Source organism: Archocentrus centrarchus, chromosome 14 (assembly GCF_007364275.1).
Source record: "Archocentrus centrarchus isolate MPI-CPG fArcCen1 chromosome 14, fArcCen1, whole genome shotgun sequence".
In the NCBI taxonomy this organism is placed as follows: domain Eukaryota; kingdom Metazoa; phylum Chordata; class Actinopteri; order Cichliformes; family Cichlidae; genus Archocentrus; species Archocentrus centrarchus.
The window spans coordinates 27,816,243-27,870,149 of NC_044359.1; the positions used below are offsets into that span (position 1 = coordinate 27,816,243).

The 53,907-nt window shown below is 38.5% G+C and overlaps 1 protein-coding gene across 1 annotated transcript; it reads right to left on the reverse strand.

Moving 5' to 3' along the window:
• Positions 1-1,769: 1,769 nt before the first annotated feature.
• Positions 1,770-33,913, reverse strand: ar (androgen receptor). The gene is made up of 8 exons (XM_030745828.1): positions 32,618-33,913; positions 21,851-22,002; positions 21,552-21,668; positions 12,574-12,852; positions 9,047-9,191; positions 6,704-6,834; positions 6,412-6,563; positions 1,770-5,929 (listed from the first exon to the last, which is right to left on the reverse strand). Exons 1-8 carry the CDS (start codon positions 33,745-33,747, stop codon positions 5,771-5,773), a joined length of 2,265 nt encoding a protein of 754 aa, XP_030601688.1. The 5' UTR covers positions 33,748-33,913; the 3' UTR covers positions 1,770-5,770.
• Between the last annotated feature and the right edge of the window lie 19,994 nt (positions 33,914-53,907).

Genomic DNA, 53,907 nt, shown 5'->3' on the forward strand with positions numbered 1-53,907 from the left:
AGGTTGATTTCAGGTTTTGAAACAGAAAAAATCAACAATAAACCAGACTCATGAGCACCACCTGTCTGTGTATCATTCATTACTGAATAGTGTTTTTATTATTTTGCATCATATGACCTCTTTAAAGAAACTTCAAGGGCTGTAATATAACTAGGTTCACATCTGTGTTGTCAGTATGTAATCAAAATCAACACAATGATACTTGTGAAACTTTTTTTCTTTCTTGTTGTTTAGGAAGAAAGTTTGAAATAATCCTTGTTTATCTTATACTGGTGTTTGGTGCAGAGCTGCACTCACTATTGTAACAGTATATACAAAATCATAAGGAAAGCATAAAAGGTTCACATTCACTTTAGAGACTTAATAAAGACAAATAATAGTTTGTGTAGAATAAAATGTTCAAATTTCAGTCTTTACACTAATAATAACATTCATAGCAAATCACTGATGGGAAGCATAATTAAACATGAATAGGATAAATATCAGCTACTTATTCAAACTTCAGACGTGTGTGTGTGCGTGTGTGTGTGTGCGTGTGTGTGTGAAATAAGAAACTAAAGGAAGACTCCACAAAAAAGCAAAACATTTTTTTTAAGGAGTGAATAGTTGAATCCCCAACACATCTATTGCGTTTATTTTTAAATGTGCAATTAAAAATATCTGAATAATGGCAACAAAGTAGGGCCCAATACTGAGGCCAAATAAAATGTGGATGAAGTATCTCCCCTTGTGGCACTGAATTCCTAAAGAGACCACACAGCACTATCTGACTGCTACCATTATGTTTTTTGTAAACCCTCAACTATCCTTTGAAGAGCAAATTGGTCATGTGGCTCTTGTCTTCCTGTGGAACTAACACATTCTAGGAAAAAAAATAGGAGTGCAGTGGGTCCTAGCATTATGTGCTCTGTGGCTATCTGTCAAAGGCACTTGTGCATTGAATTTATGTTGCTGCCCACTCCACTGTATACTGCCAGCCATCTCTCCTCACCTCATACCTTGATTCCTCAGCTCTGGATCGGATGGTTGGCCTGCGTTAAGCATCAAGGGAAATTCCCATTCTGATTTCATGCCAATTTATTTTGCCTTGAGCTTCAGTTAATTGCAGCCAAGCGCATGACTCTCAAATGGAGGAGTGCACACACACACGAACAAAAGAATGTGTGTTTTGACTCAAAAAATCAGTGCTAACATTTTCCAGTCTTGCATTTGGAGTTAGTTTTTTCTTGATTCTGTCAGATTCTGATAAGAAGGGATGTCTTTAATGTCAGCTTAAGGTGACTTAGGCTTGTTTCAGAGAGAGGATGAATCAAACAATGGCACCAAGTCCCAGTAAATGATAAATAATCTTCTTGATATATTTTGAACTTTGATGCATGCAAAGCTGTAAAGCTGTAAACTGCCATAATGTGACATAGGTGTGGGAAATGGTGTTCGTGTTGTGACGGTGCTCCGGTTTAAATTAAATAAACGGTTAAGTGAAAGGCTCAGGAAGCAGAGTTGGACTTTGAAAAAGCCTTAAAGTTTATCCAATTGCCCTTTTCAAGTTTAATTTGCCCCCATTCTCTTATTTAATGTAGGTTTTTAAGTTTGAATTTAAAAAAAAGTGAAGTAAAAGTTTAGTCTCTCTGGGCCCGAAAACTATCACAAGCAATCTTTTATTAATTTTAGTTAAAGAAGAATCTGTATTTGCATTGCAAGAGGCAAACTTTCTGCTACAGTACAAAGACCGTTGAGTCCTTTTAAATTCCAAGCAAACTTGTCCCACCTTCAGAGTCAGAAATATTTTAATTGGCTTTAAAAGATGACACCTTTGAAAAACACGCATATTGAAAAACAGATCACAAAAGTTATAAATCATACAATAGCTGACTTGGAAAGTCAAAAGTGTTTGGACACAAAAAACAGACATCAAATTGATCAATATATACAGTTACTGTAGCATGTACAAAGAACCCTGTTAATATGCAGTACACTGGGCACATGTGAGCTATTTCAGCAAAATACAAACACCGTAGCCTTCTTTGAGTAAATCAGTATCAAAATTTTAAAGAAGCATCCATGTGTCTCATTGATGCACTGGTGGGTAATAAAGCTAAACCAGCATATCAAACAACAATATTCAGAACCAGAATTGCTCTAATAAAATCCTGACTGCTGCAGCGGTCTTACATATGTAATCAGACAATGTGCTATGTGAAAAATGCCTTATCTGTGTCGCTCTTTAATTTGGTTTCTGTGTAATTTCCAAACTTTATTTACCTGCTGGTGTAAAATCATTTTGTTTTGGTGGGGGAAAGGACCAAATCACCTGCAATATACACCTGCACTCATTCGCTGTATTCTCTTTCCTCCCCCAGTGCTTTCACATAGCAAACATTGCATAAGAAGACAAGCTGAAAGCATGAACACATTCATTTGTGCAGATGAAGTAAGATGCGCTATATGGTTCACTAAAGTTCAGGAACAAATGGGTTATAAAAGAACTATGAAACTAACTGTGATCATTGTACAACAAAATGTTCTCATGCCTTCTGATAAATGTCCTGTGTATTGAACAACAATTACACCACCAGCCAGAATACAATAAACAGGTAATCATACAACAAAAAGTTATCCATACAACTACACAAACACATAATGCATGCATCTACAATCTTGTAAAAGAATGGGGAATTGTTAAGTGCTGAATTTACAGTTATGAAACATCAAATGAATGAATTGTCAAAAGATGCAGAAGAAACCACAGAAATTAATTTTGCTGTAAGCACGGAGCAGCTTGATTGCGAGAAGGCAGGATGTGCTACAGTTGAGTCTCGACTACATCAGTTGCATCACACAGAGCGTGATGCAGGCACAGAATGCCTCATGTTTGAACACTTGTTTGTTTTTTTTGTTTTTTTACGAAATGTAAAAAGGTATCATTTCTCTAAATGAATGCTTTTCAGCTGCTAAGTGACTGTGAACAGTTATCTTCAAGGCATTCCACAGATTTTTTTTACTTTCTTTTAATCTCTGAGGTTTGGCAGTGCCTGTCAAGGATTCTTACATTCCACATTCGAGGGCCTTCCAGTTTTGACTTGGCTTTCATTTTAAACTTGTTGCTCTGTAGAACATTACTGCCACAATCTAAGATCTCTGGCACTCGAAATCTCATTCAGCATTTGCCTGTATTTGGTGCCATCCTTTCTTACTTGTGTCCCTAGAAGTCTTTCGGTCCTTGCTGTTGAAAGTCACAGCCACAGCATAATGCAGCCAGCGCAGCATTACTGTGCAGACAAAGGAAGAGCTGTGCATTCTGCACACAGTGCTGTCTTTTGCAGCTGATGGCGTTATGTTAATTTTCCTCAATGAATCATTTGCTTGAGGCTTCTAATCGATCATATCATTGTTTTATGGTTGAAAATAACAGTTGTTTGTTTCCCCACATTCAGAAATCTGTACTTTTTAAAGGCACTATATTTACACAGTTTGCCATGCATAAAAGGAAACAATATATTTGTTGTAATATTAGTTGCATAATGAATTAAGGTTTTCATGAGACGTTCACTGATAACCAGTCAAATTGTTGCATTTGATTGAAAATTCAATAAAGAAAATAGATTTATTTTAAGCTGAGCAGTGGGTGACCTCGTCTTTTACCTTAAAAAAACATAAAGATATGCAGCCTATATATTTGCTGTTGTGAAGGGGCAGCGGGTTCTGTGTGGCGGTCTGCAAGTCAAACAAGTTCAATGTGCCGCTTAAGATGTGCAAATATCAAAGAACTCCAAAGTGAGCAGATAATTCATTAAAAAACAACCTTTTTTTAATAACTCACAGCTGAAATTTCACACTGTTCTATGCTTCACAACAGCTGCAGCACTGATCTTGTTCAACTGTCGGGCAATAAATTTCACCGAAGATCTGAACTGGAACGTGAATCTTTCACCATGTCATTGATTCTCGTCTACTGCTGAAAACATACATCACGTGTCAGAAACACTTTAATAATGGATTAAATGAGCAGTATATACAGCTACGAGGAATTGTATTGTAGTGTCAGAGACTCAAAATAAATCAGTACTCTGCTGGATGTGTAATTTCAGTAATTTGTTTTTTATTCTTATTGAGGCATCAGTAGTGATTTGAATAGTGACACTAGATGCAGAATTGTTATACTAATCAATACAGGAAAAGTTTGTCACTGGTTGCAGAGGTTTAGGCCTATGACTGCTCGCTGGACTGGAATTTGTGCACCAAAGAAAGCTTCGATGAATTGATGGCAAGTGATGTGGCATTTGAATTTCTGGCAGGTTTGCAAGTTCACTGCTCAGCCATTTGGCCCAGGAAAGACTTCACGTGTTTTAGATTTCCTGAGCCATTAATGATGATTCAGAAAATCTACAGCTTACAAACTTCTCACTGTATGGCACTTAAATACTTTATGCTACAGTCACACTAGGGAAAACCGTGACCTGTCCAAAATTGCCTTTGCCTTTGGCGCATCAGGCTGTTACCAGTTTGTGACTGAATGGAGGCAAGTTGGCATTCACATGCATTCTGTTTGTGAGAATATGGCTATTAACTGTGATACGTCACAAATCTGTTGTCACCTGTTGCAAATCTGTTGCCATCTACATACAGAGAAATTCACATTAAACAGAAATTCACATTAATGTTGTACATTCAAAATTCTGCCAAAAACTCAGAAATTCCACAGATGGCGACATAATTGCTGCAGGACAGCAAACTGCAGAATGACACAGGCACAACCTTGATTTTTATACTGAAATATAGCCTGAATATAACTAGGTGGCAACCAGCTAAGTCGAGTCTCTTGCAAAGAAACACACCACAGGCAAGTTGTGTTCATGGGTAAAGACTCAGACTGATTGCAACATGCTGACAGTCTCTCTGCACTTATAAATTACACATCAGTTTACTGTAAACCTTTACCAATGTCTGAGAGTGACTGCAGTCAGTTCCAATCAGACTGCAACTGTTTGGAGACAGGTTGCCTCCCACTGGGTGACCTGTACAATTGTTTTGAGATTGAAAGTGGTCGCCCAGAGGTTCAGCACGCAACACCCTTAACTTCCAGGTGACTGGTTTGTTGCCACAACTACTTGCAATCAAGTGCTGATAGTGAAAAAATTCCATGCAATCACTCGGCAACCGCCAATTTTTCCTAGCTGCAAAGAGATCGCTGTCCTATTTTTACTCTAGTGTGACTGAGCCACGAAGGCATCTCACTCAACTGCAAGGCAGCAGTTACAAAATAACACTGATGGGAAACAAATACCTTTTCTTTTTAATCCAATTATCTTTTCTTTGAACTGTCCCCTCTTTTTTTAAGATTAATAATGTCTTTGTTAAGTATGTATAATGAAGGCGACAGGAATGATGTAGTGTTTTTAGCCCCCGTTACTTTTAAGGTGATCATGATTTGCAGACTTACTGCAAATGTAAAGCAAAGTCTCTCCCCCATCTGAAAACACCAACAATCCTCTCATCAACTCCGGAGTTTTCATTGGGAGATGTCTGACAGCTCTTCAGGTAAAAGCTTTAACTGTTTTGAATCAACAGTCACAATTATGGCTAAAAGGCGAAAAAAAAAAAACCCAAACAAAAAACTAACCCCTCGTGCAATAAAATAGTGATTACAAGGCAGGGATAAAAGCAATCAGACTGAAGACGTGGGGAAACAGTTTAAAGCCTTTGTTAACGTTTATGGAGGCTGCAAAAATGAGTCACTTTTTGATTTAAAAAACAAAACAAAAACATCCTTCTACTTATGAAACAAAATTGGTTTAGCCAAACCTGCCAGGATCTTTGGTACATGTACTGAGATTATTTCTCCAATCATCTCTGGAAAGCTGACCTTGGTGTGCAGCGACTGAGCCTGGATGAAAAGGTCGAAGGTAAACTGATGGAGCTTCTTGACTGTCTGAAAGAGAGGAGGAGAAAAAATGACGTAATTTGGATGAAATGTGCTACAAACAGTGTTTTGACAACAACTCCTGGGCACATGACTCATGTATACACACAGCTAATGCGCTGCCATAAAATTCTGAGGACATGAATCATTTTCCTGCGCTGTAGACCACTTTTGAGATTTTTTTTGTTGTTGGAGGTATCACATTCTGCTAGTACTAACATAAAGAATGTGTGTTTTTATGAGCTATTAAAAATACTGCATCCCCTGTGATTTCACTGGATGTTTTGCCAAGAAATGTTTTAGTGTAATATAATTACAGCTCCTGCTTTACACTGTTTTTCCACTTTTTTTTTTCCCCTAATTTGTAAAAATGCTTCCACGAGTTTAGACAAGTGAGGCTTTTAGAAACTTTTACAAATGTCCATTTTTTTTCTTTCTGTTGGAAGAAGGATTATGAAGAATTAGTTTGAAGAAGTATCTCACCAACTCACCATTTGGAGAGAGTCCATAAGTCGTGTGAGGTGGTAGAACCTCTGAGAATTATTTGTCATCGTTTGAAGGTTAATGAGGCGGTCGAGTTCGTTGATGTAGGTGAGACGCAGTTCATCGAAGTACTTCTGACTCTTCAAACCCTCAACGGGTACTTATGAAAAGAAAACATAAAAAAAAAAGATTAAAAACCAACTTTGCCTACATGCCCAGCAGATACATTTCCGACTGCACTCTCTCTGCTGCATGTCCACTTCTTGATTCTTAATTTTCAAAACACAGGCCAGTACTTACTAATACTAAAGAGGAGCAAGGCCTTCATGCAGAGAAACTCTTCCTGGGTGATCTGCAGCATCTCAAACTCCTGAGAGAGATGTCTCATCCGTATGCAGTGCTCATACATGGTGGAAACGTGCATCCTGTCTCTGCAAATGTAAAAAAGGTAAGGATGAGGGATGTGACCTAATGGGAATGTTCAAATCACAAGAGATGAAGGAGAAATTGCTTTACACCCTGGACATTTATTCTGTAATAGATGACTACTGAAGAGGAAAGAATGTCAGAGGTTAAATCCATTTCCATCAGTGCTGTAACAGGGACACTGTCTTTGAATTATATTATAACGATACAGGTTTCTGCTGTGTCATCTTTGGCATCAGAGCTGAGGATGTTAAAAACACACAACTCTTTTACACTAAAATCCCCTCATCCATCCTAAGCTTAATGCTCACGATGAGTGCTGATTGTTTTTAATATTCGTGCCTTGGTGAATGGGTGAATGAGAGATTTGTTATCAAAGTTTGCCATCTCTTCTATTATGAATCTGGGAAAAGATAGTTTGGAACATATTCAGATTTTTATTCTGAGAAAATTAAGGGGGAATGAAGCCAGTTTCGGAATTAGAATACAGAAAAAAGCTGAAATTGAAAAAAAAAAAAGATATGAAATAGAGAAATGAAATGAGGCTGAATTTTCACCTCCTCACAGGAAATGAATGCAGAGTTTCAGATATGTGTCTGTATATGTGAATGATAGATCCGATATAACATAATTATATATATTATATCTGGAAAAGCTAACGATGAGTTATGAGGTGAGGTAAAAAGAAATTGTGGGCTAGAGTCAGGGAAGCTTTTTTCCCTGATCGGTGGTGATATTTTAGATACTGAAGAGGAAACTGACTGCTGTTTAATTCTGCTGTGGTAGCATCACAGCTGATAATGATTGGTAATGTTCTTTTTTTATAACCACGAAATTAACCCTGATAAATGTATATCTGACATGACTGTGGCGGGAACGGTGAAGTGTACTGACGCTCTTTGTGAAAAATCTCTCAGTCAATCCTTAATTCTCCAGTTATGTTGACTGTAATGGGGTTTTTAACCCCTCTTAAAGGACAGACTACACTCGCAGGATGTGGTGAGCGGCTAATTTAAAAGATGACAAGGAGAACTTCAGTCCATTAATACTGCTGCTCGCATGTCTTTCACTTAGTTTAAATTATTCACATTTCTGATTTTTATGGTCTCCACCAGCCCTTAATCTGTCCTCAAAAGCTGAGCTCCTGGTTTGCCACAGCCTGGAAAACAACTGAACACAGCTGTCCCGATCAAAATAACACGAGTTAGCAGCATTTGGATTTTGGCTGTACTTTTTGAAAAAGAGAGTTTGAAGTCACATGCTGAGTGTAGATTAGATTTATATTACTCCCTCCCTCTTTGTAGAAAAGTGCTACAATTATTTGAGTTAATTGAAAGTGAAGCTAAAACGAATAAAGAGAGCGAGTCGGGATCTCTTTTCAACTTAATACGTTTTATTAAAAACCTACAAGGTGAAATCCCTCAGACCAAAAACCACACCATATTCCCTGTTGTGATGCTCGAACTGTGGCAGGCTGTCTTCTCTACGTCTAAATGTGTAAATGTATTGAGTTGCTGCAGTCACGTGTATGAAGTGGCCAGTGTATGCGTATTGCTTTTATGAGGCTGCGAAAAATGGCTGCACTGTTACTCCACACAGGCAGTTCTATAAGATGTAAGTTCTGACTTATTTAAATATATTGTGCAAATGAATACTTTATCATGTAGATCACTTGCCTACACTAAACACTTTCAATATATAACAATGGATTTTTATTGTGCATTGTATTGTGTTATCTGTCTCCAGTAGACTGTGTCAGTCAGCATTTAATGGAACTAAATAAAGATTTCTTTGGTGTAAACATCAGTATTCCCCACTAACTCTCACGCAGACATCACCATTGTTGTTGATGCTCAGATCAGATTCATCTGCACTCTGCAGGGCTACGAGAGTCTGAATGCTGAAAACTGCATCCTCACTTTAATTTTACAGCAACAAAAGAACACTTAAGGAGAAAGTGGATGAGCATGGTCTTTAAAAAGCCTGAAACTATTTCTGCTTTACATTTTTAACTCTGGAAATGTTTTTCTGTTAGTCCGCCAGTCGGAGAGAAAACGAGAGAAAGAAGGAAAGATGAAGTGATGAAGGCAAATGAGAGCAGCTGCTTGCTCGCTGGCGGCGATCTCTAAATATAATGACGAGCACAGCATGTCAGTGACCCACTAATCGAATCCTTTTAGAGGATTATTGAATTCAGAAATTCAGAGCTGGACATACTCATTGAACACAAGGTCCGGGGCAAAGTAAAGCATCCTGCCATTTGCATTCTTATAGGACCTCCATCCCAAGGCAAACACCATCACCCCCATCCAGGATTGCTGAATGACGGTCATCTGGTCATCCACGTGGAGATTTCTGAAACCTGGGGACAAAGATTTGTGATTAGAAAATAAATGCACACACACACACACACACACACACACACACACACACACACACACACACACACACACACACACACACACACACACACACACACACACACACACACACACACAATCAATAGTGGACTCATTTGAAATCTATCAGAACACACATTGTTTGGCTATGTGAGTCTGCACACGGTAGTTTCATCAGGGTTTGGCAATTTTTATACAGCAAATTTTTTAAAAATTACTTTTTAGGGCGTTTTTCAGATTTTAGGGTAGTAGAGAGCAGACAGGAAAGCCAAAGGAATGACACGCGGGAAACGGTCCAAGGCAGTCTTTCGCTTGCTTGACCAACTAAGCTATAGCAGCGTGAAAGGCACAGCTTTATGTGACTTGTAATGCCCACCTCAGGTTGAAAAATAAAGCCAAGCCTCACACGGACACTTAAACCTGGCGATAAAATGATAAAATGCCCTCCTTTAGCAATGAAACAAACAAAAGAAATGATCGTGATTACTAAGTTCCTCTCATATAACACTTGTACATGTGTGTTTGTTTGTTAACAACACACCCGTTTGGATGTTGTTAGAGTGTAAAGTTAGGTTAGTAGGCGATTTGATTAACAGCTATCCCAGCAGAGACAGCTGTAGCCCACAGCTGTCTGATAATTTACACTAGTGCTAAATGGAATCACCGAACTGGACCTCCTGAGCAAGTTTCTGTTGTTGTTTTGGCTTGCGTGAGCCGGACAGTAAAAATCCCACTCTCTGGTCCAAATAAGTTCACTTAGACCTCCAACAAAACAATATGACCATGGCCAAAATGCTCAGATTGAGCCTTCAAAATGAGGCGTTCAGAAATCAGTGGGTGATGTCATGGTTTCTGCATCTATCTTATCCTAAGTCTGTGATAATAACACAGGACCTGCTGATGCTCCATTAATCCCAGATACATTTATCTGCATGTTGCAGCAATTTTAACGGTTACTTCAGCTGAAATCGTGCGAAGGATCACTTTTGCTAGTCTATTGCGCAGGACAAATTCAGACATTTTGGGCTTAAAACAGTAATAGAAAAGGGGAGAAATGGGAGAAAAAGAGAAAAGAAATGAGTGAAAACCCTCCAACTTGTCTCTCTAGTTGCTCAGGATGGAATGCATCCAGCCTCCTCCAAGAAAGCAAAATGGGAAACAAAAAAGAAAAGAAAAGAATGAATGACTGAGTGAGTGAAAGAATGAAGAGGCTGTAGCCAGGGACTTCCCCAGACACCACTGTTAAATTTTCTAAGAATGACCCCAAGCACCAAACAAGAAACCTTTGTGCCATCTTTGATTCATAATGAAGTATCACCAAATCTATTTTTAATCCTGTGAAAAACACTTAAAGTGTGGCTGTCGCGCTTTCTGAGCCGTACAACAAGACCAGTTAATAAAATGTTGTCCAACCCAGACATCTGTTTGAAAACGCTCACACGCGAGCGCTGACAACCAGAATGTGAGGAACACACTGTTTGTTTTCAACTCATATGATTTGTCTGCTCCGCCAAATGTGCCTGTATAGATTGTGAAATGCTATTGCTTGTTTTTAAAGTCACCAGACCATTTGTGTGACAGAACTGCCTCCTGGGACATCTGGAACAAGTCTTAATTTTCCAAAAAGCAGATCAAAAACTTTTGGGGAGGCAGCTTTTACACATTATGCTTCAAGCTAGCGGAACAGCCTTCCCAAAGCTCCGAAAGCCGATCAAATGTAAATTCATGGTCTATGTTTTCATTTCAGTCAATCTGGCTTTTAATCAGAATGTTTTAGGATCATTATCTTTATAATTCTTTTAAAATATTTTTTTATGTACTGGTTTTGAGATCTGGTTGTTACAGCACTTTGAACGGGACTGCTAACTGTATGAATGGCGCAGTACAGTCATGGGGTATCTACTGCTGCAGAATGGTGTGCACACAAATGAGGACCTACTGTCTCTAACAGCCCCCAGACAAAACTGCTGCTGCTCAGTCTTTACAGCCACCTTTTGAGTCACTGCAAAATCCCAGTCATTAAAATGATGTCCGCTAGACATATTTAATTTCCTCATTGTTGTCTCTTATTATGGGGGTGTGTTATGAAATTATTAAAACAACTTTTTTTTTCCATTGTTTAATTGTGAGTAGGAGGAGAGGGGTGATTTTCTGTGACTGGAGAATAATTGAAATTTTCTTTTCCATTTAGGTTTTTTGGGGGAATCATCAGGCTCTACTGCCACAGTCCCTCTGGGTTTTGTGTCCAGGAGTATGAGCACAGTGACACCTCTTTTCTCATGTTACATTTTTCCTATCAGAAGGAAGAAAAGGCCATGGGTTGCAGCTCAAAAATCTATCAAGACAGCTGCTTCGCTTCGTTGTTTTACAGGTTGGAGAGCTCATAAGAGACTGAATCACAGACATGGTTTAAAAAAACAAAAATTTTAATATTTTTTTTTTTTTTTTTTTATCTTTAACAACTGATCAAATAAATATCTGTATGTGGTGAGAGGCTTGTAGTTACAAAGCCACAGCAATCTTCACCTTACTCTTCAGTTCCCCTGAGCTCTTTGGAGCATTTTGGCATTCTTTCGCTCATTGTATTGGTTTCATTCACTCCCTTTGCTCTCATCAGCAGGCAGCTGTTTTTCAGCGAAAAAGCTCTCATAGACCCACAGAACCCCACCTCTCCAGCAACAGATACCATCCAGACAGCGACAAGACGGTTTCATGCTAGTTAATGATAGTGAAACAAAATCAACAGCCAATTATGCAAAGGTGCAAAGTCCAGGTTTTGTGTTTATGCAATAAGTTTTTGGTTAGTTACATTTGCATCAACACAAATGTTTGGTTTATATTATGTTGCTGTTACTCACATTTCTGTGAGATGTAGTTGGACGAGAACAGTGAAGCGGAACAGCCAGACATTTCTGTTAGGAGTTTGTAGAGGCCAAAAACAGAGCTGAGAGCAGTTATTAAAATTTACATTTCTTAAGCACGCTTCCTAATGCTGCTCCCTGTCTGCTGATTGCTTAAATGAGCAGTTGTTTTCCATATTCATTTAAAGGCAATAACATGCAAAAGATCCCCCTGTTTGAGACTGGTAGAAGACAAACAACCCCAGGAGGGTTGCGTCAGGAGGGGTATAAAAATCTCTGCCAGATCAACATGTGGATCCATCTGCTATGTCGACTCCTTGTGTATGAGGGAGCAGCCCAAAGAAGAAATATAAAGTGTAGGTGTGTTCCTGTTGCCCCCAGATAGCCATGAACTTCTGACTGCAGCACTGAGAAAATCCTTCATAACTAGCTTTCAAATGCAACAAAAATCAGTTTATCAGCACTGTTCCAACCAGTGTCCTACCTGGCAATCCTTTTGCCCATTTGACCACTTTGACCAGCTGTCTCTCCCCCAGCTCGTTGAGGCTGGTGAGCAAGGTGGCAGCGGAGTCTGGCTGGCCACAGTCGTGGCCTGCATTCACGACCTCAGGCTCAATGGCCTCCAGGATGTTGAGGAAGACCAGCTGGGAGTTGAGATGCACACCAGATTTAGGAGAGATGTGTGGGATAACCTCCACTGGATCCTGAGCAACATGATCTTCTTCTGGGCTTTTCTGTTGTCCAATCTTCTTTAGCTTACGTGCTACAAACAGCAAGAAATTTGAAATGAGTTCATGTCTGTGAAGGTAACAGTTCTCAGTTCAGGTTTCACACATTTTTTTAGGACATGAATCGGGATCTGCATCTGGAGTAAAACAAGGCAATGGTTTCTTCTCGTCCTGCAGCACCCGCTCTGGCTAAATGGTATATGCAGAATAAAAAGATGGCGTTAGTAGCAGTAGCTAACTGACGAAATTAAAAATCACAAATTACATCCTCCCACATCAGGCCATACCAAGACATTTGGAACATATATGCCTATTTTTCCTTAAAAAAGCATTAGCAGAGCCTACAAGTACTATGCTGAAATAATGCATTCCTACTTTCCAAATCATACGTCAGAAATGTCTCGTACTGCAACTGTGGATTTTAAGTAACCATTTTAAAGGAAATATTCAATTTGTCTCAACAATACTCAATACTGTGCTACTAATAGGCTAGAATATTGAATCATATTCCATTTGAAAGAAGACTCACTGAACAGATGAGCCTCATCTAATGGAAAGTCTTTCATCATCATGTGCAAGCCCTTACTGGTAACGTGGACATAAAAAATTATTTATTTTTTTGACCTTTGCAGAATCCTAAAATATTTTCATTAACTATACAGTTCAGTGAATCTCTTATTGTGTTTCTTTGTGGGATATATGTATCGTTAAAGACAACAAAAACCAACAACACAAAATAGTGTATGTTAAAAAGTAAACAAATTGGTTTCCCATCTTGAGATTAAGAAAGCTGTAATTTCTTCCTCCACAAATGCTGAAAATCCCGTAGCAGCTGCTCTGTATGGCAACCTGCACTTACAAACCAAATGAGAGCAGGAGAAGCTGCCAAATACATTCAGTTCTCTAACAGTCAGATTTAAGATCACCTATAATTCACTAAACTCAGTCCCTGACTGTTTTTTTTTTCCACAAACGGTTTTAGGAACAGTTAAGCTTCAGCTCAGCCTCCTATTTGGGAATGTCGGCTCGCTGAAAGAGTGAGCGACAGGAAAATACAAATAGCGACGATCTGACGAGTGTACCAGAGAACAAGTGCTTATGTGCTGTGGCAATTTTTGAAGTGCAACAAGATTTTTCGTACAGGCATCATTTTACAATCTAATTTTCTGACAATTAATCTGTTGTCGTGTTGGGGGGAAACAAAAGAAGAGATGGGGAATCAAACTATGAGGAACTTATTAAATTTTAAATCTGTTTCATCAGCGTTGAGTGACAGTAAAAAAGTAACTATTAATTGTCATGCAATTGCCTCTTGCAGCTTCTGTGCAGAGAATGTCTAATTAAAACTGCAGCCTGGCTCTTCAGTTTGATAAATATTGAACTGCCAGTTATAGACACGACTTAAGTCGCTCTCAGGAGTGGCAGGGCTGAAAGAAAATTGCAGATTATATAAGACGGATAATTTGCAAGTCTCACATTTCCATCCCTGATCCAATAACAAACATTTTGAGTAAAAATGGTTTATTAAAATTTTTTCCTTGGGATTCTCAACTGTGACACAGGCAGGCATCTGATCTTTGCAGAGCACAATGTAAATGGTTGGGTTGAGCTAACCTGACGCCCTCCATACTTGAGCTTAAACTAATGTAAAGAGACAGAGACGCCCAAAGGTAGGAGTTTTTGTTACACTCGAAGATCCAGGAACAATAAACATTTCAAATTGGTGACAAACACTCGCATTAACTGAAATACTTTGGCATCTGTGTCATTGTGGGAGTAAAAAAAGTGATTTTTCCAGTATTAGCTCATCTTCTCTCAAATCACATCACACAGGTGAACTTTATCACACCTTTTCCGCCCAGTGGGTTCATCGTTTTTGATCATATCTGCATTACAATCACCATCTTTACAATCACTGTCTTTCAAGGCCCCTGGACTGAATAAAAAAACAAAATTCAGTTGAGCGTCTCCTCTCATACTTTTGTATAATGGGTGACGTTCTAATTTTTTTACACTTCAGAATTTCCATTAAACGTTGTTTCTGAAATTATGAGAGATACAAAAGCACACGAGGGCGGTAAAACTGAAGATTACATCAAGTCGAGTGTGCCAGAGAAATGTTCACATTTTTATATAAACAGAATAACTTTAAATAAACATATTTTATTTGTAATCAATACCATACAAGTGCTTTACATAGTATAACATTATATAGTAATGAAATAACCAAGACGTCAATATAATAATCCATCCATCCATCCATCCATCCATCTTTTCAATTATATATATGATTGTCATATATGTAACAATTTCTGTGAAAATGTCCGAGTTTGAAGACTGGATCAAACCTTTACTTGTTCTTCCAAATTTATGGCTGCCTTACTTTGAATACCAGTGAACCGTACATACAAAACAATGACTCACGACTGGGAAAAACCAAAACCTTCTGCTCAGTGATCACTTTGGACTGAACGTCACAGGCCAGTGTTTACTTGGAGACACAGATTTAGTGTCCCTACCAAAATGTCAAGTAAGGGCTTGAAATGTAAATCCTTCTGTTGGATAATTCCACAGAAGTGCTCATTATCGCCTCTTAATTACTACTGTTCTGTTTTTTGTACAGTACTGTATGCACTTGTTTCTACTTCATGTGCTTTTCTGTAAGAAATTATGTCATTTGAAGTTTAGCAGTATTGCTTTAAAACATGAATGTGAACTTTATTTTCTGGTAATCTAAATATGATCATAATATTACCTGATAACTGCCAGAACATAGTGTTTTTATTACTCCACTACTGCCTTGTTTTACCCCTGTTATTAGATAAATCTGAAACTAAGTCTAAAATATGTAACTAAATATACTGCTAGTATTTTGTAATAGCTTTAGTAATTGGTACTCCTTGTTTGTCACTATAGTAGCACACCCAAAGACCACCCAATCAAAATTAAATAAGTAGTAGAGAAAAAAAAAAAAACCCCACAACAACACAGAAAACATGAATCCAGATCCTACGCTACTATTGGGCAGGCAGCCTACAGACCACCTGCCAAGTCTTCCATTCCAAACCCTCTTGACGTGATCAGAGGTACAAGCACACAGAGGTCAGAAAAAACAGATCATAATGTCTCTTGGCACATGCACAGCTGTTCAACTGTGACCTCAGTGCAAGGCAATAAATAAAACACACATATACACATTCTCACTGCTTGCAAAACATAAAAAAAAATCAAACATACAACATATACGTGAGGGATTTTATTGTTCTCTGAGAGAATAAATGACTTTATTTTTCCAGCATACCTGTTGTAGAAGCTTTTGACCTTGTAAGACATGTTCTGATGCCTTATCTTGTATAATATTTACTGCTCTGTCATTTCTGGGGAATCAGTTTGAGATTTTCCTTCATTCGCATCTTTTCTGCCCGGCTGCAGAGCACCAAGAGAGAACGTGTGACTGCGTATGTGCATTATGGTTTTCCTTAGCTCCATATCTAATGAGCACTTTGATTTTTTTCTTTGAAGAGATCAATAGACATGTGGACTAGAGTGTGAGCTATTATGTAGAATTTCAAAGTAAATTCAATCAAATTAAATAAATAAATAAACTTTGCTTACTAATTGATTGTTTTCATCTTGCTAATCCTGCTAATATAACAGCATTAGTTAAAGCATCTCATCAGACACAGAAAAGCTGTTCTGAGGTTTTTGAGGGAATAAAGGACTGCTGTTCTTTGGCTATCAAACAATCATACAGTAGCAATATGGATTGGAAAGAATTAGTATTTTTAATATTAGTTAAGTCAAGATGTTTGTTATTTATTATACAACCAAAAAATATGGTTTATATGGCTGCTGTCTTGGCCAGGTCTCTCTTGTAAAAGAGACTGTGATCTCAATGGGACTTCCTATTAAAATAATAATAATAATAATAATAATAATAATAATAATAATAATAATAATAATAATAATAATAATAATAATAATAATAATAATAATAATAATAATAATAAATGTAAATAAAAACAGAATGGAATAATTTGTAAATCTCATAAAACCAAATTCAAATACAACATGGAAAACGTATCAAATGTTTAAACTGAGAAAATTTTAAGAAAAAAATAGTCATGTGAATTTGATGGCAGGTTGTTTACCACTGTGTAGCATCTTTTCTTCTTTCAACAACCGTCTGTAAATGTCTGGGAAGTGAGGAAAGCAGCTGCTGGACTTTTGGGAGAGGAATGCTTTCCCATTCTTGTCTGATTGCACTCAGCACTCAGCAGTCCTGGGTCTTCCTTGTGTACTTTTTGTTTAATGATCTGCCAAATGTTTTCAGTTGCTGAAAGGTCTGGACTGCAGGGAGGCCAGTTCAGCAACTCGACTCTTCTATTATGAAGCCATGCTGCTGTAATAAATGCAGTAACGATTTAGAATCATCTTGCTGAAATATGCAAAGCCTTCCCTGAAAAAGAAATTGTCTGGATGGGAGCATATTTTGTGCTAAAACCTGTACTTTTCAGCACTGATGATGCCTTTCTAGATGTGCAAGCTGCCAATTCCATAGACATCAGAAATGCAGATTTTTTTTAAGTGAGTGCTGATGAAAAGCTGGATAGTTCCAATTCTCTTTAGCACAAAAGGTCATGGCATCCATGGTTTCTGAAAGGAATTTCAGATTTTGATTTTCATCAGTCCATTTTAAATGAGCTTTGGCCCAGAGAAGGTGTTTCTGGATCATGTTCACATATGACTCCTTTGAATAATAGAGCTTTAACCTGCATTTGTGGATGGAGCAGTGAACTTGTGTACACAGACTGTGATTTCTGGAAGTGTTTCTGAGCCCATGCTGTGATTTCCATGACAGAATCATACCTGTTTCTCATGCAGTGCTGCCTGAGAGACAAAGATCACAGGCATCCAATATTGACTTTGGGCCTTTTCCCTTTCTCCAGATTCTCAGAATATTTTAATGATCTAGATGATGAGATGTACTTCAATTTTACACTGATGATCATTATTCTGAAACTGTTCCACAAATTGTAGATTTGAAGAGTTTTTTGCAGATTGGTGAACCTGTGTCATCCATCCATCCATCCATCCATCCAGCCAGCCAACCAGCCAGCCAGCCAACCAGCCAACCAGCTAACCAGCCAGCCTTTGCTTTTGAGAAAGATTTTTAAGGAAAAAATAGTCATTTGAATTTGATGGCAGGGTGTTTACCACTGTGTAGCATCTTTTCTTTTCAGTCCTGTTACTGACCTATTGCCATTTAACCCAATTGCTACAAAATATTCCTCCAGCTGTTTATTTGTAGTACTACTTACTTTTCCAGCTTTTTGTTGCCCCTTTTTTGTTGAGACGTGTTGCTGCCGTCAAATTCAAAACAAGATAAGATTTTTTTTAATGAAATATTAAAATATCTCAGTTTTATCACTGTATCCTGTTTTTATTTACATTCTGCATAGCGTCCCAACTTTTTTGGAATTGGGGATATATATGCCAGCATGCAAACAGGGACTCAAACCAGCAACCCACAATTTAGTAGTCGGCTGTCCTAAGCTCAAGTCTTTGTCTAATATAAGGGAGCAGATAAATGTATCCTTGGATTCAATCATCTTGGATGACAGTTCTTAAGGGATCAGAGTCTCTACCTGGCTTGGGAAGACTTTGGAATCTGACAGGAGGAATTAGGGTAAATTGCTGGGGAAAAGGTAGTTTTACCTCAAGGCAGATGAATAGATGTGAAATACTAATGTTATAGTTTGAACTCTGGGATGTGCAGTGCTAGAATTAAAATAACTAGAACTGCTTGCTTTTTGACAAGGCCTCCCCATTCCAAGTGTTCAAAACCAAAGGAAACCTACCCACTGGATCGTATAGCTGCAAAGCAAAACTTTGACTAAAGTAATAACATTAAATCTGTCAGTGAAGCTATGGAAGGACGCTCTTATTTCAGGAAGTCTCTTTTAATTTTAAATAAACGCTGGAGAGAAAAAAAAAGGGTGGTTTGTGTACACCGTTAAATAAAGCTGGCTGATGGCTGTGTCCCACCATTGTTGGGACACCTTCATTGGACCAAATGACCAAATGCTTTATTACTCAAACTCTGTACTTCAGTAAATGATGTTCACTCGTTTCTGTCATTATTAACTCTTGTTTGCTGACAGTGAAACACTAGCCAGCCTGGATTTTGACTTGCTTCTTTTATATTCAGATCCTCAGGTGCTTTAAAAACTTTATTTGCCTTGTGAAGACTGACAGCAGAAATAAAAAAAAGGGAAACAGTTGACTTACCTTGAGGTAGACAGATAAATATGAAATACTACTATCATCATTAGCATTGCGTGAACTCTACCCTATAATTAAAATAACTTGCATTACCTGTTTTACCTGATATGACTGTGGAACTTTTATCATTGCAATAAACTGACTTACTGACTGTTATTTTTTTTAAAGTCAGAATATAAAATCTAGCAGTGGAACTTTGACAGAATGGTCCCAATTCACTGAGCTGCCAAAGAAAGCCAGAGAAAGCCAGTGGCTTGTGTGTATCATTAACTTAAGCAGGTTTAACTCTGACTTGCTGATTGCGAAACAGTAGACAGCATGGACTGTGAGACACAGGTCTTCTGTTCATGTCTAAAGAAGCCCCAAAAGCTGTTTTTAAAGCCTGCCAGACAGCTTAATATATTCTATGACATGTATTTCCACTGGGATAGCTGAAAAATAAAAATAAAACTGAAAGTAGATATTCACTTTCTATTTGTGGATGTAATTAACATTCCAGGAATAATATGGAACTCGTGATAAAAATCAAATCAATCATAAAAACTATGACTGAAACAGACATAACATAAACAAGATGCTTCTCTTCAGACCTTCCAAACTACAGACAAGTGAAACAAATAACAGATATAATCTATGTATATAGCTGCCAGTGCATTTGGCATTTGGTAATACATTAGCCATAATATTCTGTAAGTATTTTAGGACTTTAAAGTATTTTAAGTAAAACACCATCTGGGATAATAGGACCAAATATATAATTTCTCTGCTTCCACTTCAACAAATGATTGCCATAAATTTCACTGTGAGATGCCAAGAGTGAATTACATGTCTATGATGAGAAGATAAGTGAAAGGAACGTTTTAGCCACAACCAGAAAAGGTGTCCCTTTTTACTAACAATCACAGCATTAGATCACATTTTCCCTCCATGGGTTTGTCAGTGACTGGTGGCAAAATTACCAGCATGTCTGCTGCTTTAATTCACATGTCTCATGTCAGCTTTGTGCTTCCAGTACAATTTTCACCGTTAACAGAATGAGAAAATGGAAGAGAGTGAAAATTGAACACAAGACTAAAATTAGTCCACTACATGTCAATCTTTACAGCCTAATATGACGAGCAGGTCTTGGTGACAGTAAGGAGAAGTGAATGGAAGAGGTCTAAATTGCATGGCAGCTCAGTCAGGGGCTTGATTATCAGTAACATCCCCTATTGTGATGATGCTGCAATTGAAGAGAGCCAGATAAGATGTGCAGTGTAGAAAGAATAAAATACTTCTCAGGAAACCATTAATAGTTTCACTTTTAGGACTGCACTTTTCTTTGTAGTGTGCTTTGTTCATCTGTCATATGGTGCACAGTGTTTAGTATAGTTCTTTCTCACTTTCTCTATGTATATATACCTTGAAAAAGTAGTCCAACTACTGATTACTGATTTAAAAAGTAACTTAGTTACTTTACTGATTACTTAATTTTAGAAGTAACTAAGTTAGATTACAAGTTACTTTATTAGTTACTTTCAACAGCGGCCGTTTGTCATGAAGTGATTCAGATGGTTCTGTGTGTTTTTCTGTGTAATGTCTTTGCTTATATTGGTAAACAGAGTGCAGTCAACATGATTTATGAAGGGCTTATATATAAAATGCAGAAATAATCTTTTTTTCAACAATCTTTAGGAGTCTGTGTTATTGTACCTACATGCAGTAACCATTTTATGCAGCACCATGGTAAAACGGTTATTGCACGGTTACTGCATAAAAACCATAGTTAACCATAGTGGATTTTCGTAAGGGCAGCTCTGCTTCGCTCCACGTGTTAAGTCTGACTGCGCCATGACTCCCGGTGTTTCCTCATATTTGACGTAGTGTTTTTGAAGCTAGATAGCACATTGTCGCCAGCCCAGAGCACACAACTAACCTCGATGTTGTCATCTTTAGCTGACACAAACTCAAAATAGTGCCTGTATTTCAGCTAGAAAACGCGAATCTCTCTCCTCCCTCCATTGGTTACATTTGTGTCGCTGTGTGCTGTTATTGTCCTCAACTGTCCCATCTGCCAGACGTCACTCCCCGAGGCAAGAAGAAAGCAAAAAAATATATCTTTGTACTGAGGAAAATCACAAAAATAGTAAAGCACTGTGACTTGGATAAGTAACTTTAATCTGATTACTGGACTGCAAAATAGTAACGCGTTAGGTTACTCGTTACCGAAAAAAAGTAGTCAGATTAGAGTAACGCGTTACTAAGTAACGCGTTACTGACATTTCTGAAACCTGGGGACAAAGATTTGTGATTAGAAAATAAATGCACACACACACACACACACACACACACACACACACACACACACACACACACACACACACACACACACACACACACATACACACACACACACACACACACACACACACACACACACACACACAATTTGCAAAAAAATCCATCCCACCTCCAAGAGTCATTCCAGCTTCAAAGCACTTCTTCAGGCGACAGGAGGGGCAATTCTTTCTTCTTAGCTTATCGATAGTGCAGTCGTTCTTGCTTGCACACAGGTATTTCTGCTTGCCTACATGAGGAGCAGAGAAACCAGATGTTACTTAGCTAAAAAAATATAAACCTCTGCAATTGAAGATAACCATCAGTAAAAGTAAGACCCTTAAGGAAGTGTTGAAGTGTAGATTAAACAGCTAGAATCTCAAGCGGACTTGGCACCAGACTCACAGCCCAGTTGGATGCTTTAAGCTTTACCTTCGGCAGCTCTTTTGAAGAAAACCTTGCAGCTGCCACAGGTGAGTGCACCGTAATGGCAGCCAGATGCCTCGTCTGAGCAGATCAGGCATGTCCTCTGAGGGGGAAAGAAGAACTCCATGGGAAACATGTGCTCCCTACCGGACTCAAACCTGCAGTCAAACATAAAAAAACAAGATTTCTATAAACCAGAAACTATTTCTATCCCACATGTGGGATGAAAGCGGGTCCTTGCTGGACAGACTGCCACTCTGTTACATTATTCACTATTTTAATCATTGTTTTTTTTTTGTTTGTTTGTTTTTTGTCACTATAATAGCCAGTTCAGGAAAAAAACAAGTTCCTGAATTTAAACTCATACTATACCACAAGTACAGTATGACAAGTATACTGTCCAACTCTATATCACAGATATTTACTAGTCTGCATGCATTTCACATTTAAGCCACTTAATGCATCACATTGAATGTCTTACTCATCCTCCAGACCCATGCTATAGTTTCTCTGCGAGTTATATAATGAGGGCACAGTGTGAGCACTTATGAAAGTGTGGGAAAGACTGAAGTGCTGTGGCCACACTGTGGTGGGGGCTGGGGTGGGTTGTGTGAGCTGCAGCCTTGAACACAGACAGATTGGAGAAAACTCAGACATAACGCTGCCTCGGTGACGTGCCACTTAGATATCAAGGTTCAGTGTAAAAGAGACAAGGATGAAGGGAAGAGCCTCGCTGTGTCCTGACTCATTTTAAAGATAAACAAAATATTTCATCAGAATGGGAAAACTCAAGTATGAGACACATGCATCTGGGTTTTGACTGTCTCTCTGTACAATATTATAATAATGAGCAAATCTAATTTACATTTATTTTTATGTAAGCTCTTTTCAGTAGAGACACTGATTATTTAAAAAAGGACCCTTTTGTTCATAGCTTCACATTTATTTAATCCAGAACACTAATGCTCAGTCTAATTAGATTTCTTTAACATATAAGTCTGGTTGGGTTGTGATTAAAATGACACGACAATTTGAACAATGAGAGTTGAGATTATACAAAGCAACACAGTATTCTTATGAAGCCTAGGATCCCCTGCTGACAAATGTGAAAAATATGCACGTCAATATGCCAAAGCTAGGACCATACAATAAAAGAGACTGCTAATTTAATAATTTTTTATCCTAATGTCTATATTATAGTTAACTTGGATTCTGTTTTTTTTTCAACAGGATTTAAAGAATTATAATCTGTTGTATTGCTCTCTTATTCGTTCATTGTAATCCTCTTATTGTTGTTTTTTAGGTAGACAATTTTAAGATCTGTCCAGGGACAACAGATGAAAAATAGCCTTTTGGCTAATTCTGGTGCATTTACAGTAATGTTAATTAATGTACACTGTCCCTGTCAAATAAACTAATAATAAAAATAAAAAAAAAATGGCAGAAAAGAGCTTGAATTGATCAAATTTGCACATAATATGTTAACAGAAAGGAAATTTTTCTTAACCCAGCCAACCAAAATGTGGTATCCTATTATACATAATTGTGTATATCCTAAGGCTTTTGGTACTTTCTTTTTCAAAATTAACTTCCTGTCACAGCTTTTTGCTGTGCTTAAAGATACCGTAAAGGGTAAATTATCTGGGCTAACCACATTTAGCTCTTTTTACTGAAAACAGGAAACTAGCAAGATTGTTTCATTGACAGAGCAAGGGTGATAAACATGTTTTTTTTTTAACAAGGAGACTGACTTTTTTTTCTTGAATAAAACCTGATGAGGGCATGCTTTTTATGTAGCGTGAACATAGTGCTATCTTTTAGTTTAGTTACTCTGTTGATTTGCAAATGTTTTAAAATGTACTGATTTGCATGGAGTGTATTTGTTTAATTAATGTGTTTACATAAGGTTTTAGATGTGGAACCCAGGTGCTTTAGGGCACAGTTAATGGGGATCCCAACAGAATGAAACAAGCAAACAAAAATCAGTGTTATTCATGTTTGAAAAATTCATAAATAATTGTTCCAGTCATCTGGATTGTGTTTATGCTCAGTCCAGATGATGTAGTCCAAAGAGAGATTATTATAAATACTTCATTAGAAGTTTACACCTGAAGCTATAAACATTGATCATATTTAAAATTGAAGGATTAATTAATGGGACTTCTTTAAGCAGTCTTGCAGGAATGGGGTCTAACAGAAATGTTGATGGTTTGGAGTAACTATTGAAGTTAACTCAAAGAATAATCAGAGAGAAAGATAAATATCAGTAGTATTGAAAGTAGCTGATCATAAAGATATGTCTTTGAGATGGTTATAAAAATTTTTCTCTAATGGTTAAAATGAAGTCATTACTAGTTAAAGTTAAAGTTAAATGTGAGGCTCAACAGAGCTCTGACTCTTTATCAGCCTGGCTACAGTGCTGAAAAGAAACCTGGGGTTCAGGATGTCCCATCAAAATCAACAGAACCTTTTCACCAGACCACAGACCACACACACACACACAAAAAAAGAACTTGGTGCAAAAAACTAAAGAAATTTGTGTTCGGTGGATTATTCACTGGTTAGGAAAATGCATTTGTGGGTTGAGCAGCAGAGTTGAGTATGTGGGTTGCGCCCATCAAAAACTTGCCAAATCTTCTCTGCCAGTGTCAAACAGCTTTTTCTGCTACCGACTCTTATTTTGAGCTCCTGGTATTCCAAGGTGCTGACAATCACATCACTGGAGGCAGCCTCAATGCAGAGAGATCTGGAGATGAAATTCTGTGACCAGTGGCAATCCCGTATCTCCACAGTCTGGGACCAATCGCTCTCCCGCACAGAGCGGGCTTTATCAGAGACCACCTGGAGAGGATGGAACAGCCTGCTTGCATTCCTGATCGCAACTCCACTGAACTCTTGTTGGATCAGCTTGGGCGTGCTGTTTGTGCCAGTGTGACCAACACAACCACATTGGCTGACTTGTGACAAATACTGCTTGAAGAATGGGATGCAGCGGTGTGTGACCAAGCTGGTGACCAGCATGAGGAGGAGGTGCCACGCTGCTGTGGCTGTGTATGTTTCTTCCACATGTTACAGAGGCCCCTGTTTGCTAAAATGACTAAATTGTTAAATTGCCGATACATCTTCTTTCTTCAAACTTCAATCATCCAATCGAATAAACAACTCCAAATGTGGCACCATTTAATGGGAAATAAACAGGCTTTGAAAAAGTATTGCCGTATTGCCGAGAAACATTGTTACAACAATGAAACAATCAACCAAACACAAATTTCCTTAATTTTTGTGCTAAGTTGTGTGTCTGAGATGATGTTTTATGGGCTGAAAAGTAAATCTGAGTTTCAGTGTCTTGTGGCATTGATGTAAATGGTAAACGGACTAGTTCTTATAGAACGCTTTTCTACTCTAGCTGAGCACTCAAAGCGTTATGTGTGATCCAAACATCCCTCCTTTGTAAGCAATAGGTGTAACTCTGGTGTAGTTTCAGAGGTAGAACATTACAGATGAACCAAGTCTGAATGAATACTGTGCAGTTTTATTTTACCTTTATTACAATTTTAAAATGCAAAAAATGACCCTCAGGTGATACTCACATATGCTCCAGCATTAACTTTTGTAGCATACTGATGTCATCTTCTGAATGATTAGATTTAATATAGTTGCTATGGTGAGCATTTAAACATTTTCTAAATAAAGAGATAATATCCAGGTTTATTCTTTCCCACTAGACACAACATGTATTATGTACCCATGTATTTAAAAAAAAAAAGTATTATACTGTAAAAATACAAATACATAACTTTCAAAAGGAACACATTAACTGGCCTTTTTTTTTTTTTTTTGTAAAACTGCTTTGTGCCGTCGTACAAGAATTAGCAATAATTTTCCTGGCAGGACCGCTCCCCGATCAGACACAGTGTTTTTGTATATAGTGCTATGGGTAAACATCTGTTTTCATTTGTTTACGTGGTCATGGCTTATCCATGGTAAAACAGCTGAGAATGATATATTATGGTCTGATTCTAGATAGATCACGTTTACTTTAAGTGCTTCATAATAATCACTGAGGTTGTTTCTTCACTCTACTCACTTTACTCTACTATGCAAGCCTCTCGATTTGTGCTCACATTGCTGCCACTCTGGATACTCGGTTCACTCCACGCACAGACAAAACTGAAACATTCAGTGTCCAATTCCTGCTCTTTGTTGCCGGCCTTGTAAAATTCTTCAAAGCTTGGCTGGTTGCTAAAAACGAGTTCTGCACTGATATTAAAGGACATTAAAGGATCCAATCATGTTATTTTTCTTGGTGGTTTCTACCAAAGCTACTCCTATTATGATTCTAATCAGAACTGTTCTTACCTCTATTGGAACAATGAGGCCAGTCCCTTTATTTTTGCTGTAGACTGAAAACATTTAGGTTTTGAATGTGAGGCAAAAGATCAACATCTCAGTTTTTATTTCCAGGTATTTACATCTGGATCGGATTCACAGTTCAGATGGTAGCACCTTTTTTCTGAAGTCACCCATTTTTTTGTGTGAGCAAAAGTACTGGAACATGTGACTGACAGGTGTGTTTTGTTGCCCAGGTGCATCCTTTTACATTGATTACTCAAACAACAAATAGCGCCGAATGTCTGTGCTTAGTTTCAGATTTGGGTTTTGCCTGTGCAGACTGTGCATTTATACAGAGGAGTAACCAGCATGAAAATGGGTGAAAAATGGTAGTATGTAACAGATTTCAAACAGGTAGACTAAGGAAAACAACAGCAGTTGATGACAGAAACATTGTAAGAACAACTTTTAGTGACATCAGCAACAAATTCCAGAGGGCAGGAGTGAAGGTGTCACAATCTACTGTTCACAGAAGACTCCATGAACAACAGAGGCTTCACCAGAAGATGCAAACCACTAATTAGCAAGAAGAAGAGGAAGGCCAGGCTGGAATTTGCCAAGAAGTGCAGAGACAAGCATCAGAAATTCTGGGACAAAGTTTTATGAGAGAAAGATGAACTTTTAACAAGGTGATGAAAAGGCTAAAGGTTGGAGAAAGGATCTGCTCATGAGCCCAAACATACGAGCTCATCTGTGAACAGTGGAGGTGATGTCATGGCTTGGGCTTGCATGGCTTCTTCTGGGACGAGCTCATTAATCACTGATGATGTCACCATGATAGCTGCAGTACAGTGAACTCAGAAGTCTACAGAAACATTTTCTACATTTTCTACAGAAACTTCAATTTAAAGAAAGCTGCAACCAAACCGATCGTGAGATCCGTCATCATGCAGCAAGATAATGACCCACAACTACAAAGGAGTTCTTCGGGGGCAGGAAGTGGAAGGTTTTAGACTTGGCTGGTTAATCTCCAGACTTGAACCATACAGAGCATCTTAGCTACTAAAGAGGAGACTGAAGGGAGTAACCCCCCCCCCCCCCCCTCCAAAGAAAACAAAAAAAAAAACAAAAAACAAAAAACAAAAAAACAAAAAACAAACAACAACTGAAAGAAGCTGCGGTGAACACCTGGAAAAACACCACAAAAGAAGAATGCAAAGATTTAGTGATGTCAGTGGGTCACAGGCTTGATGCAGTTACTGCTGCTAAATATTAAATCTTATTCACTTTAATCTATTTGAAGCTTTTCTGTTCCAAGAATTTTGCTCACAAGAAAAATGTGTAGCTTCAGACGAAAGGCGCTGTCTCCTGAACTGTGAATCAGCTGAGATGTTGATCTTTTTGTCTCAGATTGATTTTTGATGTCAAACCCAAATGTTTTCAGTCTGCAGCAGAAATAAAGGGATCGACTTCACGGTACTTTTGGAGGCGAGTGTATGTCCTGGGGATTTGTTTCTGACAATTAACCTACTGGGTATCAGTGAGTTTTGCAGCATTCACAGGGCTGTTTTTAATGCTGTGACAGTTCCAATCAGCAACCTCTTTGTCCGAAACTGGAACTCTGGTAGGATTACTGATACAGAGTGCAGGAAACAGTAAACAAGAAAATAGCCCAAGTTAATGTTGAACAACTTTCAAGCTGCAAAGTAAAAAATTAAAAAATTCCTGTTAAAATGTTTCTTTTCTTCTCTTGACAGGCATAAAGCATTGTCTTTCCATCAGGCATATTCCTAGAATTTAATCAAAACTGCAACTTTACATGATTGCCTGGCTAAATATCCTCAGCCAGCTGTGCAGCTCACTGCCACGAGGTCCAAATGGATGAAACATGCTTGAGGTTTCTTGCAAAAAAAACCCCCACAGATGTTCCTCATGCCCACAGCACTTGAAACTGCAGCACGTGCACACGTCTATTGCTTTATTAAACTCTGAATAGTGAGGCACAAAATATTTTTGTTAAAACCCAACTCAAGAAACAGCAACAAGAGGCAAAGCAGCAGGCTCTCACTCACGGCGTAAGAGACATTTTAGCGATGTGGCAGTGGGAAAAAGAGTTCAGCAGAGATCAGCTTTTTCCAAATGAATGGCAGATCATTGCTGTAGTTGCTAAACAAAGGCTGAGTGTGTTTACAACTGTCTGTGTTATTTATTTATTTCAACTTTTCTTTCCTATCTTTCTATATTTTTTTTTAATATCCAAAAGCGTTCTATTCATTGCTCCTCGAACATCTCCCAGATCTTGTAGCAGCACAATTCTCTGAAAGATCATGCACCTTAAAATAATGACTCCTGTTTGTGTTGTGTATAGATACATAAAATAGACTGGACAAACGGCTTGGAAAAGAAAAAAAATTTACCTGTATATGCAGGTTTTTGTACAGACTTCAGGCCAAGGCCTTGTTCACTCGGTGTCCTATTGACCCTGCAGTCTAAACTGTAAACCACATAACCTCTCTGAACCCAGTTTGAGTACAAACAGGAGCCCATCTGTCACAGATGAGTTGTTTCCACTTTCTTTCTTCCAGTGTCGTGTCACTACACCTTGTTCCCTACAATCAGATATATTTACTGAGAAATAAAATATTCAATTAAGGTTATCAAATGTCACTATTGTTTTTTTTCAGTGAAAAGCTCAAAGGTAAAACAAAACATTCATTTTGTTGCGTTTGGTATGACTTCTTTTGGTATCTCGCCGAACAACACGTGTCAGCAGGAATTGAGTTCAACAGCAAGTATAGGATGGCTTCCACCTTACAGATGTCTCTACAGCTATATCAGCTCCATTCATTGCACAGTACCACAGGCTGCATTTAAAAATAGGTTTAGGAACTTTGATGCCTTAAAATGGTTTAGTGACTACCATTTTAAAAGCCTCGTGCTGAGCATTTTAACTGCCACCATCTTGTTTTTTTGAAACCAAACATGAGTGGTAGATTTGTCTGTGAAGCTGAGAAGCCAGCAGAAGCAGAAACCAGCAATTAAGGCCATGATCATAATAAGCCAATATCGACTAGGTAATAAATCAAAAGAGAAGTTACAGCCATTTTCTAAATAGACCTCTCTACAATCCCAAGACATCACCCCCTGCTGAGCTGCACTTTCCAGTCGTGCTAACAACCATGTGCTTTCTTTTTTTTTTTTTATTGTTTTGATTTGGTCTCTTGCTTGAATTTACACTATTTCAGGCTTGCCAATCAAATAATGTGCATCGCTTTAAGCATTCTGTCTGCCATACCTGCAACTGGCTGCCCTCGCCAATGTGGGTGGACAAGAATGCCTTTCAGTATTAGAAATTCAACAATATTTCCTTTCTGAAATCATAAAAGGCTCTAACATCCCTGGACAGAATAAAGGCAGCTCGCCAGCAGTGAAATACTATAAACACTGAAATGCTTGATTTCAAACCTGAGGAAACATTTAAACCCCATAGAGAATGTTTCAGTTTAACCCTTTTATGCATGATGGTGGACGGCCGTTCAAAGCAGTTCTCTTGTATATGCCTGTGTTTTGTCTTTTCAGTTTAAAACTTGAGCAATCAAGCAGAGGTCATCTATGACCCCATTTTACTTTATTTTATAGCGGAATTCTTTTTAAAATAGTTTATCATGCCTATACTGATAGCAATAATGTTTCCACAAAGACCACTCCTATTATTGATCTATCAGTGACAGATGTTCTAATATCATAATTTATTGTTTTCATCCTGAGCTAACTCAGCTCCATCATTTGAGCTGTTTTCACTGTGGGGGCATGAAGTATCTGCCTCGAGGCTTCTGCAGCAGTCAGTCTTGCTGCCCTATGTCTGTTAGCCATGTTTCACAATAAATCTTCAGAATGTAGTTATTAGAAGTGGAAAATTGCTATAAAAAAAAAATTTTAAAAAAAGAATATGCTTATATTTCCAGATTAACAAATGATACCACACAACTTTCCCACACCCAGGAACACGTTCTTGTGTAAAAGTAGGAAAAGTTATAGGAGGAGTAGACTGGAAAGTTAATGGTAGGAAATGTTTTTATATATAAATATATGGGTAAATCTAATATGGGTTCATTAATGACCTCACTGGGTCACTTGAGGGTTATTGCAGATGAATTTAGATGACCCCGCTGCTGCACCTCCTCTCAGCAGCTCTTCATTGTCCTCGTGCAGGAGAACACCACGAATCCCTGCTTCCACCAACACTCTCGCTCAGAAATGCATTTTGCACCACACAGCCAGTTATGCGGTGTACTAAACTCCAACAGCCAGAGAAAATAATGTCTCATCATTGACTGTGCTCCCAATCAGTCAGCCCAGTGAATTCACAGGCAGTTGGAGAAAGGTCTTCACAACACCAGCAGATGACACCTTTGTGTGGTGTACACATGATATGGTGGCTGTCAGTTAGAATGCCCATTTTGTGTCCTTTGTTTTCCTCAGAGCCAAATTAGACTTAAGAGTCTAAATTAAAATGTGTTGAGAGATTTTAAAAACCTGACACACTCAAAAACATTTAAAGCAAGAAGCACTCTGAGAGTGCAAACCTCTGCCAAGGCAGCTCACTCTCTGGGCAGTGTTTACTTTAGGGCTGCATGACAGATGTTTACTTTGATTACACAAACATCATGCAGATGCAGGACATGGATAATGGGTACTGATTTGCAAATAACTGGACATTAATACTTCGAGCTTATTATATAACATTATGCTGTAGTATATTTCTAACTAACCAGGCAGCTCATCCTCTTTCTCTTGACAATACTTTCTTTAAGTATGTAAAGAATTTGGGGTCTGCTTGAAAGAAAGGCAGGTGAAATGTAAAAGTGAGGTCACTTTGATCTTCAGATCAATCTATTGACCTTGATGGATAGGTCAGAGGTCAAATGTGATATATTTTTAAAAATTTTATACAGTACTTTCTATACGTTGACAATATACAGCACACTTCTAAGAATCAAGTCATCAGGCTTTTTGTCAGTTTTTGACCAGTAAATCATTAAGCTGACCTTGAACATTAACAAATGTTAATGGATTGTTAACATGACCCCACTCTGCACCCCTACACAGTTTTATCAGAATTCATTCAAAACTTTTGGAGCTGTCATGTTTACAGAAAGAATTGCACACACGCACGCAGCACAAAACATATCCTCCTTGGCAGAGGTAACTAGGAAAACACCACCTGCTTTTATTTATTTATTGTATTCGTGTTGTGATTTATTCCCACTTTTGTGCCACAGAAACAAAGAAATCTTTATACGGAAACATGACTGTCCTCAGCGCTTTACCACATTATCTTTGAAGATTCAGCCAGTGCCAAACTGAAGTGAGATAACACATGAACATCACCCACTGACACAGGCAAATTAAATCTAGGCATTCATCAAGGTCACTATGTTTTTCTATAAATCACCTTATTTTTCATAATCTTATGAACCAACATTTACAATAGTCAAAGACCAACACTCACCTCCACTAAAGAAAGAGTCAGGCAGCATTTCTGTGCTCTGAGTTTATTCTGTTTTGTCATCTGACCTTACGAAAAGAATACATCCACTATCATCTGAACACATACAGCAGTTATCTGTGATTATTTTTTCCATTCACTTTTTTCAGGAAAAAAATTGTTTCAAAATGGAATGACACTTTATCCATTAAAATCGTTTGATAAGCAAAACATTAAAAAAAAAAAAATTCTTCCTGATGGAGGAAAAAAACAAAACGGAAGTTTTGGTGACTAAAAGGAAAGGTTGGCAACATGTTTCAGTTTATAGTTTTGTTGTAGTTTTGTTGTAGCCATAATGAATTTGACATACTTAAATCATTGTCTTTTTAATTTTTTGACTTTCACACAGTGTATCAGCTCTGGGTTACTGTAAAAATGCCAAATATGTGAAGCAGGTGTATTTCTAGATGATGTCGAAAACCTCAGCCTACACATTTTCTCAGCAGGGATTTTTTAAAACTCTGTTCAGTTTGCCATTTGGCTTGGAACCGGGAAAAAAACAAGTGTGGTAAAACAAAACAATTAAAAAGTAACATCTGTCTGCATGAAATATAGAAACTGACACGCTGTAATGAAGTTGAGAGAAGGTGTTGTCTTTTGCTGTTAGTGTTGGTTTGTCCGTCTGTGGACTGTTGAGCTTGGTTAGAGACAGACCCTCAGCACCCACACTAGGGGGACTGCCCCCCCCCCCCCCCCCTCCACACACACACACAAAGGTCAACCTGTGGTCCGATTTCGAATGAGTATCTGAAGTAGATTCAAATCGTATTTTTCGTGTGCATTTACGTCTAAGTCAGAATAACCTCACTCATTTCTCCTAAATTTTTCAGTTTTTGATTCTACCATGACTTAATATACCTTTTTTTTATTATTATTATTAAAGTAAAGCTTACCTGGCGTCGTTGTAAGTGACATCCAGCCATTCGCCGACATCACCCTTCACGTAGTTGGAGTTGGGATAGGGCGTCCTCAGCATCCCGCCAGGGTACCACTGTTCAGGGCGCATGACGCCCCCGTCATATGGATTGCATACGAACGCGGAGTTCGCTCCTGAGCTCTGCACATTCATGCACTGCCTCGACCCCCAAAACTGCGAGGTGTAATTAGGCGTATTGACCCACAACGCCCCTGCAGACACACTTCTCTCAGATTTGACTTTGACGCCGTATTGTTCTGCGTGAAAACCACCGAACTTGTTCTCCGTGGCATCCCCAGCTTCATCCAGAGGGTTGTAGGCTCCGCGCGGCCTCTCTGTAGCCGTACGGCCGAAGTGTGCCAGCGGCTCTGGCGCAGCTGGGGCGTAAGGGCAAGAGGCAGCGCACGCTATGTCCAGATGATCTATCTCTTTTGGAGTTATGTCATCAGCCTCGCACAGCGTGAAGTTTTGCGCATTCACAGATGTTGCCGTGGAAGTGGTGCGATGAAAAGGCGCAGCAGTTTGTGAACTTTTGAACATTTTCACCTGTTGCTTCTGGTCGTGCAGCTCATCTCGGTTGGGACACCGGTACTCGGAGAGAGAAGCGGAGGTTCCGGGACAGTTCGCAGCCGCGGCTTCGACCCCGAATAAATACTCAGCGCTCATTTGATCATTTGCCGCAGACGGGGGAAGAGCAACATGCGCTTCGCTCGTGTCACTAGACTCTGTTGCCAGACCCAGAGACACGGACACAGCTTTGCAGAGCTCCCTGGCTGTTTCTGAGATTGTGGCGCAGGCAGAAAAGGAGCGACTGTCGCCCACTCGGCAGTCAGCGTTTAACTCATCCTGAGGAGAAGCAGCTGTCTGGCAGCAGCGTTTCTCCATGTCACAGGCTTGCGGAATAATGCGCCCGGATCCGTAAATGTCTGCATCATCGGATTCTGTCAACCTCCCGGCATCGCTTCCTGCCGGGGTTTTGGTCAAACAGACACGACTTTCTTCAGTTTTTTGCGCCATACTGACAGCGCTCACAACGTCGCCTGAGTATGTTTTTCTATCCTCTGGCCAAATTTTGCTACAAAATAACTGTCGGCTCGTTTGGCTCATGTCCCAGAAAGTGTTTACTTTGCCAGGACTTTGCACGACAAAAATCTCTGTAGGTCTCAGTAGCACAGTAGTTAAAGCTCAGCCCAATTCTCACGTTGTGAAAAACGTTTTGGTTAAAGGTCCTAGGTGAACCACAGGAGTCACAAACTCCTCCTAAACTGAGATGTTCAGAGTCAGGCGCTCAACTTGTAGTTGATTAAAAGGGAATTTGGGGAAGGACTTTGTGTCTGTCAAGCATGAGTCTTTCCCCCAGTAGGTTACAATAAAACCAGGGCGCCAAATGATTTGTAGACTTCAATAATAAACTTCTACTTATCATCGCACCAAAAGGCATGCTAAGAAAACTTCAAGCAAAACAAATCGTCCATTATGTAATGTTAGCCTTTTTGCCTCTGGTTGTTTTACATCAGACTTGCATGTGTGTAGCCCATCACATTTTTATGGGCTCATCACAGCTCTCTCTCTCTCTCTCTTTTTTTTTTTTGTAGATTTCCAGAGGGTACAAACCTATTTCCTTTAATGTCTTATGGAGTAAATAAGACCTCAGTCTTTTTGATATGAAAGATCTGCGTTGTGGCGAATCACTCCAATTCTCCCCAAAGTCACATGCAGATATAAGTTCAGTTTGTGGATTTGAAAAACCACTTCAAATGTTTCTCAGATGATTTAGAAGTTAGACCTGGTACTATTTAGCCTTCACAGAGTCCTGTCTTTGGAGCCAGACAGACTCATTTTAGAGGATTACAGCAGCGCAAGCTGAGAAAGTTCAGATATTACATTTACAGATGTAAAAGAAACTGACAGTTCCAAGTGTATTTTTAAAAAAAAAACATTTATTATTTTAATTTCTCCAGGGTTTTTGTTACTTCACTTAGACTTTTACTTTGCACAGAGAGGTGGATTTCATTGGATCTTTGGTCTGTAAACTACGTACATCTAAACGTGAAACTGAATAGATCTGAAGTTTTGTTCCCTCAGGATTACAGTATACAATTAAAAATGTGCAAACACAGCGGCAGAAGATCCTGTGAGATTTAATTTCACATGAGTGAAGCAGGTTCAGAACCCAGTCATCTTGCTGTGACTCATGCTCAGGTCTTCAGTCTAAATGAAAGAATACATAATGGACACAGGTGCTACACCTGCTCCACAATTACTTATTTCAAAGATTGTGTGCCATGCTTTGAATACATTTTCCAGAAACCGAAAGCCACTTAATGCTAGTAACATGGCAAATAAAACAACAGCAGCTCTTCCTGTTTAATATAGGCATATTATGAGGCACAAAATTATTAGTTAGATGTTACAGTGAACACATTAGTCAAGTAATCATGACTATAAAGTAATGAGTACCTACACTATACTGCCAAAAGTATTCACTCATCTGCCTTCACATGCATATGAATTTGAGTAACATCCCATTCTTAATCCATAGGGTTTAATATGATGGCGGCCCACCCTCTGCAGCTGTAACAGCTTCAACTCTTCTGGGAAGGCTTTCCACGAGGTTTAGGGGTGTTTATTGTCCAAAATATCTTGGTATGCTGAAGCACTGAACCCTGTTTCCATTAGTATCTACTCAGCACAGCTCGACTCCACTCTGCGCAGTTTGAAGGTGTTTCCATTAGTACCTGGTATCAGGTACCGGGTACTTTTTTAGTGCTCACTCAGCCGGGGTTCCAAGTGATCCAAGGTGATCTGAAAATTACGAAAATCAAGAACACCATGCCACTGATTGGCCAGGAAGTGTCTTCACTAGTGGAGTCATGAGTGCAACTCCTTCACCAGAATCAACCGTGCCATTTTTAAAACCCGACAGCAAGAACACGGAGGCACACAAAGCACAGGTTGAATGCCCAGACTGGCAGTTTGCAGCGGTAGTATTGCAACATGAGAGCCATCTGAAACACACACAGCATACATATTTTAACCCTGCTCCTACAAGTTGTGAACAGCTGGTTAACGCTGGGATCTTTGAATTACGCTAATAACGCGACCGTTTGTCCTATCGGAAAAATTCAAATGGTTTCTGAAAGCTGAGAAACTGCACTTCACAACCAATGGTATTATTATGATAATTGTTGCCAGAAGCCCACGAACTGCAGCACTTTTGAAGTACACTGAGTTGATTATGACATGTCCCGTGGTATAGGGTTATACTTAACAATGATAACTTTCATCCATTAAAACATTGTAAGGGGACTTATGCATGATGATGATATTAACACAACACAACACGACCCTGGCAAGTCGTGCAGAGTCGAGTCGACTCGCGCTGAGTAGTTACTTAGGGAAATGCAGCTTAAGAGTTCCTTTCACTGGAACTAAGGGGCCGAGCCCAGCTCCTGAAAGACAACCCCACAACACGATCCCCCCTCCACCAAACTTTACACTTGGCACAAAGCAGTCAGACAAGTACCATTCTCCTGACAACCACCAAACCAGTGGTGGTGTGCTTTACACCGCTGTATCCAACGCTTTGCATTGCAGTTGGTGATGTAAGGCTTGGATGCAGCTGCTCGGCCATGGAAACATATTCCACGAAGCTCTCTACACACTGTTCTTGAGCTAATCTAAAGGCCACATGAAGTTTGGAGGTCTGTAGCAAATTGAGTCTGCAGAAAGTTGATGACCTCTGTGCACTGTGACCCTCAGCATCCACTGACCCCACTCTGTGATTTCACATGATGTACCACTTCCTGGCTGAGTTGCTGTTGTTCCCAATCACTTCCACTTTGTTATAATCCCACCAACAGCTGACTGTGGAATATTAACTTGAGAGGAAATATAACGACTGGACTTGTTGCACAGGTGGCATCCTATCACAGTACCACGCTGGAATTCACTGATCCTGAGAGCAACCCATTCTTTCACTAATGTTTGTAGAAGCAGTCTGCATGCCTAGGTTCTTGGTTTATACACCTGAGGCCATGGAAGAACTGGATTAAGAACTTTACATTAGGTCAATAATCATGGGTCAGGAGATACCCATGAACTGACTAAATAGCAGTTAATTTCTCATTTGTTCCTCATTTGTTTCATTCTAACTCACTGCTTTAATTCTAGTCTCTGAAAGAAATGCTGCTGCTGCTGCTGCATACTGTTGTAGTGAAAGAGGGTACGTCCAATATCAAAATAATACAAGTAAGCTGTTTGGCCAAAGTGCACACAGGAATGCCATCTGTTTGATGGTACACTAAATACAAGGGTAAACCAGGGCATTATTGCTGGTTTTACTTTTATTTAACTTATTATTTTTGATGGATTTTAAGCCCTCAATTCAAGAGTCACATGATTTATAAAGTTTGGAGCTCCAGTTGTAACTTATACCCTCTTATACCTTATACCTGAGACTCTTTCATAAGAATGGACGAGGTAAACCCAGTTCAGTTAGGCAAATATTATTTCCATAAACTCAATAAGTCTGTACACCTAGGCTGCTGAAGTGTGCACAGTGGTCATCAAAGCTTATATGCAAATATTTTCAGTATTTAGATTGAAAACAGTTTTTGTTTGGTTGTTTGTTTGTAAACATCCTATACAGTAATTCTAAAATCACCCCTTTTATGATGCTGACTGCCTGCTGCTGCGAGCAACTGCACACTCCACATATTTGTAACATAAGTTATACCCAGCACCAGGTATGTGACACATATTTTTAATGCAATAAGTCAGATCAAATATTATATCAGTGGCAGAGCTTTACTTCTGACAAACTGTCACTGTCAACTTATAAGCATACCACTGTGATACATTTTCCATTCAAAGCCATCAGTGTGCTCCTCTATCAGCTCTCACTGATTCCCAAACTGGAGCACTAAATGTGTGTCAAACACTGAGTCCAACAAATTTTAGCTATAGTCATTAAACAGCCTTGAACTCCTATTAACAGTGTGAGCTGTCTGACCCTAAAGCCAGTATTTATTCCAGTAGTCGCAGTGCAAAACTCTCATCGCCTCTATGAAATCCATGCTTCTAACCAGATCACTGAAGCTAAAGCCTATTATGCACTCAGAGCTTACAGGCAGGTTTGCTTTACTTCTTGGAGGTAATGACCATTTTCCACTCTTTCACACAGCCTGAGAAAATAACGCAGACAATGTCACAGTGATGTGATTCAGGTTATTTCCACCTTGTCTTGTCTGTTTTCAGAATCACCCCACTGTTCACTCATTTACCACTCCCAGTATAATGGAAAACTGGGTGTGATTGTTGGAATAGCTTTGAAGAATGCAAATTCATACAGTAACATCTGCCTTACAAACTGTGGAATCTGATGTTTTACCCAGAAACAAAAAATACTTTTGAAATGCATTAAAGAAAATTATTCAGCATTTTTGTGCTTCTGCTCTCCTCATTCAGACCACTCTTGTTATGAAACTAATCTCTCTCTCTCTCTCTCTCTCTCTGGAAATATATGACTAAGTCATTGGATTCCTCTTTTAAAATGCTCATTGTTTCTGTGTAAAAAAAAAAAAAAAAAAGACCAGTTTGATTTAATTTTGACTAAAGCTTAGCTGCAGATCAAGCATAGCAATAATGTGTTAAATCTTTAAAAACAAAAGAAAAAAAATCACTAACTTCTGAAACACCATTTAATTGGTAAGAGTTGTTATTCATTATGCTTATTGCTATTACGAGTCCACAAACCCTTTCAGGGTTGAAGCATATGTCTTCAAGGTTGTCCCTGAATGAGAGAGCAAGCAGAAGCGCCTCCTTTCAGATGCTACCGCTACCTTTGAACATCGTGATTTAATTGAATTACAGCATTCCACTCAAATACAAAGGTAAGCCAAAGCATTACTGCTTGTAATGTAATAAGTGGAGGTGAAGATTCCTTATAATAAGGTCTGCAACCCTAATCATAACTTTTAATTAGTGTAACAATAATTCAGCCCACACCACTACTGACTCATTTCTTTTAATGCCAAATGGCAAATCCTTGTTCTACATTCCTTTAAGTATCACTGGAAATAGGGAAACCCAGGATGACAATTAGTCTATTTTTCACGATCAAAAAGAACCCTCTAAATTCACAAAAATTAAATGGTAAATTGTGGCAGTATCAGATATTTTTATGATGGCTGGATTTGTTGCACATCAATCAAAAAAGAAAACCAGATAGCGGTGCTTTTAAAGCTGCAACCTCTTGATGGTGCACAGCGCTCCTTTAGCCCCAACCATCACAGTCCCTGCTCTTTATATATCTGAACAAACCCAGGACATGTTTCCTATTGAGCCACAATCTGGTCTATGGACACTGTTGCTCCTAATGTACTCTGTTTTAGTTTTGATATGTAAACCACTGCTTCGTTATTTCTACTAGTTTTATGGCATCATATAATTATTGCTTTAACTGGAAACAACTGTTTCTGACTTTTTTTTGCTGTTGCTGTAGCAAAATCCCATGTTTTTGTGTTTGTTTGTTTTATAACTGCATCCTGTAAAATATGTCATCTGTGACTTAGGCTGTACAACCACAGAGCCCATCCAAAGACACCTTCATAGCCTATTATACTAATTTACATGAAAAAAAAGCATCAGCTCTACATTTCCACAATGACACGTTTTCTGCCTGTGCTGTGTCCTCAGTGCTGTAAATTTGTTTTGACACTGATTATGACAGTTTTTCTGCTTAGTTTGAGTACTGATCTTAACTTTTCTTAAAAGGTGCCCTTCACTGATTAAAAAAAAAAAAAAAAATCATCCTTATCTGACCACTTCTCCCATGGCCAGCTCGAAGACTAAGTGTGGGAGGCAGCCTTCTGTCATTCTGACACAGTGGCCATTCTTGTTGAACTGTTTCTGGAGGAGCAGGACTTTAGCTGATGCTTTTTGTCTCTTGAAATATGCTGACATTTACCCTTTAGTTCTTTCTTAAAATGTCAAGGCTACTCTTCACTAGTGGAACCCTTCAAATGATTTGCAACATTCAGACTTCATGTCTGATTATGATACATTTGGTAGCATAACCAGTGAATAGTAAAATTAGTTCTTGCCATGGAAAGCCTCTGTCTTTGAGAGTGTGTTTATACATTTAGTGGTTTTCTTTTCTTTTCTTTTCTTTTTTTGGTCAAATGTAATACTGTTGGTCATGGGTCTCAGTCTGACACAACAGATTACAGGAATTACACCTTACAGCCATGTAATGCAATGCTGTTTCATACAGAATATATAGTACCAGTCAAAAGTTTGGACACATCTTATCATTCAGTGTTTTTCTTTTTTCTCATACATTGTAAAATAATACTTAAGTAATCCAGACTGAGAAGGAACACACAGAGAATCATGTAGGAAACTTAAAAGTGTTAAACCAAAATATGCTTTATATTGTAGATTCTTCAAAGTCAGCACCTTTGCTTTGATTACAGCTTTGCACGCTCTTGGCATTCTCACAATCAGCTTCATGAGGTAACCACCTGAAATGGTTTTCCAACAGTCTTGAAGGAATTCCCAGAGGTGCTGAGCACTTGTTGGCTGTCCATCTCCATCTCCATCACTCTCTTTGTTGGTCAAATAGCCCTTACATAGCCTGGAGGTGTGTTTGGGGTATACATTTAGTGGTTTTCTTTTCTTTTCTTTTCTTTTCTTTTCTTTTCTTTTCTTTTCTTTTCTTTTCTTTTCTTTTCTTTTCTTTTCTTTTCTTTTCTTTTCTTTTTCAATTCAATTTTATTTATATAGCACCAAATCACAACAAACAGTCACCTCAAGGTGCTTTACATTGTAAGGTAAAGACTCTACAATAATTACAGTGAAAACCCAACAGTCAAAATGACCCCCTATGAATAAGCACTTGGTGACAGTGGGAAGGAAAAACTCCCTTTTAACAGGAAGAAACCAGCAGAACCAGGCTCAGGGAGGGGCAGTCATCTGCCGCGACCGGTTGGGCTGAGGGGAGAGAAAAAAGACATGCTGTGGAAGAGAGCCAGAGGTTAATAACAATTAATGATTAAATGCAGAGTGGAGTATAAACAAAGTAAATAAGGTGAATGAGAAGAAACAGTCTGTTGTGGGAACCCCCCCCCCCCCCCCCCCCCCCCCCCCCCCCCCCCCCAGCAGCCTAGGCCTATAGCAGCATAACTAACGGATGGTTCAGGGTCACCTGATCCAGCCCTAACTATAAGCTTGATCAAAAAGGAAAGTTTTAAGCCTAATCTTAAAAATAGAGAGGGTGTCTGTCTCCTGTCTTCTGTCTTCCACAGAAGTGGGGCCTGAAAGCTGAAGGCTCTGCCTCCCATTCTGCTCTTAAGTATCCTAGGAACCACAAGTAAGCCAGCAGTCTGTGAGCGAAGTGCTCTGTTGGGGTGATATGGGACTATGAGGTCTTTGAAATAAGATGGGGCCTGATTATTCAAGACCTTGTATGTGAGGAGAAGGATTTTAAATTCTATTCTAGATTTAACAGGGAGCCAATGAAGAGAAGCCAATATGGGAGAAATCTGCTCTCTCTTTCTAGTCCCTGTCAGTACTCTAGCTGCAGCATTTTGGATCAGCTGAAGGCTTTTCAGGGAGCTTTTAGGACAGCCTGATAATAATAATTAATTGCAATATTCCAGCCTAGAAGTAATAAATGCATGAATTAGCTTTTCAGCATCACTCTGAGAAAGGATGTTTCTAATTTTAGAAATATTGTGCAAATGCAAAAGAGAGCAGTCCCAGAGATTTGTTTGCATTGAAATACATATTCTGGTCAAAAATGACTCCAAGATTCCTCACAGTGTTACTCTAGGCGCGAGAGTGGGAGGGGGCGGGGGGGCGCAAAAGGTTTTCTTCTTCCTACGGGGGTATAACAGAAAATAATTGACAAGCACTGTCCTAGACTAAGACATGGCTTTCTGAAAGCAAATTGGTGAACTTTTTTCCAAAATGAGGACAAAATTTGACTATATTATTATCTCAGTATACTGACTTCAGTTTTCACATTGAGAACAGCAACAACTCACAAAACACAAAACAATTCATCACTTTATTGGAATGTTTTGAGTTTAAACAGCATGTGACTGGGCCCACCCACGCAAAAGTTCACACACGTTTCCAGACGCCTCAATGTCACAGTCCCAAATGTTCGGGAGGTTGCTGTCTCTGATGATTTTGATCATCTGTCAAAATGAATACAAACATGTCATGAAGTGTCAAGTCAATGCCAGCACAACTGATACATTCATTAGTGAATTTTCAAAGTGCACATTACTGGTACGGTCCTCATGTGATGAAATGATGGACAATTTCTCGGATGCCATTTCTCAAATTATAGCCCATATGTGGAAACTATTAATGTATGTGGTCCACCTAAAGTACCCTGGAGAAACAGTGAAAAGGTAAACTTGTCAGAAAGAATCTGAAGGAGAGCTGAGAGAAAATACAGAACAAAACACAAATTAATTTTGAAATATGTAAAAATGTCCTGTATTACTACATCAGTGAAATGTCATTAACAAGAAACAGTCTAACTCTACTAGTCTATTTTTATCCACTGATAAATTACTCAATCCTTCCAAAACCATACCAACAGAACTCCTTTCAGAAAATAAGTGTGACTAGTTTGTGTCTTTCTACAAGTTTATAATAACCTTTATAATATTAGAGGTAATATCATAGCCTCTCATAATAATAATAATTATAGAGCACTGCCTTAGATTTTGATTAAATTACTGCCACAGGCACAGTGTTCACATTATTACCTGTAAATTCTAAAGATCTGGAACAAGTTATTCATCACTTTAAATCTTGCACATCTTTACTTGACCCTATCTCCACCAAACTGCTCAAATCAGTATCTCATTGTTCTACAAATCATTTAGTAAATATTATAATCAGCTCTCTACAGTCTGGCATTTTCTCGGTTTCTCAAATGTGTGTTGTAATCATACTGCTACTCAAGAAAATGATTTAGATTCACTGGTAATTAATAAATATAGACCTATTTCTAATCTTTCATTCCTCAGCAAATATTAGAATTTTTTTTTTTTTTTTTTTTTTTTACAAACAACTGTAAATTGAATGCCTTTCAATTTACAGTCTTTATGATAAGTACCAATCAGGGTTCAGAACCGATTATATCACAGAAACAGCTCTTACTAAAGTCATCAATGATCAAACCATCAACAGTGACTCTCAGAGAGTTTCAGTCTAAGTCCTCCTCAATCTCACTGCTGCTTTTGACACTGTTGATCACGACCTTCTAATTCAAAGGTTTCATGACTCAGCTGGTTTAAGACAGCGGTGCCCAAACTCCTGCCCCCCAGGCTGCTTCCAGCCACGCCCCTACTTCCAGGTCTGTGAATTGATGTCAAAAATAACATGCAATCTGGCCCTTTAATTTACTTTTTTGACATTTCGCTTAACCCTCTTAATTGGAGGGGAAGTAGCAATTATTATTAAAATTCATCAGGTAAAAAAAGGTTATTTTGGTTAGTCACAATTCTGCACAAGTAGCAAATTGAGACTCTTTTAACTTCAGTTTACAATTCATAATATGCTGTCAACATTATCTTTCAGTTTTAGCCAGGCTGATAAGATGAAATGTGATATTGCTGTATGGGCATCTTTTAAGACTTCCAACAAATAAACAATCACAATATTGAATCAAACCTGTTTGGAAAATGTGTAAAACCAAGTGCTGTTATCTAATAGCCAGAGTTATTTTGAGCTGTTAAGTGTAAACATGTAATGAAGTGGAAAAACATCAGAGAGAACGACCGTTACACATCAGATAAAGACTCTAATGCCTGCAAGACAGCTTTCACTGTTGCACTGTTTCCTGCTGTACTTGGTTTTCTACTATCCAACAAAAAACACAAAAAGCTTGTTCTCAGACTACACTGAAACTGGAGTTTGAGTAGTGCACACTGTACTTCCAAGCCAATGAATAAGAATCAAGATGAAAACATTTTCAGCTGAGAACCCATCATGAATGAAGGGCTAAAGTTAATTTTTCATATGATATTATATGTAAAACAAATCAGGGCGACTAAGTGGATTAAAAACCCTCAACTTTGGGGCCAAACCTTGGCTTGCTACTAAGCAGAGCATGTCTGCCAAGGCTCTCATCTTTTGATCCATGTTTACTTTGTTGTCTGGGACAACCACTTCTCCAGTGCAGCCTGAGAGATAAAATACTGGGACTCCCACATCAGCCTGTTACATTAAAGTCAAGCTGAATTGGCAATAAGTAAAAGTTATATTTATTTATCTATAGGTGAGACTTATTATGGTATAGTAACTAAAACACTTTAATATTTGTTCAGAGAGGTTCTAAAATTACTAATAACATCACTGCAGACACAGGCAGATGGTGTTGAATGCAACTGTGTATAACACTTAATGCACTACTTGTCTTGAATAAATGCTTTGGGCCATAAACGTGCTCAGGTCAGCAGTTACCACTACACTGACAGAACTTATCCCACTGCCCATCCTTAGACAATAGCTCATTTTAGATATCCTTCCAAAAAAATTATTATGGAAAATTCACATCTTGTTGCTTCACTGGTTTGAAAGGAGCTGGGATTAAAATGTTACTGCTGTTCTTCAAGTAATGCCAGAAACAACCTCTTCAATACACAGCAAATTTGGAAGTGTTGAATTCAACTCCTAGCGAGTTGAATTCAACACTTTCAAAGTGTCTATATTGGTCCACTCTAGATCGAGTTAAAATAACACTTTTGAAAGTGTTAAACAGTTAACACTGTGATAGATTTGAAACAACACTCTAACACACATCAGTGTTGAATTTACCTAACACTAGTGTGTAGTGTCAAAAGTTAACACCATCTATGTGTTAATTTAACACTGAATAAGGTTCAAAATATATAAACTTGATGGAAAGTGTTAAATATAGCTCAACATAGAAATCTGAATTTTTAAAAATACTACTGGTAGTCAATTAATAATCCCATTAATAATCCCCAAATACACTTCCAAAAACAAAAGATGCCACTTGAATTTACAAAGAAAACCACACAAGTTGCAGTTTGAATCCACCTGTATTTCAAACAAGCACACCACATAAAACAACACTGGCTTTGCAATAGCTACAACAGAAGTCATACAATATGACAATGTGGCACAATGTATGTTTTTTCACACATTTCATTAGAAAACTGCTTGTCATAGGCACTGTGCTAGAAGTCGCTATAAGGCAGGGGTCTCCAAACTTGCGGCCTGCGGGCCGCATCTGGCCCCGCCCACTTCCGGTCCGCGAATTGATGTCAAAAATAACATACAGTTTGGCCCTTTAAGTTACTTTTTTGACATTTCGCCTTCCCCTCCAATTAAGAGGGTTAAGCGATGCCAAAGCGTCTGAACGGACGCAGCACGAAGGCTGTATGTACACAAAACACGGCGATAGCGGAGGATTTCAGGTTAACAAAGAGCTCTCCAAAAGTCGCCGACGTCACCGAGAAAACTCGCTAAATTTGTCGCTAGTTGCTTTTTGGAAAAAAACTCGCTGGGGATGGGGGGGTCTCAAAAGCTGCTAAATCTAGCGACAAAGTTGCTAAATTGGCAACACTGAAAGACGTCACAGATACGTTGGAATTCTGGGAGCAACTCTGTCAGGTGTTGATTTTAAACTTAACACCAGATAGAGTTGCTTAAATTTAACCGGAATAACACCAACTCTTTTGGGAAACTAACACTCATATCGTTGATCTAGACTAGACAAGCCTAGACAAGACAAGTGTTGAATTAACACTGTATTTTTAACAAACAACAACAGCACTGGAAATCTAACACTAATGATTTTGCTGTGTACTTCTAGCAGGGTGTTTTTGAACTCAGCTTTTTTTTTTCTATCTGAGAACCCACATGCTGTTTGTTTGTGACCTTGAATATTCAGTTTCCCAGATTTCTCAGTTTTTCAGGAGAAGGTCTAATATCTTAGCCTTGGCATTTTGCCTCTTAAAAACCTTGGTTTCTCAGCTCTCCCACACATTCCCGCCTTTATCCTCACCCTCTTTGAGCCCCACGCTGAGGGTAATATTAGGATTAACACACTGATGTAAAAAAAAAAAATAATAATAGTAATTTGACTTTGACAGTTCTTTCCACGTGTTTAAGGTACAAAAAAAGATCCCAGTTTCCTCACTATAAAGCCAGAAATTCTTAAGCCAGTAAGAATTTCTGGATATTTTGCTGTTGTCTGTCAGGTAACAGCAAAATATCAGTGTAACAAAATGAACAAGTCAATTTAACTGAGCACATGAGTGCTCAATGAATACATGAGTACTTGGAATCTCTCTCAAAATATAATTTTTGCTGGTGTGTTTTTGTTTGACTCTTCTTACACACTTAAGAAAGGCTGCTGTTGGACAAGAGGAAAAAAACTACAACTTGCAGGTGTTAAATGTTGCTGTCTGTGTTTTTATCGAGGTCGTTTTCGTCTGGCAGCCATCCGTGGCCTTCATAGTTCTAGCTGGAACAAAATTCAATCCTTCAAGAGGATGGAGAAAAACATGGCAGTGACCTAAAAAGTATCCTGTTGGAACTCATGCTATTCTAATTGTGCAAAGCACATAGGTTCAAACATGCTCACCAAATCTCATGTGCTACAAAAAGAAAACTCTAAGCATTCAATATATATTCTAACTTCACAGCAGTAATGTTTTGCACTGGACTGTGTACACTTGCAGCTTTCAGAAGCTTCCTGTGCCCAGTTTTGAATTTATGTGGTTTACTGCCAGAGCATTCCAGGTTCATCTTTCCATAGTTAGCTGCAGAAGTTTTTCAGTTTGAATAAAATGTTAACCTTAGTTTCCCAGATGTTTTTCCTTCTCACACTGCATCAATTTTTGATGACTACATTGGTTTTGTAATGCATGGTCTTAGAATATGCCCAGCCACCGAAAAAGTGATGCACAAATAAATGCATAAGGAAAAATGAATGCAACCATGAGATTAGTCATCAGATAACTGGTGATTGGCTAAGAGATAATGATCTGATGAGTCTGACTCCAGTCCTGTTTGATTTTTACTGATCTCAGTCTTTGATTTGAACATTGTGGCTTCACTGGGAACAAAGTGCAAAACTGCATTGCTCTGGTGTAATGGAAACAGACAGCAATCTGAATAAAGTTTAAGCCTAATCAGGTCAGTTTGACATTGCATGGAATAAAATCAACAACAGAGATATGGTTTATTACATGACAGTTCTGTTGTAAATTACCACAAAAAAAAAAAAAAATCTTGCATATGTTGACCAGCATTTTTTTTTTTTTTTTTTTGTAGTTTAGTGTTCTTGGCAGTTGTTACAAGATGTTTTAATGTGGTATCATATGAACAGTGAAGTTTATACTACATTACAGGCATCAAATAGTAATCACTGATTTCATGTTCCCAAGTCCAGCATCACCTGTGTGGCAGTCAAAACACAGAAACAACTCAAAAAGTTGCATTGCTGTCATCTGTTCTGCAGTTACTACCAAACCCACTTTTTCACTGCTTCAGTTTTCTCTTGTGTTTGATTTTTGTTTTTATTTAACCCAGATGTGATTCCACAGCAGACATTACAGTCTGCCTATCTGTGAGCAACATCATACAAAATCTGTGACATTTGTCTTCTTTTGGCCATGCAGTTCTGGACAGTAATGTGTTATTATGTCTGACTATGTGTATTATTTATTCATGTAAAATAATGTTTTTGTGTGTCATGGATAATGTTACATTTACTAAGACTACAGTGAGTTTACAATCTGACTTTTCTTTGTAGCTGGCATCTAGTGGCTAATAGAGAAACTGCATCTTACCAAAGCAATAAGTTTGAGTGTTGAATGTGGATGTTGTTTGATGGAATACCTTAAAAAAAAATATTACCATTAATGAATTGACAAAAAAAAAAAAAAAAAAAAAAAAGGAAAATAAAATCACTTGCTAAAGAGACAAATAAATCCCTTATCATAATCTGGCTGGAAAGTGAATAAAAAAATAAACACAAAAGTAGTGACAACAAAGTATGCAAACAGGATTACTTGCCAGAGTTTTGAAATATCAGCAGATGATTTAACAGAAGTGAATTAAACTTTAACACTTTAACACTGAGACACTCACATTCAGTTCTTGCAGTTCTTCAAGTTGTCATACTGCAGTAGAAGCCTTTGCTGCTTCAGGTAAACTGAAGTTAAAAACTGTACTGTCTCATGTCATTACTTTAAATACAAGTATTGAAACCCTTTGGTTCCTCTTTAAAAAAAAAAAAGTAAATTTGGTTAGTGGACCTAAAATTTAATCTTAGCCTTGTTTATAGACAAATAGCTTGTTGACTGTTTTTGTAGGTCCTTCAGTCATCCATTAAAGTGGCTTTTCATCCTTTTAATGCATGTTGGCCTCTTTCGTTAATGGATCTGATTCAAAACCTGCTGGCTGCTTGGATCTGCAGCCTTGGATGATGACTCAGTATAGAAAGAGCCAGATCAGGCCCACACCAACCAAAAAATTATTTCTAAAACAATAAAAATATAGAGCATTTTCCATGCATGTATAAAGTCATCTTATCATTCATGCTTTTTTTCATGATTTATTAAAAATTATTATTATCATGTCCTGATACTGAAACCTTATAACTGAAAAAGGGCATAGTCGAGTACACCCAATTTCCCCCTACAGGTGTCACTGTTGCAGTATCATTTTGTTACCCTGTCATCTCTTCTGATTTGATTCCATGGTGGAGAATACACAAAGTGTTGCAGGCTACTATAAAATTACCCTTCTTGATTAATCCCATAAAAGTAATAAAGCTTTGTTAGTCTTTGGAATTATTACCTTAGATATTGCATTGCGTTTAAAAAAAAGTCATGTCTGAATTATGTAAAATATTAATCACACTCTGGAGAGTCTGTGCAGTTGAAAAATCTGTATTTCGTATTATTTTATCAGTTGTGTAATGTTATTTATCATATTGTGTGCATATAAAAAGTATGATTTTGCTAGGCGGGACAGAGAACATTATTAATTGCTTCAAACCTTTTAACATTAAGCTGCATGCAAAAGAATACTTTATAAAAATTAGTGGTTAGGTGTTTTGTCACAGAAAGATGAATGTCCATGAACAGCCAGGGGTGAGAGGAAGGTTAGGGTGGGGCTGCTTATGTGTGAATGATGGTGGTAGAATCCTGAGTGGGAGGCAACAGGTGTGCAGGGCCACAGTGAGTCCACTTCCAGCTCCGCCCTGCAGAGGAAGAGAAACCGGCCTGTCAGCCTCAAAGGGGAGAGAGGGAGAGAGAGAGGGAGAGAGAGAGAGAGAGAGAGAGAGAGAGAGAGAGAGAGAGAGAGAGGAGAGAGAGAGCGAGAGAGAGAGAGAGAGAGAGAGAGAGTCCTGACTACTACAACAACAAACAGATCTGACATTCTCTGCTAACATGATCCCACACTGCTTCAGTAGTGTTGAGACTCAGGCTCCAAGGAGGCCAATCCATGACTGAGAGTGTTCCATTGTATGTTTTTCTATCCAGGTATGCTTTTATGGCAGTGTCTTTGGGATCATTGTCATGCTGAAAAAAATGAAGCCCTTTCCAGTCAGATGCTTTCCAGATGGTATTACATGGTGGATTAAATCTGACCATGCAGACAATTATCTGATGAATACTGGTTCCTTTTTATCCATGAATGATACATAGATTAGTTTTGCTCCCTCACAAAAGAACAAAAGTAAGTCTAAAGAAGTAAGAAAACGGCTTACGTGTGGATGACGGCAGTAGAATGTGGGGGAGGCAACAGCTATAGAGGGCTGCAGTGAGTCCGCTTCCAGCTCCACCCTTCAGAAGAAAAGAAACTGGTCTGTCAGCCTCAAAGGGGAGAGAGGGAGAAAGAGAGAGAGAGAGGGAGAGACAGTCCTGACTACTACAACAACAAACAGATCTGACATTCTCTGCTAACATGATCCCACACTGCTTCAGTAGTGTTGAGACTCAGACTCCGAGGAGGCCAATCCATGAATGATAGTGTTCTATTGTATGCTTTTCTATCCAGGTATGCTTTTATGGCAGTGTGGCAGTGTGTTTGGGATCACTGTCATGCTGAAATTTCCAATCAGATGCTTTCCAGATGGTATTACATGGTGGGATTAATCCAACCATGCAGACAGTTGTATGATGAACACTGGTTCCTTTTTTATTCATTAATGATCCATAGATTAGTGGAAGTGGCTTAACAAACAAAGAAACATAACTCTGGCCATGTTTAAAGAAAAACTTTGAAAGACCTTCAGAAAGCCTGGAGAACTGTTGCTCAAAACCACTTTAAAAAAAAATCAAAGTCTGGCTCAGGAAAATATAAAGAAAGAAACACTGGCTCAAAACTTTTGCTCAGTAGTGTTTTTGTATAGTGTACCATATAACTGTAATTGCTTATAATGCTAGTAAGAATTATTAGTGTTTCATTCATAATGAGCCGAAGAAAGCTGATGAAAACATTAGACAGTTTCTGGGCTGCCTCACCAAAGAAGAAAAGTAAGTCTATAGAAGTAAGAATACGAGTGCCAGTCAGATAGTAGAAGTATACAGAGATGAGTCGATGCGTCTTGATACAACAGTCACTGCCACTGAGAAAACCCTAATAATCCACTCTGTTCACTGTGTTGCTGTTCAGAGTGAAGAGAAAAAGGGGAAAGAGATCATGAGGATGGTGACAGAGCAGGGAGAGCAGATGGCATGTAGGTGAGTAAGACAATGAGCAAATAATTCATGATGGCACGTAATGGAGGTCTTCCAATCTGTTGTTACATTTATAAAACACCTGGAAAACTACTTTTTAAATTTGAAACATTTTGGGGGCACCTGGGTTGCTCAGGGGCGGAGCGGGTGAGCACATGCATATGCTGCGTTGTGGTGCGGGCGGCACGGGTTTGAGTCCCGGCCCGTCGCCAGCCTGCCTGCGTGTCTTCCCCTGTATCTTTGTGTTTCTTTTCTTCCTCCACTGGCAAAAAAAAAAAAAAAAAAAGAACATTAAATCCACCTAAATGTGGATTTGATCCTCTTCCAAAAGATGACTACATACCTAAATCCTTGCATAAAGACTCTTCATTTAATCAAGAAATGGGACATTGTTCCTTTTCAGTTTTTCAGCTTATAGGTCAGCTCATCTCAAACTGGTTTCTTGAACATTAAAGTGTTTTTACTGTTCTCAACCCAACAGAGCACCTTTGGGATAGATTGGAATGGAAGATTCATATGCAGCCATGTGCAGCCAGCAACTTTGTGATGCACCTTGTTGAATGCTAAGGGGGTCCAACCAGGTACTAGCAAGCAGAGGTGGGAAGTAACGAAGTACAAATACTTTGTGACTGTACTTAAGTAGATTTTTCAGGTATCTGTACTTTACTTGGGTATTTATTTTTCTGACTACTTTTTACACTTTAGAGGCTACATGCCGGAACAGTGAGGAAAGTAAGTGACAGAAAATGTAAAGGACACAAAAGTGGGTGCAGTTTGTCACACAGTCTGCTGCTGTATTTTAAGGGAGAGCAAAGAACGAGCGATAACTTCACTCAGATGGAGAAAGATGTAAGAAAGAGGTAGAAACGTCCTCCAAAGAGCTACTTTTACTTTCTTACTTTGAGTACATTTCAGAACCCATACTTTTTTACTTTTACTTGAGTAGATAAGATAAGATAAGATAAGATAAGATAAGATAAGATAAGATAAGATAAGATAAGATAAGATAAGATAAGATAAGATAAGATAAGATAAGATAAGATAAGATAAAACTTTAATGATCCCACAACGGGGAAATTTGCGCATTACAGCAGCTCAGTACAGAGAAAAATGTAAAGGATGAGTAAAAACCAATGAACTAAAAATAGAATAGAATAAAATAAAATAAAAAAAAAACACTATACACATATACATAAGCACTATATATATATATATATATATATATATATATATATATATATATTGTGAGGTAATGTTGATTCATTTTCATGGCCTTAAAAATGCTATATATGTTTTCTTTAACATGTTAAATTCTCAGTAAAAATGTAAACAGTGTTAAGTATTTCAAATGAGATATTTCAAACCTCAAGAGAAATTCAAAAGCACATCACCCTGATCACACCTAGCAACTTTGGGCTCCTAACAATAAAACCTCTGTAACAATTTTTCATATATTCACTATGCAGGCATATTCCAGCATACCTGTCAGCCTCTCCTTTTCCCTGCTTTATTCAGGATATTCAGTTTGGTGCACCTGTCAAACTAAAGGGATATGTTTGTTGGAAAATGTCACAAAAAAGATTTAACCTCTTCAACTCTAGTAACAGATGAATGTCTTTCAACATGCAAATTTTAGTGACTTCCATGCTGCTATCCTTTTCAGGAACTAGCTAAAACATTGCACTTGTGCAGCCAATATGATTCAGCAGATGTTACGAAATATAAACCACTGGATTAACTAAATTCATCTCTATAAACTCTTTTGCAGTAGGTGTGTCCTGGTCCTCCATAGTACTAGTGCAGCTCTCTGCTGTTTGTCTCTGCTCTTATCTTACCATCAGCTTCTAATCACAAACCCGGATTATTTAAAGACCTGCCAGTCAGACTGTCCAAACACTCCCTGTGAGACTGCTGGCAGTGTTTAGTTCTCTTGTGGTTCCTTGTGCTTACCTTTGGTTTTCCTGTGTACTACAGATTCCCCAAATTTGCAAACTAGTTGTCTACCTGTCAAGTCTTTGGCTCCTCTTCACTTAAGAAACCTCAAGCTCAGACTATACCAGTGTCATAGTTACTACATGGGCTTGGGATGGATGGCTGTCTATATTCTATTTGTGAGCACAACATAGTACTAGAGAATGAGGCCTACGCATGCCTCCTCTAAGTCATGCAGACAATAAAAGCTCATGTTAGCTTGCCTTGTGCATGACTTGTTTTGGTTTCTATTATAATAACATCAACAAAGATATCAAATGTAAGTAGGTTTGCACAAGCCAATATGGATTCATGCTTTAATATTTTTTCCATGAAATCCTGACCCTACCATCCAAATGGTGCAGTAAAATTTTGACTCATCAGACCAGGCAAACATTTTTACAATCTTCCATTGTCCAATTTTGGTGAGCCCATATAAACTGTAGCCTCATTTTCCTGTTCTTAGCTGACAGGAGTGGTTTTCTCCTGCTGTAGCCCATTTGCTTCAAGGTTCTCTGTGTTGTGGTCTTCTGCATATCTTGCGTGTAACCAGCATTTATTTGAGTTACTGTTGCCTCCCTGTCAGATTGAAGCAGTCCGGCCCATTCTCTTCTGACCTCTGGCATCAACAATGCTTTTTCTCTTTTTTGGACTACTCTCTGTAAACTCTAGAGATGGTTGTGTTGAAAAAGCCCAGTTAGACTATCAGTTTCTGAAATACTCAGACTAGCCTATCTGGCACCAGCAAACATGCCACATTCAAAGTCATGTAAATCACATTTCTTTCCCATTCTGATGGTTTGAATTTGTATCATGTGTATTGTGCAAACCAGATAGGGAAAACTCTTGGCTAGCTTGGCTGTTGTTGCAGTGTTATTTTTTTCTTCTTCTTATAATTCAAAAAAGACACATCTGCATTTGTCTGGATTTCCCACGGATGAAAAATCTAAACAAAGTATTTTGTATTTTGTAATCCTAACAAGTAATCAGTATTCCTTCTTTAAAGCATTTATGAAGCCAGAATATGCTTCTGTTTGGGCTTAGCTGTGTGTGGCCCACAAGTTTATGATGATTTACTGTACTGTGAATTTGTACTATGGACTTTCTCCTGCTCCACTGTGCCAAACAAGAAAAGTATCACGTGCTGTCCAAAATTATGATGTCGTACTGCAGCATTTGCCTGCCTGCTCTCATGATAATAAAAATTCTCTGCATTGTTTTAGTTACATCTTTCTGACATACCTTAAAATCATCCATTCTTCCCCAATTAAATATGACTGCATTTAAAATGAGTGTACTGTATTAATGAGCTCACTGAGCTGTGATATTTTTATTTGAAGGACCTTTTTAGTCGTACACAGGGAACATGTAATCCTCCTTCAAGCATCTTTCCACCTCAATTAAGAATCTCTTCCAAAAGGATGCTCTGCTCCTCCAAGCACAAGTCAGAGTGACACTGAAAGTACAACACCTACAATGAACAGGGTCACACTGCCCCACACTGAGTAGGCAAAGGCAGTACTTACAGTGGGGAGCCTACTTT

Excerpts from the sequence above, each read along its gene's own strand:
- ar (XM_030745828.1), bottom strand. The coding sequence starts at position 33,747 with ATGAGCCAAACGAGCCGACAGTTATTTTGTAGCAAAATTTGGCCAGAG. Across the intron at positions 22,003-32,617 it reads GTCACTTACAACGACGCCAG|GTTTGAGTCCGGTAGGGAGC; the intron begins GTAAGCTTTACT and ends GTTTGACTGCAG. Across the intron at positions 21,669-21,850 it reads CTTCAAAAGAGCTGCCGAAG|GCAAGCAGAAATACCTGTGT; the intron begins GTAAAGCTTAAA and ends CTCCTCATGTAG.